We start from the raw sequence: 72,089 nt of genomic DNA, 5'->3' as shown, positions 1-72,089 counted from the left end.
CCTCTCCAAGTCCTTTCGAAGCATACTGGCATTTTTCTCAGAATTTGTATTCTCACCCAGTTCAGCGGCATCATGAGCAAGTTTGGAAACAGTGCAATTGTCCCCATCTTCCAATTATTTGTATAGCATGTGAACAATTGTGCATTTAGCACTGACACTCATGGCACCTCATTTGTAACAGCCTACCTACCATCCTGAGAATACTTCATTTATTCCTACCCTCTGTTTTCTGTCTATTAACCAATTGTTCTGTTATTGCCCTCAATCCCATGAATTCCAACTGTATTTACTAACCTCCTGAGTGTGATCTTCTCAAATATTTTCTGAAAATCCAAATACACTGAACCCACTGAGTCTCCACTAACTGTTGAAAGTCATCGTTTTCCCTTTTAAACTGATCTCAAAAGCTAAAATAATGTCTGTGAACAGAAAATTTCAAGCTTTTAGTTCTCTAAGCCAGATGAGTTTCAATAGAAATTTTCAAGTTGTTTGAACTGAAGTGGTCAGAATTACGAAAGGTTCATGCCAGCAGACTTCAAATTGGGAATGAATGATAAAACTTTCTCTCTGACTCTCTCTTTGGGGGCAGGGTGATGGTTCAGTGGTTAGCACTGCTGCCTCACAGCACCTGGGACCTAGGTTCGATTCCAGTCTCAGGCAACTATCTGTAGAGTTTGTACATTGTCTCCGTGTCTGTATGGGTTTCCTCCGGGTGCTCAGGTTTCCTCCCACAGTCCAAAGATGTGCTGGTTAGGTGATTTGCCCATGCTAAATTGCCCATTGTGTTCAAGGATGTATTTGTTAGATGCATGTGTTGGGGTCAATGTAGGGGAATGGATCTGGGTTGGATACTCTTCGGAGGGTTGTTGTGGATTTGTTGGGCTGAAGGGCCTGTTTCCACACAGTAGGGATTCTAATTCAGTCCAAGGAAAAGAAACATGAGGAGTCAGTTCAGTAAAAACTAACTTTAGAGTTGACATCTAAGTAGTGTTTCTCTAGGGTTGCCTGTAAAATGAATAGGTTTAAATCAGTTTGTGTGAAGGCCTTTCTGTAATCTAAAGCTTCTTTTTCTCTTATTTTGTGTATTAAATGTATATTCTGTTGCTCAAGAACATCTATAACCTTAAGTGAATAGGTTAATTGATTAATCAGAATGGTAACCCAACTGCAAAAAAGAAAATCAAGCAGGTGTCATTTTGGGATTTGACTTGTCCAGTTTTAACACCAGCTGGGATCACAACACAATGCCACAGGTGAAATACTAAAACAAAATAAAAGAAACATTCTGTCTGATGGCTTCACAAATTAGAATTTGAATTAGCTTTATGAACATATACACTGTACACTTCATGAGCACAGTGAAGGGTTTACAAGTCGCCACTTACAGTGCCATCTTAGGCAGCAAAGTACTCATTCCTTATTACAGATTATTTTGTTTTCTTCTGTAAAATTTTTAAGCTCAGTATCTGTTTACATAGTTTCAACTCAATGTTTCCAATTTTGCTAAACATTTCCACAGCCTTATGTTTATTTTATCCAATGTCTCTGCTTTCCTGGAATGGAGTGAAGTAAAACAAACCTACATCTGTAATCTGTTTATTTTATCACAAGAAAGACATTTTTGGTGTTTTCAATGAATGTTGGACAAATTCAGTGAGTTTCCTGCACACCGGCATTCAGCAGACTGGTAATTCATTTAGACTCCTCATTATGATATTCTCACAACTCTCAACGACAAATTTCCATTAAAATAATTGTCTAAAAGCAGCACCCTACTGGACTAATGCCAGAGTGGAATGGGAAGGAAATATCAGTTTGTTTTCTAGTTCATGGAGCAAATGTGATTAGCCAATAACAAATATGCAATATATCCAGTTTAAACTAATTTTGCATAGATGAAAATGTACAAGGATGTGGCTATGATCCTAACTTATGCCCCTTTCCAACTTCCTTCTCACCCTTATCCTGCATGATGGGAAATGAATACAACAGATGATGTGAATGTGAATCTTCTGCTTTTCTCTCTGGTCCCCCTCCCTCAGCTCACTTTCCCTTCTGCCTTTTGTTTTCAGGATTTTAAGTACCACCTCAACACTCTGAAGGTTGAAAGAGGGACAGAGCATGTCCACATGAGAGATGAGGAAGGACCATCACTTGATGTAAAACTTGTATCAAACAGCACTCATTTTAACACCACATGTACCCTGCAGAGTAGTACAGCATTGGCGACCGCACATATTAAGCTATTGGGTATGAGTGGACTACAATCAGCTAAGAAGAAAGAATGACTTGTGTACCAGTTCTCTGGCGAGTTGGTTGCAGTTGAGTTCTGCCACATGTGTAGACAATAGACAATAGGTGCAGGAGTAGGCCATTCTGCCCTTTGAGCCTGCACCACCATTCAATATGATCATGGCTGATCATCCTTAATCAGTAAAATACTTTGGGTAGATACTTTGGTGTGGTGTTTAGGAGAAGGTATGTACACCAAGATGTGTCACAGTGCCTCCCAGCATTGTGAAGGAGTGTGGAAAAATCTAGTGCTACCTTTAAGTAGTGCTCTGTGCTGTCTTTTAATCTAGTGACCAACATTTCCATGTATTAGCTGGCCTGACAGTAATGCAATGATGGATGGGTGTAGTGGACACCATCCAAAATCCGTGCTACAGCAGAAGCTGAGAGGTATGAGATCCCGAGTTTGCTTTCCATGCTGCCAGGTTGGTGCCACGTTAGCTCAGATTACCGCCATCATAGCTCTGACTCATAGTGGGCAAAGGGATCTGTGGTCTGTCATGACAAGCCAGCAGTTTGTCCTCCAACTGATTCCTCAGATGCTTGTGGTGCTTCCTGTGGGATGGCAGTAGCTCCTTGGTAATCAAAGTAACCTACTGGACTCAGGTTGACAGCATTTGTAATTATCCAACTGCTGCCCTGCCAGAGTCCTTGCTGTAACCTCTCGCCTAACCGGTTTATTGCCCAAGTGGGGTCTAAAGTCACAATGCTGAGTACCCATGGCCCAAAGATGATCAGTGACGTCCTGTCTCAAATAAAGTCATAGGGTCATAGAGATGTACAGCACGGAAACAGACCCTTCAGCCCAACCCATCCATGCTGACCAGATATCCCAACCCAATCTAGTCCCACCTGCCAGCACCCGGCCCATATCCCTCCAAACCCTACCTATTCATATACCTATCCAGATGCCTCTTAAATGTTGCAATTGTACCAGCCTCCACCACTTCCTCTGGCAGCTCATTCCATACACGTAACCACCCTCTGCATGAAAAAGTTGTCCCTTAGGTCTCTTTTATATATTTCCCCTCTCACCCTAAACCTATGCTCTCTAGTTCTGGACTCCCCCACCCCAGGGAAAATACTTTGTCTTTTAACCTGTCCATGCCCCTCGTAATTCTTGGTAGAGAAAGGATCAAAGGGTTAGGGGGGAGAAAGCAGGAACACGGGACTGAGTTGGATGGGTAATACTGACTTGAATTTTGTGCTGTTTTCTTTTATCGGTACAGTTCGGACTGAAATGCTATTTTCCAGTTTTAAAACAGAAGCTCATGGATATATGCAGTTGCACCTAAGTTTGCACTATCTTACTAAGTGCTATCAAAATCTTACAGCTCCTTTATGCAGACCATTCAGACTTCTCCCTCAGGAATTCATCTATTCTAGATGCAATCTGCATCAGTGACAGGTAGTGACAGAGGTGGCTGAGGAGCAGCAGGTACCAGCAATGATGAACACTATTCCTTTGTAAGTTTGGAAATGTAGCAATGCAGGGGAACGTGATAGGATACACATTTCCTTCCGGCTGTGGGAAAAGCACAAGGTTGAGTTGGACTGAAGGGTCTATTTCTGTGCTGTACATCTCTATGACTGACAATTCTGGCATCAGTCACTGTGCATGTGTGTGTGTGTGTTTTGTTGCAGTCTAAAGTTAATTGTGTTCGCAAAGGCTGAGCATGAAAGTAAGGTTGCCTGCCTGTGGAATTACTCGTCTTGTATTTTAAATTGGCTGAGGATGATCTTGCAGCAGATGTCCTAAATCCAAAACAGGCATCCTACGGAGTTAAAAGAAACTGAACAGTTGTCTCTTTCATGTGCCGTTAAGTGTGCCAAAACGTGCAGCTATGGTTGGCAGCATTAGCGCAGGTGATGAAAGTCGGGCTCTGGAACCTGCTGATCTCACTGATGTACATCCTTTCATCTTTTTCAAATTGGATCAGGATTTGGGGATGCTGTGAAATCAGCCTACATCATTACCTTTACTTTGACTTGACAACCTCCGTGGGATTCTGATGTTTTCATGTTGAGGTTTTGTGGCTTACTGACTCTCCGTAGTTACTTTTATGAACCCGCTTGTTTTATCAACGAAAACAAAACCGAGGACTGCAGATGCTGGCAGTTTGAAATAGAAAGTGCTGCATAACCTCGCACATCTGGCAGAGAGAACTGGAGTTTAAGTCTTGCATCCAGAAGCCTTTCATCCAAAATGTGCTGTTGTACTGATGGACAGTAATGCCTCAATAATAGAAATGTTACAGTCAGTAGTGCTCTATCTTTCCACAATGTCTGCTCCAGTCTCCAAGGTGTGTAGCAAAGGTGACCACTACTGCATGCAGCTATGTAGATACCTACGTTGTGCTTGTGCAGATGGCCACAGCCTTTGATTGTAGGCATCCACCTCTTTCATCCGTTCTGAATCAGTAACAAATTTGCAGTGGAGTGCCACGAAAGGGAGATTTAGTTGGCACCGCAGTCAATGTGGAGAAATTCTGGTCCCAGGCGATGATGGAGGAAATGTTTTATGGTGCATACAAAGGAACAAGGCCTCTGGATCCTTAACACTAACCTTTCAAATTCATCAAGAAGGAAATTCAGTGGAATCTGATAAAGAAGGTGAAGAAACCAAGCAGAGAGGATATCGTTATTGAAGAAGACCACAGCAATGAAATAATTGTTCAAAGTGTAAAACTCTGAACCCAAAGGCTGCCATATCTTTCTCTGAACAGAGCTGAAGCTGCAAAGAGACACAGTCCCACTGTCAGGCCTATTTTGAACAGCAATCATTTCCGATATATTCAAATAAAACAAATGCACATACTGACTTCCATTTGACTTAAACATCTGTTAAATCTCTGTTCTCTCCCCTTATACAAGTGTCTAGTAGACACTTAACTCGACCCCTTTCATTACCAGTGAAGGTATTTATATGATTCATTATTCTATTTTGAAAAATTTCTTGTAATAAAGTATGGGAATAAAATTTATTGGAGTTGGCCCCTCAGCAAGGGCATAACTTGGTCAGAGGGCGACATGATACCCAGTTTATTCATAAAGTCAATTTCTGCTTATCAGTACAATAGTGCAATGAGGGAATCTCTGAGGAAACTAGAATGATGTTGGTTAGCTAGCTTAATTTGGGTTTGTGAGGGGGGTGCTGCCCGATTCGTGAGCAGTTTAATGACACGAAGGCCTAAGTTCAAGGTAAAAGGAGGTAAGTTTTTAGGGGAGACATGCGGGAAAAATATTTTACATAGGGTGATGGTGCCTGGAATGCACTGCCAATGGAAGTGGTGGAAGCAGGCACATTAGCAAAGTTTAAATGTGTATTAATAAACACATGACTGGGAGGTGAACAGATACTATGCATGGGCAATCAGCAGCAAGTCTCATTAAGGATGAAGAATCGGTGCAGGCTTGGTGGGCCAAATGGCCTGTTCCTGTACTGTATTGTCTGATATATGATTGCTCAACCTTATTGGACATGATCCCACTCGGGTCTAATTTTATCAAACATTTCCAGTGCTTACGAACAGTTGCTTTACACTGTCCTGTGTTATGTTCCAAGTTGCGTATAAATCGACTTGCAAATAGACCCCAGAAAGGAATTCCTTTGAAATACAGTTTTTTTTCTAAACTGTATAACCAGCAATCTTATTCAATTATTGAGACTCAGAACAAAACTGGGCTGCCCTGGCAGAGAATTGATGTCTCAGGAATAAGCCCTCTTTCCTGATGAAGGGCTTAAGCCCGAAACGTGGATTCTACTGCTTTTCCAGCACCACACTCTCGACTCTGATCTCCACGATCTGTAGTCCTCACTTTCTCCTTCCCCAGCAGAGAGCCAACGTAAACAGAATAGCCTGAAAGAACACCTGTAACCATTCAGTTAGGAATTAGACTAATGATGAAAGATTAAAGAAACCTTTTCAGAAAAGCTTTATGTGGTATCCTGATGGAGGTGTTTAAAGTGATTGATTAGCTAGGTCAGGCATATAAAAGGTGTGGCTGAGACGAGTAATGGATATAATGAATGGTTATAAAAGGTCATTCTGATATAACATAGCCACTAGGTGGAGAGTTTAGACATTTAGATATTTGGAGACAGTTCAGGCAGGCAGCAGCTGGGGGCAGTCTGGTACATCCCCCCTCATGGAAGTTCACCTGTCTTATTTCTTGTTAGCAATTGTCATATTAATGCAAGCTGTATATATTTACTGAAGTGGAACAAAGCTAGTTACATAAGGTACACAAATTTGTGGTTTCTGTAGCGATTATAATGAGGTCAGCCAGGTGGATGACATAGAATGCGAGTTCTCTGATTGAGGCTGTTAATCTGGTCCAATCAAGCAGCCCTGGCTGACTTATCAAAAGAGGAGTGCTGCCTGCCCCTCTTCCATGGTTACATCAGAGCCTGGGTGTCTCTGGAGAAGGAGCACGCGGTGTCCATCAACACCCTGGAGTTGTTCAGGGAGAGGTGGGTGCCGCAGGGAGTGGAGTGCATCATTTCCCCCTCCAACTCTATTTTGATTTAGTCCCTGCCCTCCCCTTCACTGTTTTGATCACACAGCATTGCCCTTTCATGTGAAGGGCACTGCTCGTCACAGGCCACTCGGGTGTTTTCCTACTTTTCCTGGTGGTGGAAATTAAATAAAGATTTGTGCACTTTATGTCTCTCACTGTGTCTCACAGCTGCACACACACACCATGGGTGCTGGGGATAAAAATAAGCACTACCGCAGTTAGGCGGTAGTGTGGGGGAAAAGATAATAAAAAAATAAATAGGAGAGTCCCTTTGATGTGAAGGGCACTGCTTGTCAAAGGCCACTCGGGTGTTTTCCTACTTTTCCTGATGGTGGAAATTGAATAAAGATTTGTACACCTTGTCTCTCACTGTGTCTCACAGCTGCACACACACACACACCATGGGTGCTGGGGATAAAAATAATAAGCACTACCGCAGTTAGGCGGTAGTTTAGATTACTTACAGTGTGGAAACAGGCCCTTCGGCCCAACAAGTAAAAAAAAATAAAAAAAAAGAAGAAAAAAAGAAAAAAAAAATCAAAAGAGGAGTGCTGCCTGCCCCTCTTCCATGGTTACATCAGAGCCTGGGTGTCTCTGGAGAAGGAGCACGCGGTGTCCACCAACACCCTGGAGTTGTTCAGGGAGAGGTGGGTGCCGCAGGGAGTGGAGTGCATCATTTCCCCCTCCAACTCTATTTTGATTTAGTCCCTGCCCTCCCCTTCACTGTTTTGATCACACAGCATTGCCCTTTCATGTGAAGGGCACTGCTCGTCACAGGCCACTCGGGTGTTTTCCCAGTAAGGAGTTGGACCAGTGGCAGTGTCGTGCCTGTGGGAGAAGAGAGAAGAACAAGGAGGAGGTGGAGGAAGGAGGTGAGAGCTGTGTGTTCTGGGCCCTGTGTTTGAGCTGACCTGGGGCCCACTCCCACTGCTGGTCTCTGGGACCCTGCCTGGGCCTGCCTCCACCACTGCAGCCTGGGACTCGCCTGAGGCCCCTTCCCACAACCTCCTCCACTGGTGTGACCTGAGGCCTACCTCCACTGCTGGGACCAAGGGCCAGCCTGGGACTCGCCAGAGGCCTGCCTCCACCAGCGCTGCCTGGGACTTGCCTGGGAGTCCCTCCCCAACTGAGGGCCTGCCTGGGACTCGCCAGAGGCTTGCCTCCATCACCGCAGCCTGGGACTTGCCTGGGAGTCCCTCCCCAACTGAGGGCCTGCCTGGGACTCGCCAGAGGCTTGCCTCCATCACCGCAGCCTGGGACTCGCCTGAGGCCCCTTCCCACAACCTCCTCCACTGGTGTGACCTGAGGCCTACCTCCACTGCTGGGACCAAGGGCCAGCCTGGGACTCGCCAGAGGCCTGCCTCAACTTCTGCTGCAGCCAGAGGCCTGCCTCCACCAGCGCTGCCTGGGACTTGCCTGGGAGTCCCTCCCCAACTGAGGGCCTGCCTGGGACTCGCCAGAGGCCTCCCTCCACCACTGCAGCCTGGGACTTGCCTGAGGCCACTCCCCGCAGCCTCCACCACTGCTGCGACCTGAGGCCCACCTCCACTGCTGCTGCCCAGGACATAATTTTGGGGCTGCCTGGGACTTGTCTTGGGGACCCCCCCAACAGGCCTGCCCCCAACACTGCAACTGAGGGCCTGCCGAGGACTTGCCTGAGGCCTGCCTCCACCACCGCTGCCTAGGACTCGCCTCGGGCGACTGGCCTCGGGCACCTCCCCAAGGACTCCACCGCGACTACTGCCAGAGGCCCACCTCCACCGCTGCTGCCGGGGGCCGACGGAGTATGGCGAGCCCGAAGGTCGCAGGGCCCAGCCGGACCTACGCCGGGGTAGCCGCTGCCTTGGGCTCGGCTGGCCCAGGCCCGGCCACAACCGCATCCCCCTTCAGGCACCTGACCAAACGCCTGGGGGTCAAGGCCTATCCCCATCCCAACATGACCATCGAGGCCTGCAGTAAGGCCATGGCTAGTGTGGTCGGCCCACTGGCCATCGTCGCTGCGGCCCGCATGTACGGGAAGGCCGTATTCTTTCTCAAGACCGAGCAGGCGGTCCACCTGGCCGTGGAGAGGGGGCTCACTGTGGGCGGGACGTATTTGCCAGTCGACCCTTTGGAGGTCACGGCCCAGAGAGTCGTGATCTCCAACGTCCCGCCCTTCATTGCCAGCGAGCTCCTTCTTCCCCACCTCAACACCTTGGGGGAGATCCGGTCAGGTGTTCAACCGCTCCTGCTCGGTCTTAAGGACCCCACCCTCCGTCACGTGTACTCCTTCCGACGCCAGGTGTTTATTTGCCTGGCCCGGGAGGAGGTCACGGAGGGCTCATTCACCGTCCTCCACGAGGGCGCGGCATACCGCGCCTTCTGGACGGCGGACGGCGTGCGGTGCCACCTGTGCCGTGAGGTGGGGCACATCAGAAAGAACTGCCCCACCCAGAAGGCTGCCCAGCCCACACCAACGGCTGCGGGTGGTGCCGCCGCACCCACTCCCCCTCCCCCAAAGTCAACACCACAAGCCCCGGCACCGGGGGCTAAGCCGGAGGCTCCCAATGCCTCAGCCTCTGGCAGGGAGGGGGGTGAGCGTCCGACCGAACGGAAGGCGCTCAGGAAGACGCAACGCGTCAAGCCCGCCCACGGGGAGACCACCATATCCCCATCCCCTTCCCCTTCCCCTCCTCGTAACCCACGACCTGCCCCGCCCCGGCACGACAATGCCCCTGCGGCCGTGCCAGCGTCGCCCCGGCGCGGGAACCCTGACCCCCGAACCCCCAAACCCGTACCTGATCCTGGCCCCACTGACTCCAACCCCGACCCCGTTACAGAAACTCCTGGGGCTTCAACCCCCCTCCAGAAACTGAGCCCCGCCCCACCCAGCCACCCCCTGGCACTAACCTGGGGGGAACCATCGCTGCTCCACTTCCTGCAGCGACCGTGTCTCTGGGCCCCGGAGAGGGAACTGGGCCCCTGCCCCGCCCGCCATCACCTGATATACCAGGGGCGGGGCAGGAAGTGACACGGCTGACCCTCCCCACCCTGGCCACGCCCCCTGCCTTCCCCCAGCCAATCATATTCCGGGAAAGGCGGGGGGGAGGGACCTCGGGCCCCATGACCACCAAGGCGGGCGGGGAGGGGAAGATCCATAAATCCCCCCCTGTCTCTCTGGGGAAGAGGCGCCGGCCCTTGGAGGGAGGAGAAATCCCATCAGCGCGCCGGCGGCGCTGCCCCTCTCCAGGGGATGAGCCGACGGTACCCCCCCACTGTCCTGCACCATGGCCCGACCTGCCCAAACCCCCAGGGGCGACAGCTGGGCCTTCCACCGCCATAACTCCTCCAGCCCCTGGGGAGGATTTTATTAGCAACACGGGCCATGGTGCAGTCGACAGACTTTTATTCACTGCTGGGTCGTCGAGCGGTGGAGGGGAGGAAGGTGTTATCCTCGCTCCTCCCTCCCAGACTGTTTTTCCGGGGGCCTTGGCCCTGGGGGAGGACCTTTTCCCCGAGGAGCCGGGCGTCCCGGTGTCGGGAGAGGAGCGGGGCCCCGAGCCTCTGCCGCCCGGCGACCCGAACTCGGGGCGTTCCGGGAAGGGGTGCGCTGAGGAAGATACGGAAGGTGACCCTGGGGGTGGGGTCACTGGAGGTTTGAGGCCAGTTGGCGGTGCCGGACCAGCCCCCATCCTCTCGGTGGGGGAGGGGTCGGTGACCGAAGGCGACCTCCCGGAGGAGGGTTCTGGATCGGTGGCGGACACCGGGGACGACGCGGAGTCCGTCTCCAGCGACATTTTCGAGTCCCAGGTGCCCCCCACCGATCTCCCCCTCATCCCCCTCGAGGAACTCCGGGAATTTGTCGAGGAAACTCGGAGTCGCCGGGATAGAGCCCAACTGGCGCTCGACCGCTGGAGCTCCTTCGAAAGAGTCTACTGGTCGGCCCACGCTGCGCGCCAGGCGCCCGGGCTTGACGTTAACGAGCGAAAGCGAGTCAGGAACTTCCTGGGAGCACTCCTGGTGAGGGCGAGGGACTTCTGTGCCCCTCTCTCGTCCTCCCAGTAAATATGTACATAGTTTTTGTTAACTGTTTACTGGTGGTGGTTGCACTATACTTTCGACATGGAGACAACTATAGCCAGCCTCAACATCAACGGCAGCAGGGAGTCACAGCGCAGATTCCAGACCCTCTCGGCCCTTCGGGACGGGAGGTATGCGGTGTGCTTCCTGCAAGAAACCCACACTACCCCGGGAGACGAAGCCACCTGGCTCCTGGAGTGGCGAGGGGGGGTCTACATGAGTCACCTCACCCGCAGATCTGGCGGGGTGGCTATCTTGTTGGCCCCGCATTTTCAGCCGGAGATCTTGGGGGTCAGGGAGCCAGTGCAAGGCCGTTTGCTTCACCTGACGGTTCGGCTGGGGGGCGCGGTGCTTCACTTGGTGAACGTCTACGCTCCCCTGGCCGGGCCGAGGCAAGCGAGCTTCTTTGAAGAAGTGTCCGCTCATCTTGCTTCCATCGACGAGAACCAGTGCGTCGTCCTCGGGGGAGATTTTAACTGCGTCCTCGAGGACAGGGACCACGGCGGTGCCCGCACGAGTTCGACGTCGGGGAGGAGGTTGGGGGACTTGGTCAAGTCCTTGGACCTGGTGGACGTCTGGCGGAATCTCCATCCTGACTCCATCGCCTTCACCTTCGTGAGGCCTGGGGTCGGAGCGTCCAGAATCGACCGCCTGTACGTTTCGCGGGCATACGCCTCCTGCTTTCCGAAGGCCTCCACGCGGCAGGTGTCGTGCACGGACCATCACCTGGTGTGGGCGGAACTCCTTCCGTTCGGCGCCAGGTTGGGCTCCGCGTACTGGCACTTTAACAACCTGCTGCTGGAGGACGAGCGGTTCCGGGACTCGTTTCGTCGTTTCTGGGCCGGCTGGAGAAGGAAGCGGGGAAGCTTCCCCTCCCTGAGGCTATGGTGGGACGTGGGCAAGGCTCACGTCCGCGTCTTCTGTCAGGAGTATGCGAGGGGGTCGACGAAGAGGCGGAAATCCAGGATCGGGGAGTTGGAGAGGGAGATGCTCGATCTGGAGTCACGCCTCGGTCAGCCCGACGCGGACCCGGCCCTGCGCGGGGTGTACGAAGAGAAGAAGGCCGCGCTCCGGGACCTGCAGCTCGTCGGGGCTCGGGGCGCGTACGTGAGGTCGCGGCTCCAGCTCCTCCAGGACCTGGACCGCGGCTCCCCCTTCTTCTACTCGCTGGAAAAAAGGCGTGGCACCCGTCAGCAGCTCCTTGTGCTGCTGGCCGACGACGGGTCCCTCGTCTCGGATCCGGAGGGTATCAGGGCCCACGTCCGATCCTATTACACGGCCCTGTTCTCTCCGGATCCGTCCAGCGAGGACGCTCGCAGAGTTCTGTGGGAGGACCTGCCGCAGCTCAGCCCGGAGGACGCCGGAAGGCTCGACGCTCCTGTCACCTTAGAGGAGCTGACCGGCGCCCTCGACCGGCTCTCGAGGGGCAAATCCCCGGGGCTGGACGGGCTGACTGTGGAGTTCTTCAGGGCGTTCTGGGACGTCCTGGGGAGCGACTACGCACAGGTCCTGGGGGAGTGTCTAAATGCCGGAGAGCTGCCCCTTTCTTGGCGCAGGGCGGTCATCGTCCTGCTGCCAAAGAAGGGGGACCTTCGTTCTTTGAAGAACTGGCGTCCGGTCTCCCTCCTCAGCACGGACTACAAAATCTTTGCCAGGGTGTTGTCTTCTCGCCTGGCTTCCGTGCTGGCCCACATGATTCACCCGGACCAGTCCTACACGGTCCCGGGCCGGAGGATACAAGACAACGTCCATCTGGTCCGGGACCTGATCCATTTCTGTCGACGGGCTGGTCTGCCGAGCGCCTTCCTGTCTCTCGACCAGGAGAAGGCGTTCGACAGGGTCGATCACGAGTACCTGCTCGGGACTCTGCGGGCGTTCGGGTTCGGGACGCAGTTCGTCGCCCGGATCCGACTTTTGTACGCCGCCGCAGAGTGTCTGGTTAAAGTTAACGGGTCCCTGACGGCGCCCCTTCGCTTCGGGAGAGGAGTGCGTCAAGGCTGCCCCCTGTCCGGCCAGCTGTATTCCCTGTGCGTGGAGCCTTTCCTGCGCCTCTTGCGGAGGAGGTTGTCGGGGCTGGTTCTGCGCGGCGCCGGCGTGGGGGTGGTCCTCTCGGCCTACGCCGACGACGTGCTCCTCACTTTCACCGACCCGGCTGACCTGGGGAGGATGCGCGAGTGCCAGGCCGTGTACTCGGCGGCGTCTTCCGCCAGGATCAACTGGGCCAAATGTTCCGGGCTACTGGTGGGTCCGTGGCGGGTGGACTCCCTGCCGGAGGAGTTTCGGGGGTTCAGCTGGAGTACCACCCATCTCCTCTACCTGGGGGTCTACCTCAGCCCGACCGAGGAATCCTGGCCGGCCAACTGGCAGGAGCTGGAGGCCAAAGTCTCGGCTCGCCTAGGCCGCTGGACAGGACTGCTCCGAGTGCTATCTTACAGGAGCCGAGTGCTGGTCATAAACCAGCTGGTGGCCGCCATGCTGTGGTACCGGCTGGTCACTTTGGTCCCTCCTCCTGGCTTTGTCGCTGACATCCAGAGAACGTTGGTCGACTTCTTCTGGGACAAAAAGATGCACTGGGTCGCTGCGCAGGTTCTGAGTCTCCCCATTGAGGAGGGCGGTCAGTCGCTGGTGTGCGTCCGCACCCAGGTCGCGACCTTCCGCCTTCAGACCTTGCAGCGATACCTTTACGTCGAGCCTCCTCCTAGGTGGTGCGCCCTGGCGACGTATTTTTTCCGCCAGGTGCGTAACCTCAACTACAACACGCAGCTCCTGTTCGTCGACCGTGACGGTTTGGAGGTCGCCCTCAAGGTGCTGCCTGTCTTTTACCAGGACCTGATCACTGTCTGGAACATGGTCGAATCGCGTCGCGCCTACCCTCCGGCAGGAGTAGCGGCTGTCGTCAGGGAGCCGTTGCTCAGGAATCCGCACCTCCGTGCTCGCGGGTTCGAGTGGCTGTCGGAGGGGAGGGCCGTGGCGGCGAGGGTGACCAGGGTCGGGGACGTGCTGGGTGCCGGGGGCCTGGGCTGGACGTTGCCGCAAGACATAGCGAGCAGGGCAGCGGTAGACGTCCGGTACGTGGCCACCGGCATCCGACGCCTTAAAACGGCGGTGCTCGGACCCGACGTAGTGCACCAGTTGGAGGACGCTCAGGTGTGCGGTGGGATCCCGTCCGCGCTCACCCCTGCCCGGACGGAATTTCACATCGGCCCCAAGGTCCCGTACTTCCCGCAGGAGCCTGTGCCCCACAACCTGAGCCGCCTCCGTAATTTTAGTTTTGTCCCGTTCAAGGACGTTAAAAGGCGGGTCCTGTACAGACTGCTGCTGCACACCGTCCACCTCTTCTCCCTCATCCACCGCCCGGACACGCCCTGGCGTGCCCATTTGCCACCGGGCGGTGGGGATCCCCAGTGGAGGGCTCTCTACGCAGGAGTCCTCCCCCTTTCTCTCGGGGATCTGGGGTGGAGGGTGCTGCACGCAGCAGTCCCCTGCAACCGCAGATTGCGGTGGTTCACGGACTCCCAGCCCAACTGCTTGTTCTGTGGCGCTGTGGAGTCCGTGGACCATGTGTATGTTGGGTGTGGGCGTTTGCACTCCCTTTTTGATTTTCTGAAAAACCTTCTCCTCTGCTTTTGGTTGCACTTCAGTCCCACGCTCCTGATCTTCGGGCACCCAGTGCGGAGGAGGGAGGGCAGGTCTGAAGACCTCCTCGTGGGTCTGCTCCTGGGCCTGGCCAAACTGGCCATAAACAGGTCCAGGCAGCGGGCCGTGGAGGGGGTCGTTAGGGCCGACTGCCTGCCCCTCTTCCGCGGTTACGTTAGGGCCCGGGTGTCCTTGGAGAAGGAGCACGCGGTGTCCACCAACACCCTGGAGTTGTTCAGGGAGAGGTGGGCGCCGCAGGGAGTGGAGTGCATCATTTCCCCCTCCAACTCTATTTTGATTTAGTCCCTGCCCTCCCCTTCACTGTTTTGATCACACAGCATTGCCCTTTGATGTGAAGGGCAATGCTCGTCACAGGCCACTCGGGTGTTTTCCTACTTTTCCTGGTGGTGGAAATTAAATAAAGATTTGTGCACTTTATGTCTCTCACTGTGTCTCACAGCTGCACACACACACACACACACACCATGGGTGCTGGAAAAAAATAAGCACTACCGCAGTTAGGCGGTAGTGTGGGGGTAAAAAGAAAAAAAAATATAAAAAAAAGGAAAAAAAAAGAAAAAAAAAATAAAAAATAAAAAAAAAATAAAAACAAAAAAAAAACAAAAGAGGAGTGCTGCCTGCCCCTCTTCCATGGTTACATCAGAGCCTGGGTGTCTCTGGAGAAGGAGCACGCGGTGTCCACCAACACCCTGGAGTTGTTCAGGGAGAGGTGGGTGCCGCAGGGAGTGGAGTGCATCATTTCCCCCTCCAACTCTATTTTGATTTAGTCCCTGCCCTCCCCTTCACTGTTTTGATCACACAGCATTGCCCTTTCATGTGAAGGGCACTGCTCGTCACAGGCCACTCGGGTGTTTTCCTACTTTTCCTGGTGGTGGAAATTAAATAAAGATTTGTGCACTTTATGTCTCTCACTGTGTCTCACACCTGCACACACACACCATGGGTGCTGGGGATAAAAATAAGCACTACCGCAGTTAGGCGGTAGTGTGGGGGAAAAGATAAAAAAAAAATAAATAGGAGAGTCCCTTTGATGTGAAGGGCACTGCTTGTCAAAGGCCACTCGGGTGTTTTCCTACTTTTCCTGATGGTGGAAATTGAATAAAGATTTGTACACCTTGTCTCTCACTGTGTCTCACAGCTGCACACACACACACACCATGGGTGCTGGGGATAAAAATAATAAGCACTACCGCAGTTAGGCGGTAGTTTAGATTACTTACAGTGTGGAAACAGGCCCTTCGGCCCAACAAGTAAAAAAAAATAAAAAAAAAGAAAAAAAAAAGAAAAAAAAAATCAAAAGAGGAGTGCTGCCTGCCCCTCTTCCATGGTTACATCAGAGCCTGGGTGTCTCTGGAGAAGGAGCACGCGGTGTCCACCAACACCCTGGAGTTGTTCAGGGAGAGGTGGGTGCCGCAGGGAGTGGAGTGCATCATTTCCCCCTCCAACTCTATTTTGATTTAGTCCCTGCCCTCCCCTTCACTGTTTTGATCACACAGCATTGCCCTTTCATGTGAAGGGCACTGCTCGTCACAGGCCACTCGGGTGTTTTCCTACTTTTCCTGGTGGTGGAAATTAAATAAAGATTTGTGCACTTTATGTCTCTCACTGTGTCTCACAGCTGCACACACACACCATGGGTGCAGGGGTTAAAAATAATAAGCACTACCGCAGTTAGGCGGTAGTGTGGGGGTTAAAAAAAAAGAAAAAAAAATAAGAATAAAAAATAATTAAAAAAAAAAGAAAAAAAAAATCAAAAGAGGAGTGCTGCCTGCCCCTCTTCCATGGTTACATCAGAGCCTGGGTGTCTCTGGAGAAGGAGCACGCGGTGTCCACCAACACCCTGGAGTTGTTCAGGGAGAGGTGGGTGCCGCAGGGAGTGGAGTGCATCATTTCCCCCTCCAACTCTATTTTGATTTAGTCCCTGCCCTCCCCTTAACTGTTTTGATCACACAGCATTGCCCTTTGATGTGAAGGGCACTGCTTGTCACAGGCCACTCGGGTGTTTTCCTACTTTTCCTGGTGGTGGAAATTGAATAAAGATTTGTACACCTTGTCTCTCACTGTGTCTCACACCTGCGCGCACACACCATGGGTGCTGGGGTTAAAAATAATAAGCACTACTGCAGTTAGGCGGTATTGTGGGGGTTAATTCCAAAAAAGAAAAAAAAAAGAAAAAAAAAAGAACAGGAGTGTCCAAAAAAATAAAATAAAATAAACACGAGTGTTTTTGACGTGAAGGGCACTGCTTGTCACTGGCCACTCGGGTGTTTATCTATCACTTGGGCTGGAACAGTGGCAGTGTGTAGCTAAAAAAAAAAAGAGACAAAAGAGGAGTGCTGCCTGCCCCTCTTCCATGGTTACATCAGAGCCTGGGTGTCTCTGGAGAAGGAGCACGCGGTGTCCACCAACACCCTGGAGTTGTTCAGGGAGAGGTGGGTGCCGCAGGGAGTGGAGTGCATCATTTCCCCCTCCAACTCTATTTTGATTTAGTCCCTGCCCTCCCCTTCACTGTTTTGATCACACAGCATTGCCCTTTGATGTGAAGGTCACTGCTTGTCACTGGCCACTCGGGTGTTTTTCTACTTTTCCTGGTGGTGGAAATTGAATAAAGATTTGTACACCTTGTCTCTCACTGTGTCTCACAGCTGCACACACACACACACACCATGGGTGCTGGGGATAAAAATAATAAGCACTACCGCAGTTAGGCGGTAGTGTGGGGGTTAAAAAAAAAGAAAAAAAAAGAAAAAAAATCAAAAGAGGAGTGCTGCCTGCCCCTCTTCCATGGTTACATCAGAGCCTGGGTGTCTCTGGAGAAGGAGCACGCGGTGTCCACCAACACCCTGGAGTTGTTCAGGGAGAGGTGGGCGCCGCAGGGAGCGGAGTGCATCATTTCCCCCTCCAACTCTATTTTGATTTAATCCCTGCCCTCCCCTTCACTGTTTGTTCACACAGCATTGCACTTTGATGTGAAGGGCACTGCTTGTCACTGGCCACTCGGGTGTTTTCCTACTTTTCCTGGTGGTGGAAATTGAATAAAGATTTATACACCTTGTCTCTCACTGTGTCTCACAGCTGCACACACACACCATGGGTGCTGGGGAAAATAAGCACTACCGCAGTTAGGCGGTAGTGTGGGGTTAAAAAAAAAATCAAAAGAGGAGTGCTGCCTGCCCCTCTTCCATGGTTACATCAGAGCCTGGGTGTCTCTGGAGAAGGAGCACGCGGTGTCCACCAACACCCTGGAGTTGTTCAGGGAGAGGTGGGTGCCGCAGGGAGTGGAGTGCATCATTTCCCCCTCCAACACTATTTTAATTTAGTCCCTGCCCTCCCCTTCACTGTTTGATCACACAGCATTGCCCTCTTTGATGTGAAGGGCACTGCTTGTCACTGGCCACTCAGGTGTTTTCCTATCTTCTTGGTGGTGGAAATTGAATAAAGATTTGTGCACTGTGTGTCTCTCACTGTGTCTCACAACTGCACACACACACAAAAAAAGAAAAAATAAATAAACAGGAGTTCTTCACACAGCATTGCCCTTTGTGAGGGACACTGCTTGTCACTGGCCACTCGGGTGTTTTCCTATCTTCCTGGTGGAAAAAAAAAGAAAAAAAGAAAGAAAAAAAATCAAAAGAGGAGTGCTGCCTGCCCCTCTTCCATGGTTACATCAGAGCCCGGGTGTCTCTGGAGAAGGAGCACGCGGTGTCCACCAACACCCTGGAGTTGTTTAGGGAGTGGAGGGAGTGGAGTGCATTATTTCCCCCTCCAACTCTATTTTTATTTAATCCCTGCCCACCCTTCACTGTTTGATCACACAGCATTGCCCTTTGATGTGAAGGGCACTGCTTGTCACTGGCCACCCGGGTGTTTTCCTATCTTCCTGGTGGTAGAAATTGAATAAAGGTTCGTGCACTTTGTGTCTCTCACTGTGTCTCACACCTGCACACACACACCATAGGTGCTGGGGAAAAAATAAGCACTACCGCAGTTAGGCGGTAGTGTGTGGGGGTTAATTAAAGAAAAAAAAAGAAAAAAAAAGAAAAAATAGAGAAAAAAGTCAAAAGAGGAGTGCTGCCTGCCCCTCTTCCGCGGTTACATCAAAGCCCGGGTGTCTCTGGAGATGGAGCACCTGGTGTCCACCAACACCCTGGGGTTGTTTAGGGAGTGGAGGGAGTGGAGTGCATTATTTCCCCCTCAAATTCTATTTTGATTTAATCCCTGCCCTCCCCTTCACTGTTTGATCACACAGCATTGCCCTTTGATGTGAAGGGCACTGCTTGTCACTGGCCACTCGGGTGTTTCCTTTCTTCCTGGTGATGGAAACTGAATAAAGATTTGTGTACCTTGTGTCTTTCACCTGCACACACACAACGTGGGTGCTGGGGGAAAAAATAAGCACTACTGCAGTTAGGCGGGAGTGTGGGGGTTTAAAAAAAACGGGAGTGTCAGAGGTTCCGTTCACTCTGAGAAAAAAAAGGAAAAGAAAACTCAAAAGAGGAGTGCCAGAGATTCGGACACTCTGAGAGATGACTCTGAAGAGTCAAGAACTCTTCATATGTGGAGTATTATCTAGCTATCACCATTGTTAACAGCTAACGCGAGCATGCAACTTTTAAAAAAAGGTTTTGTGATTTACACATGAAAGAAGTGAAACTATCACTGTATCCAACAGATGAAAGGCTTAACAGACAAACAATTTTTCAATATATAATTTCACTTACATCACACTGTAAATTTTTGCTCTAAATTCTGTGTGTTAGGATTGAGCTCTCCACTACCTCCTGATGAAGGAGCGTCGCTCCAAAAGCTAGTGTGCTTCCAATTAAACCTGTTGGACTATAACCTGGCATTGTGCGATTTTTAACTATGGAAATAAATGGTAACTTGGTGACAGGATACTAGCCTCTGTGAAGTTTTTCACATCCTTCATGGCAAAATAACAAGAAAGTTGCTAGACTAACGTAAGCATTAATGGAAATATTCCACCTAATTTATGTAAACGTCACACATCAAATGAACAAGAGGCTATAAATAAAAGTTAGTCACTGATAGATTCAGTAGAGAATTCAGCAGAACCCTCTCTATCGGAGTATTTGAAAGTGGTACTTGCTGCTACAAACAGTGGCTGAAATGATCTTGTCAATGTTGTCAGAACCACTCTCATCATTGTTCCATGCAAGATTTAAGAGTTGAAAACCTCATTGGGGTGCTTGGCTGTGGAGGTAAAGGGAAATCTCGGGGATCTTTCATCAGTTGGGTTCTCTCCCTGCAGCTGCAGTTGACAGAATTTGTTCGGCTGCATTCCTGTTATTGTAGAAGGCTTTGCACCATCAGACATCTATCCTGAGGCTATTGAGACACAACCAATTTGTCCATATCTCACTTGCTCTTGGTAGGAGGAATTCCTCGGGATCTTTAAACAAGCCTTGCTGCCTTTTATCAATGTGTTAACTGACCCAGAATGATGGCAGCAACAAGAGTAAAAGTATGAGGCATGAGAAGTGATGATTATAGATGTGCTTACAGGGTGAGCTGCTCTTTTTGAAATAATGTAACATGCCAATCTCTTATTATCACCACCTTCACTTTGGACAGTCAAGGTTAGCTTTGTCAGCAATATTAGATTTCATAAATCAGCAAACAAAGTAAGACAAAAAGGAATCATGCATATTATCAAAACAAATAATTAAGGAAACACTGCTTTAAAAGAAAGAAAAATGGTAGGAAGCAAAGAGCTGACAAACTCCAGGCAGTTGTTAGAACTCTATTAAGGCATTATGTTTCTACTGAGCCCTTTGAAACTATTTACAAGGAGCAAAATGCAATCACAGTGAAAAAGTCAAGTATTGCACCAGGGACTACTTCATATATATTTTCACATAAATTCTCAAGTTGTAATGAGGCTGTTACACAAAATGTGCAAGAGCACACACGAGCAGAAATGCTTCGAAGCCTGAAAATCTTGGGAGATGAGGTTCTTGTGTAAAATTGACATAAGGTTTACTCTCTGAATTTGCTCCATGCTATTTAAAAGTGTTAATTAGCAAGTAATAGCCAAAAGAAAACCAGAAGCATCAGCTGCTCTTCTGATTTAAGGATTTTCTGGTTTATAACGTTGAGTGAAAAAGGCAAATGGGATCAAAAGTGTGTCATCAGCATACTAAGGAATGGTTTTCACAACCGCACTTAGTCAGAATAATGTGGCTGCAGAGTTCAAATTAATTCAAATTCATTGGAGTCCAATGTTTTAACTAAATATTTTTTGTAAAGTCATTTAGGACTTCCATTAATACATGGACATGCTGCTATCATCAGGATCTCAATAGCATTTTAACTAGAGTGAAAATTAGATAACTGGGAACTGTTTTGTTTCCTGCCACCTACTCTGCCAAAAGAATCAATTGTAAGCTAAGTGTCGAGGTGATCCTTTGTGGGAAGGATAGTCTGTTTCTGCCATACATGGTTCTTTCCCCATCAAGTGGAGGACTCGACTATGTCTCCAACTGCAATCAGCCTGACTGAACTCTGGCTCACCCAAAATTTGTGGATAGCTGTTTATTTTGCAGCAGTTCAGCTCAAGACCTCAAAACGCTAACAGTAGGGTATTCTGAGGGGTGGTTTAAAGTTCACTATCTCCCATACCTGCCTGGAACTCCACTGCTTGTTACAATCCCCCCACTGTATCTAGAAGTGGTCATTAGCATCTGAGTCTATGGTGACAGCAGTAATTGTTACCTGATGTCACAGAAGTAGCATTTAAACGTATTGTTGTGTAACCTGAAGGAAACATCTGTCAATGAACTTCATTTTCTTCAGGGCATTTTTCTTTTAATGCTGAAAGATAATAGATTGCAAGCTGTGTTATTGACAGTTGATCCTGCATAAGTCTTTTAAAGAATGCTCAGCCTGTTTTCATCCTAATTATTTAACTGATCAACAACTTAGTGCCAAATGCAACTAGCTGGCTGCTGTTCACAAATGTATGCAATGCAGGTCATATTCTCAGTCTGACAGCCCGAGGACAATGAAGACTGAGACTGTTTTGTGCCTGAGGGTAATGGAGAAATAATTCACTCCAGAAATGACACTTCAATTTCTCATTGCTTTACATCATGAACATTTCAATCTCAGGCAAGGGGCTAGATGCATTATCAAATAGATGGGAACACAAATATCATGACTGTCATTCCAATATTTCTATTGTGATGGAACAAAATTAATTGATTATACCTTTCCCATGAAAAGATTAGTATTCTTAAATAGCATTGACAACAATGCTAAATATTTCATCTACCACAAAGACTCATTTGTGATATAGTTCTGAGTTAAAGTTAAAAAGAAGTTTTCTATCTGAGTGGGAGAAACATGGTAGGTGTCTTGTCCTTCATTGCACATTGTTAGATCAAATAGAGTTGAAGAAATTTTTATGCTTCCTTTTAAATCTCCAGCAGTCTAAAAAATTGTGAATGATACTCTGCACAGATCACTGATTAAATATTAAACAAAGAGCTTTAAAATACTTAATTTAAAATGATTAATTTGCATCCACTATTAACTTAAAGAAACATATTCTTAGATCAGTTCTACAAAGAATTTGATTGGACTGATTAAATCTGAATAGGTTGTTCTGTTAGAACATGCATTTTGTCAACGCAAATTCCCTGGAACATGATTGATGAATTAGTGACACTGTTTCTGAAGTGCAGACACAAATTAGTGACACTGTTTCTGAAGTGCAGATTTTCAAAATGTGCGTTGGCCGTAATGCGATTATATCGCCAACACTTTAAGTGCTGTTTCTAAAGTATAATTTTTCTATAACGTGGGGTTGCATAAGAACACAGCCATAGAAGAACTGACTATGCAGATTACAGCAGATCAAATGATCATAAGAGGAAGCCCTAAATAGGATAAAGCTGTCACCAATGAGTTTAGGAAGTTGCAAGTCCGTTTCTATTGAGTTTGGACCTGTATGCAGCTGATTTAATACAGCATCTTATTAATAATTTCTCTCGTAAGGAATGCCGCAGATATTAGAGATAGAAATGTTACATTGGTGCAGCAAATGGTTAAAGTGAATGCAGCCATGTTTAGTAGCTGCATTCAGAGTTTTTGATCTATTTATACTAAATGCTAACGTCTGTCTGGGTGTTACTTCATCATCTCTCTCTCTCTCTCTGTCGTGGTCTCTCTCTGTCTGTCTGTCTGTCCCTGTCTGTCTGCATGTCTCTGTCTGTCTGTTTCTGGCTGTCTGTCTCAGTGTGTATGAGTGTATCTTTGTCTTTTTTTAAAAAAACATTATGGGATGTGGGCATTGTGTGGTTGGCCAGCATTTATTGCTTGTCCCAGATGCCTTTAAGAAGCTGCTTCCTTGAAACCACTTTGTGCAGTAAGGAGAGCCACAATTCATTAGTGAGGGAATTCTTGAATTTTGACCCAGTGATGGTGAAGGAACAGTGATATATTTCCAGGTCAGGATGGTGACTGGCCTGGAGAGGGACTTGCAGGTGGTGGTGGACCCTTTAACTTCCGCACTTGTCCCTCTGGATGGAAGTGGTCAAGGATTTGGAGGGTGATGTTTAAGGATCTTTGGCAAATTTCTGTAGAGCATCTTGTAGACCTTGGCTGTTCCAGAGTGGATGTGGTCTCAATAAAGTGGGCTGCATTGTCCTGGACAGTGATAAGGTTCTTGAGTGTTGTTGGAGCTGCACTCAACAAGGCAAGTGGAGACTATTTCATCCTGTTCCTAACGTGTGTCTTGTAGATGGTGGTTAGACTTTGGGGAGTTAAGAGATCAGTCATTCACTGTAGTACGACTAATCTCCTGATCTGCTCTTGTAGCCACCGTGTTTATGTAGCAAGTCCAATTGACTCCTGGTCAATGGTAACCCCAAGGATGTTGATAGTGGGGGAAACGATGATGTTAAATTCATGGAATGTCAAATTGCAGTTCTTTGATTGTCTCTTATTAGAGATGGTCATTGTCTGGCATTTGTATGGCATTAATGTTACGTGCCACCCGGTGCATATCATCAATATTATTGCTGGAATGTTTTCAGGCCCCATGACGTTTGCTGTATCCTACGTTTCCAACTTTTTCTTGATATCATGTGGGTATTAAATTGGCTGATGATTGGTATCTGTAATGTTTGGGACCACTGGAGGAGGCTGAGATCCCTCTTTGCCTCTCTCTTTTTGTTTCTTTCTCCTTTATTCTCTTGACCTCTCATTCCCTCTATATTTCCCTTTCTTTTCTTCTTTCTCTTTTCTCTCTTTTTCTGTATCTTTTTTCTCGTTCTCTTTCTTCTCTCATCTCTCTCATCACTTTGTGTCCCTTTTTCTGTCCAGCTCGCATTTTCTCTTTCCTCTTTTCCCTTTTTGTTTTCTCTCTCTTTCTCTTTCTCGCGCTCTCTTTTTCTTTCCCCTTTCTCTCTCTTTGTCTCTTTTTTCTTTTTCTCCCCCTTTTCTCTGTCTCTCACTTCTCTCTCTTTTTTTTGGCTCTCCCTCTTTCCCCTCTATCATTTCTTTCTCTCCTTTTATTCATTCTTCTCTCTCTACCTTTCTCTCTCTCTACCTTTCTCTCTCTTTCTATCTTTCTCTCTCTACCTTTTCTCTCTCTACCTTTTCTCTCTCTGGTTCTGGTGCTCTCACTCTCATTACAAAAGGAAGTATGTCATCACCCCTAAGGTACTGTCACTGTAGTGTACCAAGAAGATTACATGGAGACCCTAGCTTGTAATCTAGGTCACTGGGTCAGATTGAAACGATAGAAATCTGTTTACTTTATTATATTTTATTGAATAACTAAAAAGAATTTAAAGTCCTTGATAATTCCCTTGAAGTTGAGAAGAAATTCATTTTCTCAGTATGGATTTATTTGAACAATACTTACGATAATGCTGAGATTAATGTGATGTATGTGTTCAATCTAATATGAAGTTTTTGAATCAATGAAGACATAAGCCAAGGCATTCTGGTATATAAAGTGTTAACTTCGGAAAGGGGTGTTCCAGAGGAATGCATTAAGCAGTGCCTAATTTCATGATGTCATGGGACTTGGGCAGGACTGAGGCGCTGGATCTTGAAGGTTGTGCACCTACCCAGTTCTCCATCAGTTTTAGAAACCTAAGGTGCCAATCTAACTTGTGCCTGATTACTATCAGAGCTGAAAATGTGTTGCTGGAAAAGCGCAGCAGGTCAGGCAGCATCCAAGGAGTAGGAGAATCAATGTTTCGGGCATGAGCCCTCCTTCAGGAACGTCGATTCACCTGCTCCTTGGATGCTGCCTGATCTGCTGTGCTTTTCCAGCAACACATTTTCAGCTCTGATCTCCAGCATCTGCAGTCCTCACTTTCTCCTGATTACTATCGGTCAGTAAATTGCTTTTTGTGTAAGACAGGAGCCTCTTCTCATTAGATACCCAAGTAGTTTTCTGTTGGCACAGCGGACCAAGTGAACCTTGTTAATCCCAACCTAAAAAAAGAGAATGGTAATAGTAAATCAATATCGTTGAAATGTACAAAATAGGATAGAGACCATGCTATTCCCCTGTTTTGACTCTGCTCCACCATTTAATATGATCATGGCTGAGAATCCAACTTGGGACCTTGTTCCTGCTTTCGCCCCATATTAGAACATAGAACATAGAAAAGTACAGCACAAAACAGGCTCTTTGGCCCATGATGTTGTGCCAAGGTTTAATCCTAATGTAAAATATAGTAACTTAACCTACACACCCCTCAACTTACTGCTATTCATGTGCATGTCTAGCAATCACTTAAATATCCCCAATGACTCTGCTTCCACCACCACAGCTGGCAACACATTCCATGCATTCACAACTCTCTGCATAAAGAACCTACCTCTGATGTCTCCTTTATACCTTCCTCCTAATATCTTCAAACTATGACTCCTCGTACCCGTCAATCCTGGGGAAAAGCCTCTGGCTATTGACTCTATCTATTCCACTCATTATTTTGTGCACCTCAATCAGGTCTCCTCTCTTCCTCCTTCTCTCCAGAGAGAAAAGTTCGAGATTATTCAACCTTTCTTCATAAGGCAAGCCCTCTAGTCCAGGCAGCATCCTGGTAAACCTTCTTTGCACCCTCTCCAAAGCCTCTGTATATTTCCTATAGTAGGGCAACCAGAACTGGATGCAATATTCCAAGTGTGGTCTCACCAGGGACTTGTAGAGCTGCAGCAAAACCTTGCAGCTCTTAAACTCAATGCCCCGTTAATGAAAGCCAAAACACCACATGCTTTCTTAACAACCCTATCCACTTGGGTGACAACTTTGACGGATTTATGTACTTGCACACCCAGATCCCTCTGTTCCTCCATACTACCAAGATTCTTGCCTTTAAGCCTATATTTAGCATTCGAGTTCGACCTTCCAAAATGCATCACTTTGCATTTATCCAGGCTGAACTCCATCTGCCATTTCTCAGCCCAGCTCTGCATCCTGTCTATGTCACACTGCAGCTTTCAGTAGTCCTCTATACTATCGATGATACATTCAACCTTTGCGTCATCTGCAAATTTACTAACCCATCCCTCAACCTTCTCATCCAAGTCATTTATAAAAACTACAAAGAGCAGAGGCCCAAGAACAGATCCCTGTGATACCCCACTCAACACTGACCTCCAGGCAGAATACTTTCCATCTACAACCACTCTCTGCCTTCTGTCAGCCAGCCAAGTCTGAATCCAGATAGCCAAATCTCCCTGTATCCCATACTTCCTGACTTTATGAATGAGCCTACATTGGGGAACCTTAGCAAATGCCTTGCTGAAGTCCACATATACCACATCCACTGCTTGACCTTCATCGACCTGTCTTGACACCTCCTTAAATAACTCAATAAGATTTGTGATGCATGACCTGCCCCTCACAAAGCTATGCTGACTGCCTTTAATCACACCATGCTTTGCGAAATAGTCATAAATCCCATCCCGCAGAATTCTTTCCAAAACTTTATTGACCACAGAAGACTAACTAGTCTGTAATTGCCAGGGATTTCCCTATTACCCTTTTTGTAAAGAGGAACAACATTCGCGTCCTTAAAATCTTCCAGTATGACTCCTGTGGAGAGGGAGGAGGCAAATATCCTCATCAGCGGCTTAGCAACCTCCTTTCTCACTTCCTGGAGCAGCACAGGATAAATAAATATTCTTTGATCCTTTTTGATCAAACAACACTCTCTAACCCCTTCTTAAAAACATTCAATATTTTGACTTCGACTGCATTCTGTGGTAGAGAACTCCATAGAGCAACCACTCTCTGGGTGAAGAAATTTCTTCTCCTCTCATCTTAAATGGTCTACTCTATACTCTGAGATTGGGACTCCTGGTCCTGGATTTCCCAGTCATCATCCTTCCTGTATTTACTGTCTTTAGTCCTGTTAGAATTTCATTGGCTTCTGTGAGATCCCACCTCATCCCAATCTTCTAAATTCCAGTGAATATTATTGGAACCCATCCAGTTTCTTAATTTGTTACTTCTGCCTTTCCAGAAATCAGCTTGGCAAATATTTGTTGTTCTCCCTCCATAGCCACAATATCATTCCTCAGATAAGGAGAATAAAGCTGCAAATAATACTCCAGGATTGGTTTCAGCAAGGTCCCGTACAGTTACAGGAATATATCCCTGCTCCTTTACTTGAAACCCCTCTCACTGTGCAGACCACCGTACCATTTTCCCTCCTTCATGGTAATCAATAATCCAGATAGCTCACATATCATGATCAGCAGCTGTGAGGATTCATCATAAAACATTACCCGATGCTAAGATTAAATAAGGCAAATATATCAGTGAAAACAATATTTCGTGGCTCAGTTGTAGAGACTTCAGTTTCCAATCACTAATGATGACAGGAGGAAGAAAGGAATGGAAAAGTTAAGACATTCCATCAGTTTACCATCTTATGAAATAGGAGATTGATTTAATTTGGTATGAAATTGGGCAAGTCTAACACCCATGCACCCTGTATTGACAGATTCCTGTGGACTAAGATATAATTGCAATGCCAAAGTACTTCAAAATCTAATAAGAAAAAAGAAGAAATTTAACTGACCAAAATAGTACTAATGGGACAGAGAAGGTTGAAGGAATTCATGAGGAGAGGGATGTGACGGATGTTGGTTAGGGATAGATATTTAAATACTCTAGGTCAAGTTGGCATAAGGAGGGAGGAAGAGTTGAGTATTCCAAAAGTCATTAAGGTGGACATGTCCCTAGGTCCGAATGGATCTAACCCAAGTTACTGAGGTAATCTATAGATAGATTAGAGAGTTGGGCAGAGAAATGGCAGATGGAGTTCACTCTGTGCAAATGCAAGGTGATGCATTTTAGAAGACCCAATTTAAGAGCAAACTATATGGTAAATGGAAAGGACCTGGAGAAAATTGATGTACAGAGAGATCTGGATGTTCAGGTCCTTTGGACTCTGAAGGTGGCATCACATGTTGATAAAGCAGTTAAGAAGGCATACAGACTTTGGTTCAGTCACATTTGGAATACTGTGTACAGTTCTAGTTGCTACATTACCAAAGGATGTGAATGCTTTGGAGAGGTATGGAGGGCTGAAAATATGTTGCTGAAAAAGCACAGCCATCAGGCAGCATCCAAGGAGCAGGAGAATCGACGATTCGGACATGAGCCCTTCTTCAAGAAAGGCTCATGCCCAAAATGTCAATTCTCCTGCTCCTTGGATGCAGCCTGACCTACTGTGCTTTTCCAGCCACACATTTTCAGCTTTGATCTCCAGCATCTGCAGTCCTCACTTTCTCCTAGAGGTATGGAGGGCACTAGCAATCAAGAGAGGTTAAATAGATTTGGATTATTTTCATTAGAAAGGCGAAGGTTGAGGGGGAGCTGATTTAGGTCCAACAAATCATGGTAGACATGGTGAATAGCAAGAAGCTTTTCCACAGAGTAGGGGACTCAATTACCAGGGGTCATGAGTTCAATGTGAGAGGGGAAATGTTTAAGGGAGTTATGCATGGAAAGTTCTTTATACAGAGAATGATGAGTGCCTGGAATGTGTTGTCTGTGGAGGTGAAAACAATGACTGCAGATGCTGGAAAACAGAGTCTAGATTAGAGTGGTGCTGGAAAAGCACAGCAGTTCAGGCAGCATCCGAGGAGCAGTAAAATCAAAGTTTTGGGCAAAAGCCCTTCATCAGGAATACAGGCAGAGAGCCTGAAGGGTGGAGAGATAAATGAGAGGAGGGTGGAGAGAAAATAGCATAGAGTACAATAGGTGAGTGGGGGAGGGGATGAAGGTGATAGGTCGAAATGGGAGAGGGTGGAGTGGATAGGTGGAAAAGAAGATAGGCGGGTAAGACAAGTCATGGGGACAGTGCTGAGCTGGAACTTTGGAACTGGGGTGTGGTGGGGCAAGGGGAAATGAGGAAACCGTTGAAGTCCACATTGATGCCCTGGGGTTCAAGTGTTCCGAGGCAGAAGATGAGGCGTTCTTCCTCAAGGCGTCTGGTGGTGAGGGAGCAGCGGTGAAGGAGGCCCAGGACCTCCATGTCCTCGGCAGAGTGGGAGGGTTAGTTGAAATGTTGGGCCACAGGGCAGTGTGGTTGATTGGTGCGGGTGTCCTGGAGATGTTCCCTGAAGTGCTCTGCTAGGAAGCGTCCAGTCTCCCCAATATAGAGGAGACCGCATCAGGAGCAACAGATACAATAAATCATATTAGTGGATGTGCAAGTAAAACTTTGATGGATGTGAAAGGCTCCTTTAGGGCCTTGGATGGAGGTGAGGGAGGAGGTGTGGGCACAGGTTTTACAATTCCTGCAGTGGCAGCGGAAGGTGCCAGGATGGGAGGGTGGGTTGTAGGGGGGCATGAACCTGACCAGGTAGTCACGGAGGGAATGGTCTTTGCGGAAGGCAGAAAGGGGTGGGGAGGGAAATATATCCCTGGTGATGGTGGGGGGATGGGGTCTGTTTGGAGGTGGCAGAAATGTCGGCAGATGATTTGGTTTATGGGAAGGTTGATAGGGTGGAAGGTGAGCACCAGGGGCGTTCCGTCCTTGTGACAGTTGGAGGGGTGGGGTCTGAGGGCGGAGGTGCAGGATGTGGACAAGATGCGTTGGAGGGCATCTTTAACCACGTGGGAAGGGAAATTGCAGTCTCTAAAGAAGGAGGCCATCTGGTGTGTCTGTGGTGGGACTGGTCCTCCTAGGAGCAGATACGGTGGAAGCGAAGGAATTGGGAATATGGGATGGCATTTTTGCGGGAGGTAGGGTGGGAGTCGGTGGGTTTGCAAAAATATGTCAGTGTCAAGTTGGTCATCAGTAATGGAGATGGAGAGGTCCAGGAAGGGGAGGGAGGTGTCAGAGGTGGTCCAGGTAAATTCAAGGTCAGGGTGGAATGTGTTGGTGAAGTTGATGGATTGGTCAACCTCCTCGCAGGAGCACGAGGTGGCGCCAATACAGTCATCAATGCAGCGGAGGAAGAGGTGGGGAGTGGTGCCGGTGTAATTATGGAAGATGGACTGTTCTACGTAGCCAACAAAGAGATAGGCACAGCTGGGGCCCATGTGGGTGCCCATGGCTACCCCTTTGGTCTGGAGGAAGTGGGAGGATTCAAAAAAGAAATTGTTAAAAGTGAGGACCAGTTCGGCCAAACGAATGAGAGTGTCGGTGGAAGGGTACTGTTGGGGAAGTTGGGAGAGGAAGAGGTGGTAGAGGCGAGTACGATAGCATAATTTAAGATGTATCTAGATAGATACATGAATGGGCAGGGAGCAGAGGGATACAGATCCTTAGAAAATAGGCAACAGGAGGACTGAAGGGCCTGTTCCTGTGCTGTAATTGTTCATTGTTTTTTTGACGGAGAATAAAGAGGGGTATCGCTTGGATGCTAGCAATGTGGAACATGGAACTGTCCATAATGGTAAATTAATTTGAATTATTCTATAAAAAGCAAACACCACAAACCTATCCCTGATTCAATTTGCAAGATTTGATACTCAATGTACTCGGCCTTCATATAGAGTAAGGTACTATAGTAACTAATTTATTGTCAAAATGTTTTTTCAGAGTAAATCTTATTTCAAAATCATTTCCCTCAGTTAACTTTAAGTGAGTTAAGGAAAAAAAACATTTATGTTTTGCAAATAGTTTGCCTTTTAAGAAGAATCTACACATAATGAATGATATATAGAATCTAAATCTATGTAGTTAACTTTATATTATGATCAACTTGCAAAGAGGCAAAATGGGGATCATATTATTGCCCACTGTCATCAAAAATGAGCTCCAAGTTCAGTCTCCTGTTTCAAGTAACCAACCAAACATATAGTGCCCAATGTGTCATGAAAAGGGACTCCATGTGTGTTCTGTAGGAAAGGTAAACTCTCAAATCATGATCAAAGGTCATGACATGTCAGAAAATTAGGCCAATACATTATTGTAAATAGATGCAATGTCATGGAACTGACTGCATTTAATCTTCATCAACTGCATACGCACACTGCTCTCCCTGCAGATGACTTAATGCTATAATAGGATCTGCAGTTGGAAAAGACACATTACATCAGGAGGACATAGAGCAAGTTCTGATTGTTATTCACTAAGGTTGTGTAGGGAAGTGACACTGTGATAGCAATACAGTTAATAACTTCCATCTGATGAAGTGCATTTGTATCACTTGTATTTCTAGAATACTCTGTCAATGGAAACTTGTTAAGAATCAGAAACAAATGTTTCTTTTGAATCAAGATGCATGGGTTAATAACTTTGAGATAAAGCATCACTGTGCGTGCCTTGTAATTACATCTTACAGTAGAGTCGGTTCTGTTTTCACGCGTGTTTCCTCAACACGAATTGACTGTAACACGATTAAAGAATTTAGACCACTATTTGTAGCATGTAAACTTTCTTTACCTGTGTTGGCTGTGAGACTGTTATGGTCCCATTGGTTTATATGGTTCTGCTATTACACAATTTTCTTTTATAATGAGGGATCACATGGAAATGGAATTACCACATTATATCAGAACAGACTTAACATAAAATATAATTTCTATAAATAGATTCATTATGTTCATAAATTACTGATGTAAATTTTCTCTAATTGCTGGCCTTTACTCTCAAAAAAACCTGAACTAGTTATTTTACATGAGAGTTTTGACAGCATTAACTCATTGTCTAGTGGAGGCTACTGATTATTAGTAAGCGATGGGAACATACACTGACCTTCTACCCAGTCATGTGGCACTGAACTAAAATAGAGTGAATCTCCACCACTTTAACTTAAACTAATTCTAGAGTTTGAACTACAACTTTATGGTTGCTGCACATTAATACAGCAAGTCACAGGGATTGCAGTGCATTGTACATATTTGTATAATACTAATGCAAAACATTCTACGTGTTTTGAATTTTAGCTGGCAAATATTTTATTGCAAATTAATGAAGTATAAGATCATGTAATATGAGGATCAAATATAGTTTTTAACATCGGTATTTGACTATTACATTTTGGCAGAGAACAGAGGTAAAGCTGCCATTCACCACATTGATCAATGTTACTATGGAAACAGGGTTACACTGGGAGGTTCAATCGCAGTCATTTTGGAGTAAAAACGTAACTATAATAAAGGAAATGCTCTTGCAAATAGCTGCTCTCAGGACTAATGTCAGATGGATGAAACATTCGCAACAATTTTAGTAGTTTATAATACAAACTGAACACACATATTCAAAGTAAGATCAAGATTGATTTTCATCTGATGCAAAGTTGAACGTTGGAAAATAGAAACTATTGCGGTTTAATTTATCTGGTATTCAACATGCATTCCAAGTACAGAAGGACATCGGCCATTACAGAATGCAAGAACATACTGCAATCCTTTGTAACAAAATAACACACTACAGGTTTTCCCCCATTTTTCGAACGTTCGCTTTATGCCAATTCACTTTTACGAAAACCTACATTAGTACCTGTTTTCGCTAACCAAAAGAGGATTTTTGCTTTTACAAAAAAGTGTGTGCAGTGAGATTGGCATCGCCAAGCACCTTCCCCAGAAGTATTCATAGATGGCCCTCTTCCTCTCTCTCCTACACCCCAGTCTCCTGTACCTCCCACCAACCCAACCTCCAACGACTCAGTTGTCATCACCCTCACCGCCTCTCAGCCTTCCAGTGTGCTTGTCGCCTTCCCAATTCTGGTGAATGACACTACACTGTATATACGTTATTGCTACTTTATATAGGCTGTGTATTTATCATATATTCCTGCTTTTGCTACATGTTAGTGTTATTTTAGGTCTTCTGTATGATTTGGTAGGTTACTTTTTGGGTCTGGGAAGACTCAAAAATTTTTCCCATATAAATTATCAGTAATTGCTTTTTCAATTTACACCATTTCCATTTCAGAAAGGTTCCATAAGAATGCTCTACTTTCAGAAAACGGGGGACACCTGCACTGTGAAAGATTATGACGATCATTACAGTTGTTTAAATTACATGTGTATAGATTGAACTATGGTATTTGTCTGGAATTGAAAAGCAATTTAACTTGCCAGTTACAATATCATGAAAACCACATAGAATATAATACGTTATCAAGATTTATACTCTGAAGATAAAAGGTCCTTGCGTATCTTATCTTAAAATTGGGTCTCCATTTGTAACCAAAGAGAAGTCTACAACCAAAGCAACGTGACAGGCACTGATTAGTATTTTTTCCCTTCAAATTGCTTAAGTTGTTCAGCAGGTTTATGTCTTTCACTTGTAAGTTTAAAATCAATTTTAAAGCAGGGAATGTCACTTTGAAAGGCAAGTTAAATAGTTTCTGAAAATGTTACAAAGCTTACTATTGCCCCCTACAGCTTATTGGAATAAACTCTCTCAAAAATGTCAGATTAGACAGCATTGTTTCAAGAACAATGATTTATTCTCCTTGAATAATTGTTTAGTTTAGTTGTGTACAAGTTAATGGAGAGTAAAATCAGACAGGATGCAAAAGAAACAGCTGAGTTGATTCAGTCAGTTTTCTGTCCGGCATGTCAGTTAAAATAACAGTCATGATTTAAAGCTAAAGATTTTATTTTCTTTGTTACTTGACATGAGAATAACTGGCAGAACGAATATTTATTGCCCATCCTTGATTGCCTAGTTAAGAGTCAACTACTTTGGTGTGGGGCTGGAGTCACGCATAGACCTGACCAAATAAGGAAAGCAGATTTCATACCCAAAAGGGCAATAGTGAACTAGATACCTTTTAAAAAATGGTAATGACCATTCCACAGTTACCATTATTGAGATTAGCTTTATAACTCCACCTTTATTAATTATAATCTAATTCACTAGCTACTCATGTTATATTTGAAGCCATGTCCTGAGTGTATTATGTTACGCAGAGTTACAATTTCAGTGCACCTCCATCTTGCTCCATTTTTTGGGCTTATCAGAAATTACTGATGGTCATTCACTCCTTGGTTGTTGGCTACTGAATGTATATTTTAGAGGTTTTTTAAAAAAATCTCTCTTATTATGTTGTAATGATTACTAATAGAAATGAAACAAGCTTTTTGGGAAAAGTGAGAGAAGAAAATACACATTTATTCATACAACATCTGGAATGCAAACACAAGCAAGCACAGAAGAAGACATGAGTTTTATGTAGGCACTTGCATTCTTAATAAAATAGCAAGAAAACAATTGATGCTTTTAAGTTCATCCTTTAAGATTAATTCATTGCAGGCTTGGATGTGGTTCAAGCTCATGGCTCCTTGATGATGAATGGAAATTGGAACCCTCTGCAATTTCAGATGAAGGTGTGTTTGAACTTCTGTAGAAAGAGAGGTACATTTGCAGGTGGGAACAAATTAACTCAACTGTCAGCCTCTATTGTCTCATTATTTAGTGGGGGCTCTGTCGTATTCCTGGTGGAATTGCCCCTGTCCAATCCCATTGGCTTCCAGACTGACTTGTCTCTGATTTGTTCTTGGAGTAATCAGATTTGTCATAAAGTTATACAGATGTACAGCACAGAAACAGATCTTTCAGTCCAACTCGTCCATTTTAACAAATATCCCAATCTAATCTAGTCCCACCTCCCAGCACCTGGCCCACATCTCTCCAAACGCTTCCTGTTCATTTATCCATCCAGATGCCTTTTAAATGCTGCAATCATACTAGTCTCCACCACTTCCTCTGGCAGCTCAATCCATACACGTACCACCCTCTGTATGAAAAAGTTGCCCCTTAGGTCTCTTTTATATCTTTCCCCTCTCACCCTAAATCTACGCCCACTAGATCTACACTCCCCCACCCCAGGGAAGAGATTTTGTCTATTTATCCTATCCATGCCCCTCATGATTTTATAAATCTCTAAAAGGTCACCCCTCAGCCTCCGATGCTCCAGGGAAAACAGCCCCAGCTTATTCAACCTCTCCCTATAGCACAAATCCTCCAACCCTGGCAACATCCTTGTAAATGTTTTCTGAACCCTTTCAAGTTTCACAACATCTTTCCGATAGGAAGAAGACCAGAATTGCATGCAATATTCCAACAGTGGCCTCACCAATGTCCTGTACAGCCACAACATGACCTCCCAACTCCTGTACTCAATACTCTTGACCAATAAAGGAAAGCATACCAAACGTCATCTTCACTATCCTGTCTACCTGCGATTCCATTTTCAAGGAGTTATGAAACTGTACTCCAAGGTCTCTTTGTTCCTAGGACCTTACCATTAAGTGTATAACTCCTGCTAAGATTTGCTTTCCCAAAATGCAGCGCCTAGCATTTATCTAAATTACATTCCAACTGCCACTTCTCAGCCCATTGGCCCATCTGATCAATATCTAAGATAACCTTCTTTGTTGTTCACTATTTCTCTTATTTTGATGTCAAACTTCAACCTTACTTACTATACCTCTTATGCTCGCATCCAAATCATTTATATAAATGATGAAAAGCAGTCGACCCAGCACTGATCCTTGTGGCAATCCACCGGTCATAGGCTTCCAGTCTGATAAACAACCCTCCACCACCATCCTCTGTCTATTACCTTTGAGCCAGTTCTGTATGCAGATGGCTAGTTCTCCCTGTGTCTGAAGTCTGTTTTAATGATCTGATTTCTACAGCCTACGCAAGTGATTCAAAGTTAGAAGTCATTGTTACACAATGATTTTTGGATAATAACTGTTCACACCTTGCCAATAACCTGCTTTCTCCACAGCTGTTCTTAGGTTCTGAGCTCACACACACTGATTGGAAGGGGTTGAGGGAGAGGGGAGGTGGGCACATAGTATGGTGTGGGGGAGACACTGTTGAATTTGAGTTTCAGTTAATTATTGGATAACAGACACTGTTAATTTATTAGTGACCTTGGAACAAAGAGACCTTGGAGTACAGTTTCTTAGCTCCTTCAAAATGCAGCATGTCCATTTGAGGCAGAGGTCTCACTGTTGTTTACATTTTAAGACGTTTTCAAAGACCTGAGTTAATTTATAATCTGAGCAGACATCACAAAAGGTTACTTCAACTTCTGGGGGCACTTCACAGCATATTATCCACTTTTCATTAGAAAACGTCAGGACGTTTCGATGTAAAGTCTGTCTCTTACAAATTTGGGATTTAATATTGTGTTATATGTAGGAAATCAACCACTGTCAGCTGATGGTGGGAGTATTGATTTTGTTAGAAAAGATTATAATAATTCTCTATCAACCACATTCCACAATCACATTTAGATTCCTGGGCAGCTTTTCTATTGTGTTGTGATACTTGTTTAATAATAAAACGTTGTCTATATCTTGTTCATCTTGAATATTGCAATAATGTATTTAAAATAGACCTGGGAAAGAATCTTGGTTTAAGATCTAACTTGAAGCATAAAATTGTCAATAGCTCAATATTCTCCAAATTCATCAGTCCTTATTTATTTTTCTCAAGTGGCCAAGTTTTGTTATTTGTATTATTCCTATCATGTACGTATCAGTGGCAAGGCCAGTATTATTAAGTTGATGTTAAACCTTGTGCCACTGTGTACGACACATGTTTTGCACACACACAGTATTGTGAAGGAAAGTTTGCAGGGTTTTGACTCTACAGCAATGAAGGAATGGCATTAGTGTTCCAGGCCAGGATGGTGTGTGACCTGGAAAGGAACCTGCTGGTAGTGGTGTTCCAAAGTGTCTGACCGCATCTGTATCTGTCCCAATGATGCCACGTTTTACCAGACATCTGCATGTCTTCTGTTTTCCTCATCCATGGATCTCAAATGCATGCAACCCCCCCCCCCCACCCCCAAAGGCATACGCACCTTGTTTAATATTTCTATATCTTGCCCTTCAGCCTTCCCTTCCTGCAAAAACAAGGTTGTGTTCCCCTTGTCCTCACTCTTCACTTCACCAGTATCTCCATCTGAAGAGTCAGTTTCTGCCCTTTCTGCCAAATCTAGCGAGATCCCACCACCAAAAATGTTTTCCCCTCCTTTCCACCATTAGTATTCTGCAGAGATTTCCAACTGCTTCATCGTAGTTCATTCCTCCATCACTCCTACACTGCATCACTCCCTATGGGAGCTCCTGATGAAATCTCAGAAGATGTAACACTTCTCCTTTCACCAACTCCCTGATCACTGTCCAAGCTCCCCAAACACTTCTTCCAGGTGGAACAATCTTTTATGTGTACTACTTTTAACCTAGTCTACTGTATTCTCTGCTCACAGTATGGTTTCCTTTAAATTGATCAAACCGAACATAGACCAGGTAACCACTGTGTGGTACACCTGCACTCTGTCTGCAACAATAACCCCAATTTATGTTCCTCTACAAATAGGAAGAAAACCTTCCCTTACTTGCCGTTTCAATAAAATATCTTGATTTCATGTGAATGTTTTTGTCTTAGGCAAGCGGCAGTGCTTCAATGAAACACAGTGTTACGTTGAAGAAACATCATCTCATTTTTCCACTTGGGCTCTTGACAGCCTCTGGAATTCCAGTTTGTGTTTAAAACTTCAGAGCCTGACCTTGATCCTCCACTTTGATTGTAACTCAACCTCTACCACTAATTTATGTTTTGTTTACTTTTTCTCATTAGAGCAGACCTATTTTCTGACCTATTATTTGCTCCTCTTTTACATCTCTATCCCTTCTTTAGAATCATACTGTTTATTTTTTTTATGCGCAGTATCTTCATCGCTCCTCCTCTTCCCCTGTTAACAGCAAAAAAGTCACTATTTTCCAGCTCTTTTTCAGTTGTGAAAATGTATATCTTGTGTTAGGTACACATTGCTACCACTGTGCATTGTAAAAAGAGTCATATCAGACTGAATATTCACTCTCTCAACAGCTACTACCAGACTTGCTGTGTTTCTCCATTTTTTCTGTCTGCTGATCTTGCCATAGATTCATGAAGTTATACAACAGGGAAACATCCTTCAGATCAACCAGTCCACGCTGAACATAATCCCAAACTAAACTAGCCCCACCTGCCTGTGTTTGGCCCATTACCTCCAAACCTTTCCTATCCATGTATTTCTTCAAATGTCTTTTAAACATTATAACTGTCCCTGCATCTATTGCTTTCTTGGGCAGTTCATACCACACATGAACCACTCATTGCGTAAAGAAGTAGCCCCAGAGTCATTTTTAAATCTGTCTCCCCTCACCTTAAAAATATGCCTCTTAATTTTGATCTCACTCACCCTGGGGAAAAGACCCTTGTCTTTCAACCTTCTCTCTGCCCTCGTGAATTTATAAATCACCCCTCAACCTCCTCCTCTCTTGTTTAAAAGAAAGTTCTAGCCTGTTCAGTGTATTTTTATAAGGTCACCCCTCAACCTCTTTCTCTCTTGTTTAAAAGAAAGTTCTAGCCTGTTCAGTGTATTTTTATAAGGTCACCCCTCAACCTCCTCCTCTCTTGTTTAAAAGAAAGTTCTAGCCTGTTCAGTGTATTTTTATATCTCAAAACCTCTATTTCTGGTAAATCTTTTCTGAACCCTCTCCAGTTTGATAACATCCTCCTTATAACAAAACGGCCAGAACACCACACAGTTCTGCAGAAGAGGCCTCACAAATGTCCTGTACAAGTTCAATATGATGTCTTACCTCCTCCTTGGTACGAATTAAAGGAGATGTTGAAGGAGCCTTGGACGATTGCTGCAGTGTATCTTATAGTAGGTACACATTGCTGCAACTGTACATTGATTGCGAAGGAAGTGCATTCTTATGGAGGTATACGGAGTGCTCACCAGGAAGTTGCCTTCTCCTAGATGAAGCTAAGCTTTTCAGGTTTTGTTGTAGTCATTGCATTGTTGTTGAACATAGAAAATCTGTTCCTGACAGCCTCTCATTATGATCAACCCAATTCCTCATTTATTGGTCATCTGTTCCTCATCCGTCTTTTGTTAGAACCAAAGACAATTGGATTCAAGGCAGGTTGGATTCTTGTTTGCAATTTTGCAATGTTGTAATGTTTGCATGCTGCTTTTTAGCTGGCCTGCAGGTGAGTGGCTCCATGGTCAGTCCTCAGAAGAGCTCAGAAAGTGGGAATGTTGCTGGCTCTGCTTTTGCTGGAAAATGTGGAGAGCTTGGAGAAGAAGCCTGTGAGGGTTAATACTTCAGTAAAACAGAGGTTGGGGCTTGAAAACCACATAATTGAGTAGACCCTGTGTTTTATTGTAGTTTTGACATTGACCAACACCATGTTTTCATTTGTGAAAGAGGATTTCCAAAAGTCTTAATTCCAAAATCCATTTCATCAACTTTAATAGTGTATTTCAAACAGCACTATTCCTGATGGCATGCCAATTGCATCATAGCGCATTTGACCAAGTGTGTCAAGGAGATCTAGCAAAACTACAGCCAATTGGAATCAAGGGCAGGCTCTCCACTGGTTGGAGTCAAACATAGCACCAAAGATGGTTGGAGGTTTATCATCTCAGCTTCAGGACCTCTCCTCAAGGTGGTGTCCTTGAAGCAACCATCTTCAGTTGCTTCATCGATGACCTTCCTTCCATCATGGAGTCAGGAATCAAGGGGGGGGGGTGGGGGGTGGGGGAATATTCGTGGATGATTACGCAATATTCAGCAACATTCCAAATACCAAATACCAAAGCAGTCTTCAGAAAAATATCCAGGTTGGGCCTGACGAATAGAACACTTGCTCACATCCCATAAATTAACCAAAAAAAACCATTTAATCAGCTGAGCTGTAAAGCCTGTAAAATTTCAATGCAATCTACATGAGAAGAGTTTGTGTTCAATGTTGAAAATCTGAATTTGAAACTTTTTTTCCTTATTTGTGGTACATAAAATCAAAGATTTTGGTTTAAATTTCTCACAACTCAAGATTGGGCTTCCATGAGGTGCTGTGAGTCATCAACAGCAGCAGATTTGAAACTAAGCACAGTATGCAACTCACGGCCCACCCTAACTCCATTCAATGGTTACCATCAAATCAGGGAATCACCCCTGAACCTCATTCAATGAAGAATTCAGGAGGGCATGCTAGGAGCAGTATCAGATATACCTGAAAATGAAGTGTTAACCTGGTGAAACTACGAAACAGGAATACTTGCACGCAAAACACCATAAGCAGCACGTGATAGACAAAACGAAGCAATCTCCCAAACAACAGATCAGATCAAAGATCTGCAGTCCTGCCACATCTAGACAGGAATGGTGTGAACAACTCACTGGAGGAGAAGGTTCCATAAATATCTCTACCCTCAATGATAGATGAGTCCAGCACATCAGTGTAAAAGCTAAGGCTGAAGCATTCACAGCAATCTCCAGCCAGAAGAGCCAACTAGAGAATCCATTTTAGCCTCCTCCAGTGGTCCACAGCATGATTGATGCCAGTCTTCAGTTAATTCGACTCACTCCAAATGAAATCAAGTAATGGTTTAATGTACTGGATAATGCAAAGGTGATGAGCCCTGACAACAGTTGAGAATATTAATGAAGACTTCTGCTCATGAACTTGTTGCTGTCCTAGCCAGACTCTCCCAGTCCAGTTATAGCACTGCCATCTAATCAACAATGTGAAAAATTGCCCAGTTATGTCCTGCACTAAAAAAAACAGGGCAAATCATACCTGCCAATTACTGCCCCATCAGTCTACTCACAATCATCAACAGCAACCTACTCACTGATGCCCAGTTTGGGTTCCAATAACATTGAAGACGTTTGACACCATTCAGGAGAAAGCAACCCTCTTGCGTAGCACCACATCCATGAGCATCCATTCTCTCTATTACCAAAGCTCAGTAGCAGTAGTGTGTACTCTATAAGATGCATTGCAGAAATTCACCAAACATTCTTAGACAGCACCTTCCAAATCCAAGACTACTTCCATCTAGTTGATACATGATTGTGCCATCTCCTGCAGGTTCTCCTCTAAACCACCCACCATCTGAACTTGGGAAATATATCACCATTCCTTTATCACTGGGTGAAATCCAGGAATTCCCTCCCTCAAGGCATTGTGGATCAGCCTACAGCACATGAACTGCAGTGGTTCAAGAAAGCAGATCACCACCACCTTCTCAGGGACAACTAGTGATGTGCAATAAATGCTGACCAACCAACAATGCCCTTGTGCCACAAATGAATAACACAAAATCTGTCTCCGCTCTGGAATCTGAAACCCACCCTTCCCTACACAGGCCCTGCTCCACTTGCCATCAAATCCAGTGTTTCATTGTGTGCATTTACTGGCATTCCCAATTTTTATTGAGAAAATAGTGGTGAGCTGACTTTTTGAACTGCTCCAGTTTGGGTGGAAGTATAATCAAAGTGGTGTTAGAGAGACAGTTCTGGGATCTTGACAGTCAATGAAGGGATATCAATGCAATTCTAGGTCTGGATGGAGTGTTTTAAATAACTTTCAAAATACTGCAGTTGGCACTTGTGGATATTTCCACTCCAGGTTCCATTTGCAACACAATTCGATAAGGTTCCAAATAGCTCAACCATTGGTTAGTACTTTTTAAATAGAGGATTCAAAAGCTCAAGATCTCCAGGATTTCCAAGAGGTGATATCTCCTGATACTAATGCTAACAATGTGTTTGTCCCTATGTACCTCCTCCAGGTTCTCCAGTTCATTTGTTTTCTGCACATTTAACAACATTCCCCTCAGGGTTAGTGTCTGACCATCCTAAGCCAGTCACCTCTGTTTCAATGCTGAGGAGGGATAGAGTATATCATGATGCCTGTTGCAAATTGCCAACGTAGCCAGAGACCAAAGGTCCTATGTCAACTTGTTGCAGAACATTTTGAGAAAGAAAAGTAAAAAGTAAAAGAATACCTAAGGAGAGGAGCTTGCTTGTTGTTGGCAATAAAAAGTTGACATGAAGGTTTTGGGATACGATTCATTGACACAGTGGTGCAGAAAGGACAGTAGCAGAATGATAAACTATCAAATTAATATTTACTCATCGATTCCTGCTGTCTTCTGTGGCCTCCTGTCTCAAAAATTGGAACATTTCTTCTCCACAATGAATTAGATATCTACAGTTCAGAGACCCCCTCCTTATGAAACTGTGTTTTGTGCCTATCGTGGACTGTCTTCATTTTGAAGTAGAATTAGAAAATGAAGTTTGCAGATTTTCAGCTAGCCATAGGAATATCTAAATGGCGGTATATGGGCCATCGTGGCTGTGATGATGGTGAGTATGTTAAGCAATTATGTGCACTATGACACGTTTGTAGGGCAAAAGCTGAGAGTAGTGGGTAACTAAGGTGAAGGTTTGTGTGTAAAAGGCTCTGTGCTACCTCAGGTTGAGCATATATCTTTAAGCGTCACACCTTAAACTATCATCAGTCACTGCTCCCAGGAAAGGATAAGCCATAATAGTCTTATGACTCTGTACACAGAAAACAGTAGCAGATAACAGGGTCAGTTACAGTCTCTCAGTTCACATTATTTGCAATATAGACTTATGAAATACAGAACCCAGATTATTGTTTTATCAATCGCTGCATGATTAGTGCATTTATGCTAGATAGAAGAACATAGAATGGTGACAGCATGGTTTTGAATATTTGATTGAGAATTATGCAAAGTTTAAGGTAAAGTCTGGGGAAGTTGTATTTGGGCTGATGAATGGTAAATTGGCAGGTCAGTTTCATAATTATCCAGGAATTAGGCTAGTCTCTGTTTAACTTTTCCTGTTTAACTATTTACTTACCGACAGCAGAATTCTGCAGATTCTTTGGTTTAGATAGGTACCTTTAAAGAATTCCAGGCATAGGGGAATTCCCAGTAGAATTTTCAATTGCCAAGGCAATTCCCTAGTTAAGGATTCCACAAGGTTCTAACACTCGCCACCCATCTACAGACTATCTGACCATTGACAAACCTAAACCTGGATTACCTGTAATACTTGGCACTCAGGCTTAATTAGTCCTTGTACACAAAACTTGTCAGGGATGTGACTGTTATGATGCATCACCTGTTGGGCTGCTGGTGTTCCATTTCAAGCAGCTGGAATTCCGTGATCTTTAATATGGTCAAAGCTAAATAGATAGCACAATCTTCCAGGAATGTGGGGGACCCTGCATCCTTCTGGACTCAACATCGAGTTCAACATCTTTAGTGCTCGTGATCTCCCATGTCCTTACCTCAACTCCCACCTCCCAGGCCTCATTACGAAGTCGTCTGCAGATTCATTGGCAAGGTGGTGCCAGAGAAGGACTCTCCACCTGGAGCTCCTCTGCTCCGCCTGTTCTTTTTCTTTCCTTTTATTTCTTTCTTTTCAGCAGTCCTGGAACATCACGAAGAGCAGCCCAAGTCCCGGAGCAGCGCAAGGGGGATCCCAAGCCCCGGATCAGCAAAACTTACCTTGGTGCAGCTGACTGCCGACGTAGAGCAGACTGGAGGCTTGGAGCAGGATGGGACGGTTGTTGGACTGGGGCCTGGCATTGGCAGTGAGGCCACATGCTTGCAGAGCTGCTTTAATGCTGCTCAATGTAATGTTGATTTGAAATTCTTCACCAAACTGTAATATAAATCCTTTAACTACATTCTAACTATTTTATTTCTAACTTTTTTTTAGACACTAAGTAATGCTACCACTTTTCCTTTTATTCCTCTGTTGTATCCAAGATTTGTGCTTAGGCAATTGTACCTAAAATGGCACCAATAGATGCAGCCATTGTTAAAATTTTTCACTGTACCTGTGTACCTCTCTATTGAAGTACATGTGACAATAAAGGATATTCTATTCTATTGAGCTATTACACACTACCTATTGCTGGCCACTAACAGTCCCCATTAATATCTATTCACCCTCCTAGCCTGATCGTTATCAACTCCTTTTTCTGTCTAACTGTTCTTCTCTCTTTGTGCTCTTAATGGCACCTATCATTTACTCCTTACCACCCATCCATCCCCACTCTACCTTACCTACCTTCTGCATATAAGCTGACATTTTCCTAGCTACCATCAGGTCTGAAGAAGGGTCACTCAAACCAAAAAGTTAACACCTGTGGAGAGAATTCAGAGCTATCAGACCTGCTGAGCTTTGTCAGCAAGTTCTGTTTTTGTTCCAGGAATGCGCTTAGATTTCAATCAGTAACATTCCTATTGCCAAGAGATTTTCTCATAAATTGATTTGTTCATTCATGAGGTCTGCACATTGCTGGTGAAGTCAGCATTTATGACTCATGCCTCATTGCTTTGAGAATGTGGTTGTAAGCTACCTTCCTGAAGCATTGTCGTCCACACATCCATAGGAAGTAAGTTCAAGAACTTTGACCTAATGATCATGAATTGTCAGTGATTACATTTTTAACTCAAGAGGTAAGTGACTTGGAGGGAGGTTTGTAAGTGATAATGTTCCAATGCATCTGTTGCCCTTATTTTTTTCTAGATGGCAAATGTCTGAAGATGTGAAAGGAACTCAAATTCAATGTATATCGTAATCAAGTATATGCCAACTGATAGCATTATTACCGACTTCCACACTTAGGTTGAGAGTAGAGAAATGGGTCAGTAATTGACCAGGCTGGATTTGCTCTGCTTCTTGTGTGTAGGATATATCTGGGCATTTTTCCACATTACCAGGTAGATGTCAATTTTGTAGCTGGGCTGGAACAGCTAGGGTCATGGCAATTTCTAGGGCACATGTTTTCTGTCCTGTTGTGGAATGTTGTCAGGGCCAATAGCCTTTGCAGTACCCAATACTTCCAATTATTCCTTGATCACGTGGAGTGAATCTGAAGTGAAGGAAGAAAACAAACAACTATGGATTGTGGAGACCTGAAACAAAACACAAATTTCTGGAGAGACACAGCAGGTCTGGCAGCATCTATGGAGAGAAAGCAGAGTTAACATTTCAAGTCTAGTGACCCTTCATCCCAACAGTTCTGAAGGAGGGTCACTGGACTAATTAGCTTTGTTTTCTCTGCACAGGTGCTGCCAGACCTGCTGAATTTCTCCAATAACTTCTGTTGTTTTAGTGGCTGAAGACTGGTATTATAATGCTACGGACCTCTGAAGGAGGCTAAGATAAATCATCATTTTGGCACTTTTGGCGAAAATTGCTTGCAAATGCTTTAACTCTGTCTTTTTTACTGATGCGCTGGGCTTCCCTGTTATTCAAGTTAGCAATATTTGTGGAGCCACCTCCTCCTACGAGGTGTTTAATTATCCAAAACCATTCATGTCTGTGGCATGACTGCAGAGCTTGGATCTGTGTAATTCTTTAACTCTGTTATCTATTGCTCTGCTGCTTGACACCAGGTTAACAGCTCATGTTAAAGATTGGCTGATACTGATCCTCTTCTCCTCATCACTGAATTAAGAGTTAATCCCTTGACTCGGTCGTAATGGTAGAGTGGGGAATAGGCCAGACCATGAGGTTGCACATCATACTTGAATACAATCCCACCAGTCCCAATTGCCCACAGTGGCCTCACTGTAGAGTTACTAAATCTGTTTGAGATGTATCCCATTCAGCAAGATAAATGTCTCACACAATGTGATGGAAGTCATGTTTGGTGTGAGGATGGGACTTTATGTCCTCAAGAACTGTGCAGTGACCAGTCCTGTTGATATTCCCTTGGATAGATGCATCTTCCGCAGGTTAGTGAGGACAAAGTTAAATACGTTTTTTCTTAATTGCTAGCTCCAGATCCATTCCTTTAGGGCTCACTGAGTTCAGGTGCTGCTGAGCCAGTTTTGGTGATGGGCATTGAAGTGCCCCATTTTGTGCTCTTCACACCCTCTGTGAACCTTTGTAAGTCGTGTTCAACATGGCAACAAGCTGAACCATTACCTCTGCTGTGTGAATAAGGTAGATGGTGACCAGCAGCAGGTTTCCTGACCATTGGTCAGAAAAGTTTAAGGGAGATATGCTTGGAAAGTTCTTCACACAGAGAGTGGTGGGTGCCTGGAACATGTTGCTAGCAGAGGTGGTAGGAGCGGGAACGATCGAGTCATTTAAGATGTATCTAGACAGAAGCATGAATAAGCAGGGAGCAAAGGGATACAGACCCTTAGAAAATAGGTGACAGGTTTAGATAGAGAATCTGGATTAGCACAGGCTTTGAGGGCCAAAGGACCTGTTCCTGTGCTGTAATTTTATTTGTTCTTTGTTCTTCTTTGAATTAATGTCATCCATTAACTAAACTCCCTCGTCCAGTGACATTATCACAACACTACTGCTACTATGGTTTCACTGTTCTATATGTTATGACATGAAGAGTATTTGGTATAAGAACATAAGGTTGAAATGATTTTCCTTTTGAACAGATTAGCCAGTTTATTTAGAGTGATAGAAAATAGCATGTTCAGTTTAATCTGTCTATGCTGACCAGATATCCTACATTTATCTAGTCCCATTTGCCAGCATTTAGACCATATCCCTTTCAACCCTTCCAATTCATGTACGGTCAAAATCCCCTTTAATTGTTGTAATTGTACTAGTCTCTACCTCTTCCTCTGGTAGCTCGTATCATAAATGCACCTTCCTCTGCATGAACAAGTTGACCCTTAGGTCCCTTTTAAATCTTTTCTCTCTCATCTTAAATCTATGCCCTCTAGCTTTGGACTCCCCTACCCTGGAAAGAAGACCTTATCTATTCACCCTATCAATGCCCCTCATGATTTTATAAATCTCTATCAGGTCACCCCTCAGCCTCTAACAGTCCAGTGAAAGTAGCCCCAGACTATTCAATCTCTCCTTCAAACCTGGCAAGATCCTTGTAAATTTTTGCTGCTTTGTAGCAATGATAAATAAATTGGTACATTGTGTTGGATGACAGGGTAATTGGGGAAATGCAAAAATAGTGATCTCATATGATGGATTTTGCTCCATAATCTGCTATTAGCAGCAAAAATTTGGAAAGCCATCGTTCCCTCATCTTCAGCCTTTATGTATTGATGGGACTCTCCTTTTCTTTCAGCTGGCATTGGAAGCAAAACCATTGATTATTGATGCTACTTAAAACTGATTTCAACAGCTCTTCCTGATTTTTATACCTCTGAGTCAGTGTATTTGATAAACAAAATGTCAGATATCTGAATATTAAACAAGCCCGACTTCACACTGAAATAAGTGATAGACTGAAGTTTAAGGCACTCAGATGCTACAGTACAATCTACCCACACTAACACATTGAGTGCCTCATTCTGATGTTAGTTTAATTCTGAATAAAAAACAACAAACAGTATAGCACAGGAACAGGTTTTCGGCCCACCCATCACACCTCAACACATGATGCCTTTCGAAACTCAAAAGCTTTAAACTTGAAAGGGTACAGAAAAGATTTAAAAGGATACTGCTGTGGTTGGAGGATTTGACATATAGGGGGAGGCTGAATAGTCTGAGGATATTTTCCCTGGAGTATAGGAGACTGAGAGATGACATTTATAGAGGTTTATAAAATCATGAGAGGCGTGGATAGGGTAAACAGCCAAGGTCTTCTTCCCAGGGTAGGAGAGTCCAGAAGTAGAGGAGTTAGGTTGAGGGTGAAAGAGGAAAGATATAAAAGGGACCTAAGGGGCAATGTTTTCATGCCAAGGGTGGTGCATGTATGGAATGAGCTGCCAGAGGCTGATACAATTACAACATTTTAAAAAGTATCTGATGGGTATATGAATGGGGAAGGATATGGGCCATAAGGTGACAAATGGGAATCAAGTAATTTAGAATATCTGGTCAGCATGAACGAGATGAACCAAGAGGGTCCGTTTCTGTGTTGCTCAACTGTATAACTATGACTTTTTTTTGCCTGGACATGTTCCATATCACTCTATTCTATACCTACTCATATATCTGTCAAAATGCTTTTTAAACATTGTGATTGTCTCTGGTTCAACCACTTCCTCTGGCAGCACATTCAAGGCACTTTAATCCTATTTGTGTAAAATATTGCCTCCTGCATTTCCGTTAACTCTAAACTTATGTCCCCTCATAATCAACATTTCTACCTGGGAAAAAGAAACAATTCATTCTATCCATGCCCTTTAAATTTTTCAGACTTGTGCTAAGTTGTCTCTCAGCCCACAATGTTTAGTGAAAACAAAGTTTGTTTGATCTCTCATAGCTCAAACCCTGGAAACTAGGTAACATCTTTAAATCTCTTCTGAATTATTGCTATATTGCTATTCAGCCCATAGAAAAGTTAAACAGGCTGTACAAATGTACAATTTTCTGAAATGTGCTCTTTTTTGAGATGTGGATGTTACTGGCTGCCAGGTTAGCATGTTGGCCAACCTTGAATTTTTAGTATTTTTGTTTTGGCTGCAGGTTTCTGTGTATTTGTGGTAGAAAGGGATTTGTTTACAAATCTCTAGAATCCAGTACAAAGTTACAAGAATAATTTTAAAACTTAATGCAATGCTGTATTTATTGAATGGGGGCTGAGAAGTTTGGTCAGACATTCATGTACCTTTAGATTTGGGTGCCCAAGTCCCCAAAAGGACATTTTTTTTTGCCTTTGACATAGAACTGTTTATAAAGACACTATAAAGCCTTGGGCAGATTGTATTAGATTTTGTTACCTGCACTACAAGGTTGTGATCAATAGATTTTGTTAGATAAAACTTATTAATAGATAAACAATAAATGTGCATGAAGTTGACCACAATCTAGTTGAATGGCAGAGCATGTTTGGGAGAATGAATGGCAGACTCCTGTACCTATGATATCTTGCACTACTTTGCAATGTTATTCTGATTAATGCCAAGGTCATAAAAAAAAGATTCAAATGGAAACTTATATTCCACATCAATGATCATTGGCTCTGTGAAAATGTTGTTTGAACTGTTTCTACCACTATTTCTGTCTAAATTTAATATATGGTGTCACAGATGGTCTGTTATGCTATCTTTAATAATGGTATGACAATTGTGTGTGCTGACATGGGTGAAATCTGTCACATTGAAGATATTAATAAATATGCCTCAACGTATTCTGTCACCACCTTTGAATAGCTTCTTTGAAAAAAAAAGGTCAAAGGGATAGCTTTCAGAAAGTTTTTCTTCACAAAATTACCATATTTTGTATAAGGCAGAATACATCAACGCTGTAAATAGTAATGTGTTAATGGAATTTAAAATTTAAAGCCTCAATTACTAAAATCAGTGTGCCAGCCAGAAGAATCAGATTGTTAAATTAAATTGCTTTAAAAATTGTTATGGACCTTACAAGCAAACAATTTTTAAGTTATAGAAAAAAGACGAACGACATGAATGTATAGAGTGAGTGCAGTAAAAGATGTCTTAAGATGCTCTTAAAGATATACAATTAGGCAACAAATATTATTGAGTGAAAGAGATATTCGGTGTTGAAAAGACAGGTCAAAGAAGGAAGGTCTGAAGGAGACAGGTGGAGGCGTTTAGGATGAATAATTTGACCTAATATTTTTGTTTTTTTGTGGAGTTGATGTTTTGTTTCTGTAGGTATTTGGTTCTTGTCACAGAATCATGAAAATAGTCTAGACATGCAACAGCAAAATTGGAGATAGTATCCTCCATGGAAACATCTAAAAAATGCAATTCTTGAATGTTGAAAGTGTCACAAAGCTAATCTTTTTTTTATAAAAGCTGTTCCTTGGTTCAAGGATGCTCTGTCCTTGATTTTTTTTTCAGAAGGGTAATAAACCGGACAAGGCTCCAATCAGTCTGGTTTGGTACAGAAATGAAAAGAATTTTTAGAGGCCTTTTCTTTGTATATAAACAGAGTAGCCTTCAGGCCAAAGTGGTCATGTTTTAGAAGTGACCTGTATAAAGAAAGGGGAGTGGTCAGCTCTCTAGCTGAGCCGAGCAGATTAGTTCAGTTTGATCTGGTGAGGAGTTCACCAGGGGGTTGTGTGGAAACTCATTCCCTTTCTCTCCGCCCTTTAACTTCAACCTGTAAGCATGTGTTCCATTTATCTTGGTTTTTAAAGTGAGTTTGCTTATTGGGACTGTTGTGTATCTTCGGAACAGTATAATTAAGTCCAGTTGGATAGGTTGAGTTCTGTAGGGGTTCTTTATTCTGTTCTTTGTGTTTCATTGTTTAATCTTGTGAATTGTTTTTGTCTGTTTTAAAATCTTATAGTCAATGTAGCTGACTTAACCCCGGTAATTTTCATTGTACACTTACTGAAACAAATTGCAAAGTTATGGTCTGAGCTGCTTGCTTAAGAATTTTGAGTGGTCTGGCTTAGTCTATAACAGATTGGGTGCTCTTTGCAAGATTTTAAACAGCGAGTGGTAGGTGCTGGTGTCTTTACTTCAGGTGTTGGTTTGGTTGGTAGACAAAGCTTGGGATAGGAATGGCTCTCCCAATCGCCAAAAGTTTTCTGGATGTGGATGCGGTGACTTTGCAAGTTTTGCAAAAAGTGAATAAGACCGAGTTGCAAGAATTAGCAGAGAAGCTGGAATTGGAACTGCCCGCTTCTGTGAGAAACGGAGAGATAATTACAGCAGTAGCTCAGCATTTAAACTTGCTGGAGAAACCAGCAGAATCTATAGTGATGGCAAGAATTCAATTGCAAATGACACAGCTCGAGTTAGATGTTCAGAGATAAGGGAAGGGCAGCAGAAATGAAACAGTTTGTGTTACGATAAAGAGTAGAAGAGAAAGAAAAAGAGAAAGTTTTTAAACTTCAAACACTGATACTTAAAAAGGAAAGTAAGCTTAAAAGGCTGAAGATAAAGGCTGAGGGAGTAGTGCAAATTCATGTGGAAGAGCAGAGAGTTAAAACAACAAGGTTAGCAGCTGAAATGGCTGATGATTATGAACTGGTCCATAAAACTCGGATTCGCTTCCACAATCAATTTCAGTCCATGAGGGATAGAAATTAGGGCAAAGAGAAATCCTCACGTGGAAAGGGAAAGGTAGACCTCAATGAAGATCATAAGGATAATTTACCACAGGGTAAAAGAGAAACCCTTGAGGGGGACAAAGAAGTTAAAAAAGCTCCCGGTGTTTTCATTGTAATAAAACGGGTCACACAAAATCACACTGTTGGTGGGCTAGGAGAAATCCAAATCTAGGAAAACCAGACAAGCCTGGAAGTTTTGTTGGACTAGTAACAAAAAGCACAAGGGAAGTTAGACAACTGCCTCAGAGTGTACAAGATGATCAGAGGTTGATTAAAGAGCAAGTGCCAGATCTGTTTAAAAAATATACATACAAGTGTAAAGTTTATTCACATAGGCCAGGAGTAATATGTAAGGAAGTTACAATATTAAGGGACACAGGATCCTCTCAGTCTGTAATGCTGAAGGATGAGGAGACATGCACTCCTGAGGGCCTATTGCCAGAAAAGGTACTTGTGACAGGAATTCATGGTGAGACAAAAAGTGCTCAGTTATGTAAGGTGAGGCTACAGAATCCAGAGAAGAGTGTAGAATTTGTGGTAGGAGTACTGGACATACTCTCAGCTCCAGAAATACAATTTTTCCTTGCAGATGATATAGCTTATTCATCGTAGGTGTACTATCTACTCTAGTTGAAAAGCCAGTGGAGTTGCAGACAACTGAAGACCTGGAGAATAGTTAACCAGGAATTTTCCCTGATTGTGCAATCACAAGATCACAGAGGCACAAGCTGGAGCAGGAAGGAGCAAAAGGCGCAGATGAGGAAGCTGACACAGTGTTATCCAAAATGTTCTTTGATCAGATAAGTGGAACAGAGAAGTAGCAAATAGTGCCTTTAGCTCTGCTAAGCTGATTGAATTACAACAGAAAGATGAGGAATTAAAACAGTTTTATCAAAAGGCATATACAGGGAAGGAGAATGAATGCCTTCCTGTGTGTTATTACTTAATAAATGTCTTAATGAGGAAATGGAGACCATTACACAATCAAGCAGATGGGAAATGGGCAGAGATTCATCAAATTGTTTTACCAGTAGGGTATAGAAAGGAAATGTTACAAATGGTGCATGAGCTACCACTTGGAGGTCATGTAGTGGGTGAGGAAAACATAGGCTAAAATACAAATACATTTTTACTGGCCTGGGCTACACAATGGTGTTGTTGAATTTTGCCAGGCATGTTATATATGTCAGTTAATCGGAAAACCAAGGCAGTAATAAAATCTGTACCTTTAATACCTATTCCAGCATTTGAGAAACCTTTCACAAGAATCTTGTTTCCTGACCCCTACCTCAAACAAAAAGTGGTAATAAGTATTTATTAACAATAATGGATGTGTCAACTAGATTTACAAAGCAATCCCATTTTGCAACATCACTGCTAAAAGGGTTGTAGAAGAATTTGTTTTGCTAGATATGGACTACCAATAGAGATCCAGTTAGGTCAAGGATCAAACTTCACATCCAAACTATTGAAGGAGGTTATGCATAACCTGGGAATAAAGTATCCCAAATAGCAGGGAGCCTTAGAGAGATCGCATAAAACATGGAAGATCATGTTGAGGGCTTATGGTCAGGGTTATCCTGATGATTGGGATAAGGGAATTACAATCAAAGATGCACCAAATTAATTGACCAAATTCAGTCCATTTGAATTACTTTTGGGTCATAAAGTAAGAGGACCACTAAAATTGATTAAGGAGAAATTAATAAGTCAGAATTCAATGACACCCCTTTTGGATTATGTGGCAAATTTTAAAGAGTGATTAAAAGGAGCTGGAGAGTTGGCTGGATAACATTTAAAAGTATTGCAGCATACAACGAAACAGGAAGCAGAGAAGAAATCACAAATTCACAATTTTGCTATTAGGGATAAGGTATTGGTGTTACCTCTAGTGACAGATGAGCCTTTAAAAGCAAGGTTTAGTGGACCTTATCAAATTGAGAAGAAATTGAGAGAGGTGAGTGACTTGATAAGGACTCCAGACAGGAAGAAATCTCACAGTGTGTCATGTGAATATGCCCCAAAGGGTTTTTTGATAGGGAAGGAAAGCAAGAGGAGAAGGTATTAATGATTACAGCACAGAAGGAAGAACCAAGTTCAGTGGATTCTGGATTGGACATTCCTCAAATCAAACTGGACCATGAGGAAGTTATCAAAAATTCAGATAAATTATTAAGTTACCTTCCACAATAAAATCAAAATGACCTGAATGAGTTGTTATCACATGGGGACATATACGGAAACAAACTGGAAAGTACTAATCAAATTGTGCATGAGGTAGCTAGATGCTGTTCCGATTAAGCATCATCCTTATCAGCATAACCCTCTAAAGTTGGCACAGGTTCAGAAGGAGATAGAGAGCATGTTCTAAGATGGCACAATCAAAGTAAGCTACAGTGATTGGAGCTTACCCATAGTCATGGTGCCAAAGCCAGATGGCACCCAATGGTTATGTGTGGACTATCGCAAAGACAGTGCCATGTCAAAGACTGATGCATATCCAATTCCATGGGTGAAGGACTGTATCAAAAAAGTGGAGCAAGCAGCTTACATTTCTAATTTGGATTTGCTTGGATGCTACTGGTAAGTACTGCTGTCAGAGAGAGAAAAGGCAATTTTGGCTTTTGTAATGCCAAATGGACTATATCAGTTCAAAGTCATGCCATCTGGTACGAGCCACATTTCACAGACCGACTAATAAGGTCATTGCTGGATTATCCAACTGTGTAGTATATATTCAGGGCCTGGTGATTTTTAGTCTCTCATGGAAGGAACATTTACAGCATTTATCGGACTTGTTCCATCAACTTCGGAAGGCAGGCTTGATGGTAAACCTAGCTAAAAATGAATTTGCCAAAGCCCAAGTCATTTTCCTGGCCCATGTTATTGGACATGGACAAATGGCCCCTCGGGGATGTGAAAACAAAAGTAATTGGGGAATTTCCCTCACCAATGACAAAAAAAAGCAGTATTACGGCTCCTGGGATTGAGTGGATTTTATCAGAAAGTTCTGCTAAGTTTTAGCAGTGTGGCTACTCCACTTACCAAATTAGTTAAGAAGTGCAAGAGGTTTCAGCGGACAGTGGACAGTGGATTGTCAAAGGGCATTTGACAGCCTAACAACTGTGTTAACCACTTGTTCATTATTAGCCACACCAGATTACATAAAGCTTTTCAAGGTGGCGATCGATGTCAGTGATGTGGGTGTCAGTACGGTGCTCCTGCAGGAGGATGACAAAGGGATAGAAAGACCCATTTAGTATTTTTGGAGAAAGTTGTAAGTTCATCATCAGAGATATTCATGGTGGAGAAAGAAACTTTAAGCTTGGCATTGGCATTACACATTTCAGTGTTTTTATTACCAGCAATGCATCTGAGACGATCATATACATTGATCACAACCCATTGACATTTGTGGTAAAACTTCAGGACAAAAGTGCCAGACTGTTTCAATGGAATTTGTTGTTGAAGCTATTCAATTTGACAAATGTGCATGTTTTGGATGTAGGTTTGCTCACAGAGCTGAAAGGTTCATTTCCAGACATTTTGTTACCCTACTAGGTAACATCTTCATGGACCTCAGGTGAAGCAATGCTGAAAATTCCTGCTTTCTATTTATATGTTTGAGCTTCTTTGGGTTGGTGATTTCATTTCCTGTGGTGATATTATTTTCTGTAGTGGAGTCACTTCCTGTTCCTTTTCTCAGGGGGTGGTAAATGGGGTCTAACCCAATATGCTTGTTGATAGAGTTCTGGTTGGAGTGCATGTTTTAGGAATTCTCGTGCATGTCTTTGTTTGGCTTGTCCTAGGATGGATGCATTGTCCCAGTCGAAGTGGTGTCCTTCCTCATCTGTATGTAAAGATACTAGTGAGAGAGGGTCATGTCTTTTGGTGGTAGACCCCATCTACCACTCCCTAAGAAAAGTAACAGGAAGTGAGTTCACCAACCCAAAGAAACCCAAACATATAAATAGAAAGCAGGAATTTTCAGCATTGTTTTGCATGTGGCCCACTGAGGATGCTATCTCGCAAGGTAACGAAACATCTGGAAATGAACCTTTCAGCCCAGCAAGCAAACCTACACTCAAAACCTCAACCTGAGCCACAAATCTTCTCAAAACTTGCTAATTGTGCATGTGGCAGTTTGCAAAAACATGATCGCCGATACACTATCAGTATCGGTGATGGTTGTGCCACGGCCTGAATTTGCATGGGGTTGTGCATGTTTGCATGTTTGTAGTTAGTACAGTGTATATGTGTTTTTACACTACTAACCAGGGTTTGAAAAGCTGGACTTTGATCAGTCTGGTTGTTACAGAGATGAAAAGGATTTTGAGAGGCCTTTTATTTATATGTAAACAGATGACACTTCAGGCCAAAGTGGTCATGTTTTAGAAGTGATCTGGATGAAGAAAGGTGAGTGGTCAGCTCCCGAGCTGAGCTGAGCAGTTTTAGATCAGTCTGATCTGGTGAGGAGTTCAACAGGGAGTTGTGTGGAACTCATTCTCTCTCCCTGCCCTTCAATTTCAACCTGTAAACATGTATTCCATTTGCTTATTGGGATTGTTGTGTATATTCAGAACAGCATGATTAAGTTGAGTTGAATAGGCTAAGTTCTTTATTCTGGTCTTTGTGTTTCATTGTGTAAGTTTGTGAATACATTTTTGTCTATTTTAAAATCTAGTAGTCAACCTAGCTGACTTAATCTGGGTAATTATCACTGTACACTTCCCGAAACAAATTGCAAAGTTGTGGTCTGAGCTGCCTGCTTATGAATGTTTTGAGTGGTCTGGTTTCATCCATAACAGAAGACAAGAATGATAAAGTTACAAGCTTGATTTAATTTGATTTGTTAATGTCACATGAACTGAGATACAGTGCAACATATTGTTTTGTGTGCTAAACAGACAAATCATATCTTACATAATACATCAGGGTAATAGCACAGAATGCAAAGAATAGGATTACTAAAAAAAAACATGCAGACAAAGATCAACTCTAATATGTGAGAGGTCTATTCATAAGTGTGATAACTACAGGGAAGAAGCTGTTCCTAAATCTGTTGATACATGTTTTCAAGCTTTTGTATCTTCTCTCCAATGGAAGAGTGTGGAAGAGAGTAAAACCAGGTTGGGAGGGGTCGTTGATTATGTTGGTTGCTTTCCTGAAGCAGCAGGAAGTTTAGATAAAGTCAGTGGAAGGAGGGCCGATTTATGTGATGGACTGAACTGTGTTCACAACTCTCTGTAATTTCTTGTTTTCTTGGACAGAGCAGTTGCCATACTAAACTGGGAGGAATCCAAATAGGATGCATAATGTGATACATCTACAAAAATTGCTTAGAGTCATTGTGGACATGCTTTTCCTTAGTCTTCTGAGGAGGTAAAGGCATTGCTGTGCTTTCTTGACTGTAGCGTCAATGTGGATGGATTAGGATTGTTGGTGATATTTACTCCTATGAACTTGAAATTCATGAATTCACGAAATTCTCCACCTAAGCACCATCGATACTGATTGATACCTATCCTTCACTCCACTTCCTGAAGTCAATGGCCAGTTCTTTCATTTTACTGAAATTAAGGGAGAGATTGATGCCTTTACACCATGCCACTAAGCTGCCTATCCCCTTCTGTACTCTGTCTCGTTGATGTTTAAGATCCGACCCAGTAAGTTGGTGTCACCAACAAGTGTGTAAGTGGAGTTAGAGCTGAATTTGGTCACACAGTCATGAATATAACAAGACCATAAAGGGCTGAGTGTGCAGCCTTGCAGGGCACTGGTGTTGAGGGTTATTTTGAAGGAGATATTGTTGCCTATCCTCACTAATTATGGTTTGCAGGTCAGGAAGTTGAGAATCCAGTTGCAGAGGGGAGAGTAGAACCCGAGGTCTTGGAGTTTGGGGATGAGTTTTGATGGAACTATTGTGTTGAAGGTAGAGTTAAAGTCAACATAGGTCTGACATAGGTGTCTTTGTTATTCCAGATGTTCGAAGAATGATTATAAGGCTAGAGAGGTGGCATCTGCTGTGGACTTACTCTGGCAGTTGGAGAATTGTGGCTGATCAAGGCTATCTGGGAGGCTGATGCTTGTCCTTACAAACACATTGAAGTACTTCATAATGATTGATATCAGGGCAGTGGTCATTGAGGCACGATGCCTGATGAAATTAATTAATTGGAACTAGAAATACACAAAAACCCTAAATATGAATTGTTATGCTCTATAAATAGAATATTGTGATGTTTATCTTTTTGAAAGAAAACGTCACTGGAATATAAATATGAAACAATAACAGAAAAATCAGCATTTCATGAACAAAGGGACGTCTCCTATTCTTGTCTGGACTGGCCTAAATATTACTCTAGGTCTACACCAACAAGGTTGCCTCTGATATGCCCTCTGAAATGGCCTGTCAAGCCATTCAGCTGTATTTAACTGCATCAAAATCTGAGAAATGAAATGAAACTGCATGCACCATTGAGGTAACAATGAAGACACTGGAAATGGCAACAGCATACAAGGCCCTGTCAACCATGAAATATCCTTTTTGCAAACATCTGGAGATTTTGTGACAAAACCTGAGGAGCTGGCTCACAGAATATTTGAGTAACAGCCTGACATAGTGATATTCACAGAATCATACTTTGCAGGTAATGTCCCAGAGCATAGCAATACTGTTCTTGGGTATGTCATGTTTCACTAAATGATTGATCAGAGGTGGTGGCACAGAGATACACAGTTGGGAGGGAACTTGCCGAAGAATCCTCAACATTGAATCTGGACCTTAAGACTTCTCATGACATCAAGTTAAACATGAGCAAAGAAATACTCTTGGTCAATGAATCAGTTCTTCTCCATGTTGAAGATCATTTGAAGGATGCAGTGAAAGTGGCAAGAACCCAGAATGTACTTTGGGTGGGGACTTCAATGTCCATCACTAAGAGTGGCTCAGCAGTTCATTAATACTGAACATACTGACTATGTCCTGAAGGACAAAAGTGCTAAACTGGGCCTTTGGCATGTTATGAGAGATCGAACAAAAGTTAAAATATTCAGAACCATGTCCTTATCAATCTATCTGTAGTAGAAAGGGGTGGCATGGTGACTTAGTGGTTAGCACTGTTGTGTCACAGCACCAGGGACCCAAGTTCAATTCATGTCTCGGGCGACTGTCTGCGTGGAGTTTGCACAATCTCTCCGTGTCTGCGTGGGTTTCCTCTGGGTACTCTGGTTTTCTCCCATGGTCCAAAGATGTGTCGGTCAGGTGAATTGGCCATGCTAAATTGCCAATAGTGTTACGTGCATTAGTCAGGGAGAAATGGGTCTGGGTGGGTTACTCTTTGGAGGTTCGATGTGGACTTGTTGGGCCCAAGGCCTGTTTCCACACCGCTGGGAATCTAATCTAGATTCACCTTTCCTGAGGGTATAAGACCATTAGAAATAGAATAGAAATATAATTAGGTTGTTCGACTCCTCAAACCTACTTTGGCATTCAATACAATCATGGCTGATCTAATGTGCCTTACATTCACTTTCCTGCACTTTTCCCATAACCCTTGATTCCCTAACCAATCAAGAATGTATTTACCTCAGTCTTAAACATACACAATATTTAATAAAATCAGTATGTCACCAAGAAGTATCAGATTGTTAACTATTCTGAGATTCTTTCCTCTGGTCCTCTACTCTCCCATGAGGGGAAATATCCTCTCAGTATTTACCCTGTCAAAGCCTTTCAGAATCTCAAGTGTGGGTAAGATTCACGATCATATAATCCTTGTGGAGAAGCCTTCATACTGTTTTGGAGGTGCTGGTGTTAGACTGGGGTGTACAAAGATAAAAATCATCACAACAGCAGGTTACAGTCCAACAGATCTATTTGGAAGTACTGTCTTTCTGAGCACTGCTCTTCCATCAGGAACAGTGCACCAAAAGCTAGTGCTTCCAAATAAACCTGTTGGGCTGTAACCTGGTGTTGTGTGACTTCTACCGTCTTTTTAAGATATGCTTCACTCTGTTGTGTATCACGATCACTGCAGTAAGCAGGGTCTAGCAATTCAACACTGGGTATTCACAAGAGGTATTGTAGATCCTCAACAGATTAGAAATACAGTCAACCACTCTCTGCAATCTCATGGTCCAGCAAATCCCCCACAATATGTTTGCAATCCAGGCATGGGATCAACTCTGGTTCAATAAAGATTACAGAAGAGCATATCAGGATCTGGCATACTTAAATACAATGTGTTAACCTTGTGAAGTTACAAAACCGGGATGATGACGATGAAAAGATCAACTAAAAATCTAATGGTAGGAACTCCTACAACAGTGCAGGGTCCAGGAAGCTGCAGGGTGTTGTGGTGTGGTAATGATGGGCTAGGATGGAACACATTCTCATAATTAATAATCACTCTAGATTCAGTGTGGAGAGAGTTATTAGCTAATAGGTGCTTGGCAATTTGTAAAGCTGGAAGCTCAGCAAGTAAATGTGCAACACAGCAGTAATATAAAGGGGCTGAACAGAAACAAGATTGAGTGAAACATCATCAGGTAGGCAGGGACACCAATGTGAAAGGTCACATGAAGGCTGGGGAAAATCATCAATAATCTCAGATGGAGCCTGCACCTTACTCAGAAAGTTTATTTCCTGGCAATTTCATAACAAATGCCGTCATGCAAATATTAATTCTGTAATGCTCACCATCTGTCATCAAATTGAACTTGATTGACATGCCATTTTTTGGGCTACCATTAACACTACAAATTACATCAAACAATCATGACTGTTACATCCTTTACATCAATTGGCTCCTAGTTATGTCAGATACACAAACTGATATAGACGCATGCTTAAAAGCCTCATGCAGCTTTTCCATTTTTGCACCTTTTTAAAATAAATATTTTTAATAAAGACCTTTTTACATCTTTTACAAAACATCTATATACAAAAAAAAGAATAACACCAAAAACAGAAAAGTAGAAGCAGTACAACAAAGTCATAACACAGTACCATTATTAATGAACAACCTACTATTCTATCCAACAAACGTATCTACTTAACTTAAACTAAAGTGCAAACAAATTCAGTAAATATTAAACTAAAGTCAAGTAACTTAAATTAAATTATATCTCACCACCTTATTCTATTTCACTCATCACACCTCCACTGAGGCTCTCATCCCTGGAAGCACCACTTTTTTTTTTAACTTGGCACTGGAACATAATACACAGCAGCTATAACATTCCACAGCTAACTATAAATTTGTGAAGGTGTGGTCTGTGATATTCAAGAGTTCCTTTTTTGTAAGTAGGTGCTATCACATTGGAGAAGTGCCTGCATTTAACTTAGCCAATGGAGCATTGGCACTAAGTCAACATAATGGAGAAGAAATCAAGGCACAACATTGGCTTCCTTGAAAAAGCAAAATCTTCATGCCACTATGAATGAAGTATAACACTACTTTACTGTGACTGTTGTCAGGAGTATCAGATGTTGTTCTGTTTCTGACATTCTGCATAGATTACCTGAGACAGAACCAATATCCAGAAGGTAACCTGTGGCATGCTGTCTGTGCGTCATCAGCGTTGAAGAAGACATGAATTGAAATATTATCAGCCTCCAGAATGAGAAGCAGCAGCTGATGATTCTTCCCCCGAATGAGGCTGAGGGGAATGACCAGAACCCAATACCAGCAGCCTCTTTGGCACTACCAATTGGCATGACTGGTTATGCTACTGTTGCAAAGTCGGTACGTGCTTTTTTTTATGGACAATTGCACAAAAACTTTGTTGGATATGTTATTTTTGCACAGACTTCCTCCAGTCCAATGCAGCCACACAGCTTATAATTTCAACAATGTTATCTTCATTATGGTTTGAGGGTTTTGGAAGCTGTGTGCTATTATCAGTACGGTCTGGTTGAAGTCTATCTGCTGCAGACGGCTACATACTGGGAAAAGAACAGAAGGTCATACGGCACTAGATATCTATGAGATCTTGCTCATCAAGGTAGACTTAAATGTCAACTATCCTGGTAATTGTAGTTAGAAGAGCAGAGTGAAATACTTTAGCATTTTCAGGACTACATTTGCATAAAAAGTTTAGAGAATAAAATACATCAACTGCCACTTGCATATGGGCTCCTACAGGTTGTCAGCATTCTTCAACAAACTTAAGTAAATTACATTTTTATGGAAAAATACTTTTAAAATAGAAAGCATTTAATCATCCAAGGAGATTAAAATGATATGAGTTGTTAGGGTTTTAAATGTTCTTTATGTCACAATAGATACTTCTGAAAAATAAAGCAGAAAGTAACCAATCTAAACTGCAAGCAGAGAAAGGTTATTTGGTATTTCATGCATAGCATTTGCTTAACAGTGGGCAATGACTGCCCACTGAGATTGAAGCATAACTGACCTATAACTGGAGATACTTCAGCCTCAGATTCGAGTTATGAGAATTGCATCCGAAGTATTATCTCGTGAAACAGAGTTATCACTAAAGTCAGACATATGATTTTTGCAGTTAATGTATAAACCAACTTATGTTTATTTGCAGAAATCATGGGTTGATTAAACCATAAAGTAGTTTGTAAATTAAAATACTGTTTCAAAGACTACCGAATGCTATTGACATGAGACAATAAAATGAAGTTTATTGTTTTATTTTTCTGGTTTTATATTCTGTGTTTGGGTTTATTTTCTGTGTTTTAAAATGGTGCCAGAGTGCTGCACTAAACAACACTTTTCACTGTATTTGTAATGAATGCACATGACAATAAAGAAATCAAACAATGTTGCTCTCACAATTGCCTGTTTCCTGGAGTAGCACCAGGAAGCAGATTGCTAAGCAAATGCACTTTTAGAAAGTAAAATATTTGACCTGTACTATGTTTTATATCATTGGTTTATACCAAGTCAATATGTGAAGAAAGGCTGAAATGCAATTGCCATGGCCATCAATGTTGCAGTGAAATAGATGCCCATAGATGGGGAAAGTAGGCAGAGATCTTTTTGCCTGTTATGTACGCTTGTACGGTGACGGTCTGACAACTGGTTCTTTAGACAACCCAAATGAGCACAAGTTTTTTGATTTAATATTTAAGGCAATATATTACCAGAACAAAATTTATCCACATTCAACACCTCGAATTTATCCCACACTTAGTTTTACAATGACCAGTCTGTGGGTGATGTTCCTCAGTGTGTTTCAGTTCCAGATGAAATACCTAAAATTGTTAAGCTTCTGGGTAAGGAGGGATGATGTGTTCTTTTCTTTATTCATCCACCTCAGTTGGTTAGAACAATATTAATTTAAAAATGATACCTTTCTGTGTTAATCTCATAGATCAAGTTTCAAAAAGGGCCAATTAACCAGATATATTGAGTTTACACAAACATGAGAAGGAATAATAATGCAACTCAGACACACTGACTAGAATAAGCAATAAGTTCAAAAATTGCTAAAGCTTTAAAATTTACATTCAGACCCTGATTTGTTTGTGAGGACTTGATAGTAGAACTTTATGGTTGTTATATTGGATAATACCAATAACATTGACAATTAATTTTAGGATTCTTGACATTGCAGCTGATCCAAATTATTTTTTCATCTAGGTTCATTTTGACAATAGATCAGTACTCAGAGAAAGAAAGAGAGAGAGAAGTATCTTTATCAGATCTTTACCTGCAGTGCAGGTGTTCCCATTCTATGACCTTCACTAGTTCACTATTGCATACTTAATATCATGTCATGGCTCTAAGATATGCAAAGTAGTGTTGCAATCAGTATTTACCTATACTTTTTGTATATCCCTTGAAGGCTAAAACACAAACATGATTTCTTGTTGAGAGGGGTTGTCAGTCAGTATCTTGTTCTCTTCATTGCTCATCTTTCCGCGTGATGTTTTCCTGACTCTGTACATGTGTGATGTTCCAAGATTCACATAGGATCCCTGTAATAGTACTCTTCTTTTTTTAAAAAAAAAGTTGCAAGTACAAGTTCAATCTGTTCATAAGTACTCCAGGATTCTCATCTGTTGTCATGACAACTTGGACATGAGCAACTGATAATTATGGCAAAATCCATTTTAAAGGAAATAGGCCTTTTCTTTTTAAGTGAAGCTGAGTTGTTTGGAACAGAAATGATATTGTCCTTGAGATTTGTATTTGAGGGAGCTGAGTTCTCTCTTTTCTCTCATTCTTTATTAATGTTTATATTATTGCTCCATGCATGCAGACTGCTGCTGGTCCCTGAACCAAAATGGTAGAATTTTTTAAAATATTCTGCTGTGGGACATGACTGTGTCTGTCAAGGCTGGGATGTTTTTCATATCTTTAATTGCCCATGAGAAGTTGTTAATAAGCTGCCTTCTTTAAAAGCTACAATACATTTGGTGCAGATAAGCACATCACATTTGAGGAAGGAGTTTCAGGATTTTCACCTATTATTGATGAAGGAAAGGCAATTATAGTTTCAAGTTAGGTTGGTAGGTGGCTTGAGGGTAATTTGTGGCGGGTGGTATTTCGACTTATTTGCTGATCTTAATGTACCTTTTCATGGGAAAAAAATTGTTGTGGACGATATATTAGATCAGACACCTCATGATACTTCAGATCATCCACTCGCAATTCATCAATTAAAAACAATGCTGCTTTTTGTACGATTAATTTTTTAAAAATTTCTTTTTGCTATTTGGTAGTCATTATGCCAAGAACTTCCATGGCAAGTTCACAATCTTCAAAGATAACTTGAGTGAAGGTCAACAGAAACTTAAGGGAAACAGCGCAGAATTAGAAACAAGAGTGTTCAGCTAAAATGAAGCAAATACTGCAGCTTATGAAAATCTAAAATGTAAACAAAGTGCTGGAAAGACTCAGGTCTGACACCATTTGTAGATTAAGAAATAGGGTTAATGCTTTGAGTCAATTAGAAGTCTACTTCAGGTCTAGTGATAATCAGTCTACTACAACTCATACAAATATCATATTCTGAAGTCTGCTGGTTCAGCCACATCAGCAACCAAGCTGCTGACAATGTAATGCTTTATTTAATGTGTTCAGCCTTCAGAATTTGTTTTATTTTTATTTGTCTGCATTGAATTAGCTGAATTGAATTGAATGGGTAAATACATTTTACTTGTGCTACATGAGAGGGAGGTAAATTCATTCAGTAACAGACTGGGCCCTGATGGGGGGCATTGCCAAATTACTTTTCGGGGGGTACTTCTCCTCAAGCTTACTTCAGCTGCATCTCTGTGCTACTATCATCATGAACATGTCCTGAAAAATGTATGATTACAGCTTAAAATAGAGATTAAATATCATGATATCCATCTTGGAACGGGCTTATGAATGAAAACAAATGCAGCTCCCTTTCGCAATTGTCATATCATCAAAGTAATTTTGATGTCATTGCTACCTGGTTAATGACAAGCAAAACATAAAATAATGCTGACGTCAAAAGGATTTCTTTATTTTGAGAATGCGCAGATGTTGGTTTTATAATTTGTGTATTGTACTCACACATCTGTTACAATTTCTGTAGCCAGGAAGCAAAAAAGCCGAGTATTTAACAATTCCACTAAGGCCAAGTAAGTAAAAGTATCTTGTAACAGTGGTAGAAGGTCTTAGGGATATAGCTAGAAACACTTTCATTTGCTGAAAGTTTTATATGCACTGTAAAGAAAACAAAAAGTGAAATTTATATCAATTATTAAACATTATTGATAATGCTAACTAAAATAAAAGGGGACTTTACTACCCCTTTTAATTAATTGACTCAGTGAATATTAATGCTTATCTTAGGAAGCAATTTCATTGGCATTTACTCAAGGCTAAATGCCAAAGGTTTTAATTATGTAGTGCTGCATGTATAGAGGGTATGACATGCTAAATTTTATTCATGCTTCCATGAAATGTAGATGCAATCCCCAGCAGGTGGTTTGCTAATCAGCTGGGATGTGACCTGGAGAGGAATGAAATCCCACAGAGATGGTCAAGTGCATTGAAATCTCACTGGACAGCAGAACTTTTCTCAAATGTGAAGTTTGACCATAAGCAAATCAAGGACATTGTCAGAAATTGTGTGAATGGCATCCTACAGTGCAGACTTCTGAGAACGTGAAATGCAAATATGACAATTTACAATCAGACTGAGTCATGGACAACCAGTCATTTAAATGTACATCAAAAAAGGCATCACATTTAATTTAATCCTGCAGAATAACATGTTTAAACTTCCAGACCGAGTTGATACAATATTTGAAAGTAAATGCAAGGTTTTTCTTCTATCACAGATCAGCAGATATGACATGGCTAAGGCAACCAGACCAATGCTCAGTTAGACGGCAAAGAACTAACGTACCATTGACTACTTTATACTGGATCTTACCTGTCCTAACTGGTATATTCTATTCCTCTCTAACAGCCAACTAAGAATTGGATGTTATCTTGATACTAACAAAATACAGAAGTGAATGTGAAATAATTGAATGTTTATCATGAAGTTAATGAAAAAGAAATCAACTAAGTGATAAAAATAAATCTTTGGTTTTAGCTCCTGATGAGGAAGCACAGTGCAAAATGAATGGAACTGTTCTTTGTAGATGGAAAGTTTTCCCCACAATGTAGAAATGGGCCAAAAGTACTCCAAATATTACGGGACACTTGTACCTCTAGTTCCTGTCTGCAGTAAAATCAATCTAATGGGGGTGCTAATGTCAGTGATCCAACAATTACTCCAATGTTGAGAATGAAAATCCTGATCCTGGGATGTACAAAGAATCCCAGTTACCACTTTGGAGACCACTTATTAATCAACTTAATGTTATCTTTGAGCAGGAATTGTTTGTAATGGCTGCTCCCGTATCTTTTCCTCTTTCTTCAGTGAGTTGGGTGACTGTGTTTGTAAAACGTGAATCAGATAAAGAATAGAAAGGACATATGGGCACAAACACAGGAATGGAAAGGGGACAGATAGTCAACAGTCCCTCCTTGGAACTATTCACAAATCAGATCGGACCTGTTTCCTTAGTCAACCTGTTCAGAGATGTTATTATACAGCTCTGGAGCAAGTGGGACTTGAACCTTGGCCTCCCGACTCAGAGGTAAGGATACTACCGCCATACCACAAGACTCCTCTCAGATCACATATGCAGAAAAACCTTGATTATCCAAATGAGAAGGTTGGTGTGGTGGTGGTGATGGTGGTGGTGGTGGGGGTTTGTATTTTGTTCAGATAACTGACAGGTAGGTAATGGATTGTTTGGATAATGGATAGTGTTTTTATGGGACCTTGAGATCTTATTTGGATAATCTGAAATTTGGATAATTGATGTTAGATAATTGAAGTTGTTCTGTACTTCGCATTTTTTTTTCTCTTGCATCGAGAAATACTCTTACACAATATTGAGTGTTTATTTTTCATCACCAAATCTCCGATGGTATTAATGATCCTACTAAATTACTTGTTTTTTCCGATTCATTAATTTACATGTAAAACCCGTTAAGAGCAATGCAGTCAGGTCAGATATATTCTCCTAATCTAAATACATTGACTTTGGTGCCTATAGTGTTTGGAACAAGGGCCAAGTGGATCTCATTGTCACTGAGATTCTTGATTGGGCTTGTTAACCTGGCCCAGTCTGGGAGCCCTGGCTGACAGATATAAACAGAAGATTGGGCCCAGGTGTCCTTGGAGAAAGAGCACGTGGTGTCCACCAACACTCTGGAGTTGTTCAGGGAGAGGTGGGCGCCGCAGGGAGTGAAGTGCATCATTTCCCCCTCCAACTCTATTTTGATTTAGTCCCTGCCCTCCCCTTCACTGTTTGATCACACAGCATTGCCCTTTGATGTGAAGGGCACTGCTTGCCACAGGCCACTCAGGTGTCTCCTTTCTTCCTGGTGGTGGAAATTGAATGAAGATTTGTGCACTTTGTGTCTCTCACTGTGTCTCACACCTGCACACACACACCATGGGTGCTGTGGAAAAAATAAGCACTACCGCAGTTAGGCGGTAGTGTGGGTGTTAAAAAGAAAAAAAAATAAACAGGAGTAAAAAAAAATAAACAGGAGATTCAGAAGGTGTCCTCAGTCCAGGGACTAGCTTTGAACTGGCTGGTTGAAGCCCACATACTGCACACGTGTCAATAAAATTGGTGATGGGATACCAGCCTCTGTGCAGTTATTTCAGGGTTTAAGCTAAGAAAGTGTCAAAAATTGGATGAAGACTTTTTACAATTAACTGGTGGCCAAAGTGTCTCAGGGCAAATCACCAAACTGTCACAGCCTTCTTCCTTAAGATTTTGACCTTTTTTTCTATGCTTTCACATTCTCATCCTGGTTTTAAATCTCTCCATATGCTTGTTGCTTCCCTTTCTCTGTAATCCTCATGCTCACAACTCTCCAAAATATCTGTGTTCCTCTAAATCTAACGTCCTGTACATGCATTCTCTCTTAGAAAAACAGCACAATTGGTGGCAAGGTCTTCAGTTGCCTAGGCCCCAGGCTCTGGAATTCATTTCCAAGAGAGCTCTCCAACTGTCTACCTCAGTTAATTCCTTTAAGACAATATTTAAAACAATCCACTGTCGTGAAGTTTTGGTCAGTTGCTGAATATATTCTTTGTGACTTAGTTTCAAACCTTGTTCTATAATGCGATCAAGTGCCTTTGGGAGTTTCATTATGTTAAAGTTTCTATATACTTAGAAGTTTTTGTCATCATTTGACAGGTAACATCAATGGTCAGGAGTATCTTCTGACTCTATAGTATCCATAAGTAACTACATCTCACTACTTTTATCAATATGAATTTATGAACAAAATGCTTTGTATGTTTGAGTATGGTTTGTTATTATTAATGCTTTGCAAAGTAATTTTCGATAAAGTATTGACTTAGACTATGACTTAAAATCAGATTGAAAAGAAGTAAGGTTTATAGTTGGTAAGTGTTTAAAAATGTAATATATAAAATTTGATTTTTAAGAATGTTTTCTTATAGGAATGAACTTCGATGGAATTTACTTTTACATTAGTCTCAACTACAAAGAATTATCATGCCATATCAGTGCTATTTCTGTGAAATATCTCTAATTGATTATCATGATAAATATTGAAGATATATTGTTTCTCCTTTCATTTAAATAACTGTACTTCTATGTCACTATACAAGTATTAACTTACAGAGGACATTAACAATTAGAATGTTGCAGGGAAGTTTTAAAAAGGTCCTCGGTTCAATTATGTGATGAGAAAATTGATTTGGACTATGTCAGCGTAGTTCAGTATATGTCAACATATGCAGACTGCATCTGCACTCTTTTACATATAGATTTCAAATTAAGCAGAATTCTCATAATCCTGACCCACTACCCTGCAACAGCTCCCATTGCATACTTACAGCTGTCAGACAAGCTCAGACATTGCTGTGGGAAATGATTGATGGCCATCTCTACCCTGGTTTATGCTGTTGGAATGGCTTTTTGAATGGAATCTTTGAGTGTGATTGTTACTCTTTCATCTGTACCACATAAAAGTCAGTACCTTCAGATGTTTGTTGGTGAAACAAAAATAGAGTAGTGAATGAAACTGTTCTTTGTACATTTATGTAGATAAATTTTGAGCAAATAATTTGCTATACATGGACTCTAGTGGAGAACATGAGCATAATTTACAAATAAATAAATGTAGAACATTGCCAAACCAATAAGTTAAATTTTTACTCACCATCATGACAATTAGATTTAATAAGATATTAATGTTTTCAGCTGTCTCCCTTGATTTTAGGGAGAAGAGAATGCTCTGGAAGTCGGGCAGTGAGGGGGTGGGAAGTAACATTGGATGGGGATAGTGTGACTTTTTAACTGAGCTCTGCCTAGTCATAAGCCCATGTGATCTGGTTGCCCTGGGAACAATAAAAATTGTTGGTTTGCAGAGTAGTGTGATGCCAACAGTAAGGGTTCAATTCCCATCACTGGTTTGAGGTGAGCATGAAGGACTTTCCTTCTCAACTACTTCCCTTTCCTGAGGTCTGGTGGCCCTCAGGTAAGATCACCACCAGTCGCTTCTCTCTAATAAGAAGCAGCTCCTATGATCCAGTAAGACTATAGTGTCATAACAACGACAGCAGGCTCAGTAGAAACCTCATACTCAGTCTTTAATATACTATGATGTTTCCATCACTGAATCCCCCACTATCAAAACCCTGGAGGTTACTGTTGGCCAGAAATTCAGCTCGACCTGCCATATAAATACAATGGCGACAAGAGCAGGTCAGAGGTTAGGAATACTGTGGCAAGTAACTCAACCTCTTGACTCCAAAGATCTATCCGGCATCTACAAGGCACAAGTTGGGAGTGTGATGGAATACCTTCTCATTCCCACTTGCCTGGATGGGTGCAGCTTCAACCACACTCAAGAAACATGACATCATCCAGAACAATCAGCAACACATTCACAAGCATCGGTTCCCTTTACCACCGAAACTCTTTAGCAGCAATGTATATTATCTACAAGATGCACTGCAAAACGTCACCAAAAACTCATTGACAGGTTCTTTCAAACACATAAACACTCCTATCTAGAAGGACAAGGATGACAGATTCATAGGAACATCACCACCTGCAAATTCCCCTGTAAGCTACTCACTATCATGACTTGGAAATATATCGCCATTCCTTCACCATTCCTGTATCAAAATCCTGGAACTCCCTCCCTAAGGGCATTGTGGGTCAATCTACAGCAGTTCAGGAAGGCAGCTCATCACCCCCTTCTCAAGGGCAACTAGGGACGGGCAATAAATGCTGGCCCAGCCAGTGACACTCACATACCTCAAAAAAAATTAAAAGAAACCCAGTGTTCTGTGGAACTGAAGCAGTATGTCATTTCTCATATTCCAACACCTGTTGGAATATTGCGTGCAAGTCTGGTTTCCATCCTATCGGAAAGATGTTGTGAAACTTGAAAGTGTTCAGAAAAGATGCCAGGGTAGGAGGATTTGAGCTATAGGGAGAGGTTGAATAGGCTAGAGCTATTTTCCCTGGAGCATCGGAGGCTGAGAGGTGAAGGGTTTGTAAAATTATGAGAGTCATGGATAGGATAAGTAGATGAAGTCTTTTCCCTTGGGTGAGGATCTCCAGAACTAGAGGGCATAGGTTTAGGGTGAGATGGAAAAGATATAAAAGAGACCTAAAGCGGCAACCTTTTCACACAGACAGTGGTACACGTATGGAAGGAGCAGGCAGAGGAAGTGGTGGAGGCTAGTACAATTGCAACACTTAAAAGGCATCTGGATGTGTATATGAATAGGAAAGGTTTAGAGGGTTATGGGCCATGTGCTGGCAGGTGGGACTACGTTGGATTGGGCTATATAGTCTGATGTATCAGGGTTACATAAGAGTCATTTGTAAAATTTTAGGCTGTACTTAAGAGTAAGTACACATTATTGTTAGCTATGTAGTTGAGTACTCGGTTCAACCAGAGTCTAGGATCAAAATGTTTCTTTCCCTAAAGGACCAGACTTGGCATTTCTACAGGTTTTTGAGGCTGTTTCAGCTTTTGGGCATACAGATAAAGAATATAAGATCTGCATCTTCAGGCTCTAATCATTGTTCCTTCAGCTTCTAGGGGAATCTTCAATTGCTGGTGCTCCCTCAGGAGAGTTTATCTGGCAGCTCATAGTCATAGAGTCATAGAGATGTACAGCATGGAAACAGACCCTTCGGTCCAACCTGTCCATGCCGACCAGATATCTCAACCCTATCTAGCCCCACCTGCCAGCGCCCGGCCCATACCCCTCCAAACCCTTCCTATTCATATACCCATCCAAATGCCTCTTAAATGTTGCAATTGTACCAGCCTTCACCACATCCTCTGGCAGCTCATTCCATACACGTACCAAAAGGTTGCCCCTTAGGTCTCTTTTATATCTTTCCCCTCTCACCCTAAATCTATGCCCTCTAGTTCTGGACTCCCCAACCCCAGGGAAAAGACTTTGTCTATTTATCCTATCCATGTCCCTCATAATTTTGTAAACCCCACAGCCTCCGACGCTCCAGGGAAAACAGCCCCAGCCTGTTCAGCTTCTCCCTGTAGCTCAAATCCTCCAACCCTGGCACCATCCTTGAAAATCTTTTCTGAACCCTTTCAAGTTTCACAACATCTTTCCAATAGGAAGGGGACCAGAATTGCACGCAATATTCCAACAGTGGCCTAACCAATGTCCTGTACAGCCGCAACATGACCTCCCAACTCCTGTACTCAATACTCTGGCCAGTAAAGGAAAGCATACCAAAAGCCTTCTTCACTATCTTATCTACCTGCGACTCCACTTTCAAGGAACTATGAACTTGCATTCCAAGGTCTCTTTGTTCAGCAACACTCCCTAGGACCTTACCATTAAGTGTATAAATCCTGCTAAGATTTGCTTTCCCAAAATGCAGCACCTCACATTTATCTGAATTAAACTCCATCTTTCACTTCTCTGCCCATTGGCCCATCTGGTCAAGATCCTGTTGTAATCTGAGGTAACCCTCTTCACTGTCCACGATACCTCCAGCTTTGGTGTCATCTGCAAACTTACTAACCATACCTCTTATGCTTGCATCCAAATTATTTATGCAAATGACAAAACGTAGAGGACCCAGCACCGATCCTTGTGGCACTCCACTGGTCACAGGCCTCAAGTCTGAAAAACAACCCTCCACCACCACCCTCTGTCTTCTACGTTTGAGCCAATTCTGCATCCAAATGGCCAGTTCTCCCTGTATTCCATGAGATCTAACCTTGCTAATCAGTCTCCCATGGGGAACCTTGTTGAACACCTTACTGAAGTTCATGTCGATCACATCTACTGCTCTGCCCTCATCAATCCTCTTTGTTACTTCTTCAAAAAACTCAATCAAGTTTGTGAGACATGATTTCCCATGTCAACAAAGCCATGTTGACTATCCCTAATCAGTCCTTGCCTTTCCAAATACATGCATATCCTGTCCCTCAGGATTCCCTCCAACAACTTGCCCACCACCGAGGTCAGGCTCACCGGTCTATAGTTCCCTGGCTTGTCTTTACTGCCCTTCTTAAACAGTGGCGCTACATTTGTGAACATCCTGTCTTCTGGCACCTCACCTGTGACTATCGATGATACAAATATCTCAGCAAGAAGCCCAGCAATCACATCTCTAGCTTCCCACAGAGTTTTTGAGTACACCTGATCAGGTCCTGGGGATTTATCCACCTTTAACAGTTTCAAGACATCCAGCACTTCCTCCTC

Source organism: Hemiscyllium ocellatum, chromosome 4 (genome assembly GCF_020745735.1).
Source record: "Hemiscyllium ocellatum isolate sHemOce1 chromosome 4, sHemOce1.pat.X.cur, whole genome shotgun sequence".
NCBI lineage: Eukaryota > Metazoa > Chordata > Chondrichthyes > Orectolobiformes > Hemiscylliidae > Hemiscyllium > Hemiscyllium ocellatum.
Note: the sequence above shows the minus strand (reverse complement) of the source record.